Source organism: Salmo trutta, chromosome 35, assembly GCF_901001165.1.
Source record: "Salmo trutta chromosome 35, fSalTru1.1, whole genome shotgun sequence".
Classification (NCBI taxonomy): domain Eukaryota; kingdom Metazoa; phylum Chordata; class Actinopteri; order Salmoniformes; family Salmonidae; genus Salmo; species Salmo trutta.
The window spans coordinates 39,097,984-39,170,072 of NC_042991.1; the positions used below are offsets into that span (position 1 = coordinate 39,097,984).

Sequence of the window (72,089 nt, forward strand, 5' to 3'; positions counted from 1 at the left end):
CCTCTAGGTTACAGAGAGCTGGTAGTCCCATCCACCACACTACCAGGTGGTATAGAGGAGACGGACCCACTGGTTGCCCTCTAGGTTACAGAGAGCTGGTAGTCCCATCCACCACACTACCAGGTGGGTGGTATAGAGGAGATGGACCCACTGGTTGTCCTCTAGGTTACAGAGAGCTGGTAGTCCCATCCACCACACTACCAGGTGGGTGGTATAGAGGAGACGGACCCACTGGTTGCCCTCTAGGTTACAGAGAGCTGGTAGTCCCATCCACCACACTACCAGGTGGGTGGTATAGAGGAGATGGACCCACTGGTTGTCCTCTAGGTTACAGAGAGCTGGTAGTCCGATCCACCACACTACCAGGTGGGTGGTATAGAGGAGACGGACCCACTGGTTGTCCTCTAGGTTACAGAGAGCTGGTAGTCCCATCCACCACACTACCAGGTGGGTGGTATAGAGGAGATGGACCTACTGGTTGCCCTCTAGGTTACAGAGAGCTGGTAGTCCCATCCACCACACTACCAGGTGGTATAGAGGAGACGGACCCACTGGTTGCCCTCTAGGTTACAGAGAGCTGGTAGTCCCATCCACCACACTACCAGGTGGGTGGTATAGAGGAGATGGACCCACTGGTTGCCCTCTAGGTTACAGAGAGCTGGTAGTCCCATCCACCACACTACCAGGTGGGTGGTATAGAGGAGACGGACCCACTGGTTGTCCTCTAGGTTACAGAGAGCTGGTAGTCCCATCCACCAAACTACCTGGTGGGTGGTATAGAGGAGACGGACCCACTGGTTGCCCTCTAGGTTACAGAGAGCTGGTAGTCCCATCCACCACACTACCAGGTGGTATAGAGGAGATGGACCCACTGGTTGCCCTCTAGGTTACAGAGAGCTGGTAGTCCCATCCACCACACTACCAGGTGGTATAGAGGAGATGGACCCACTGGTTGCCCTCTAGGTTACAGAGAGCTGGTAGTCCCATCCACCACATTACCAGGTGGTATAGAGGAGATGGACCCACTGGTTGCCCTCTAGGTTACAGAGAGCTGGTAGTCCCATCCACCACACTACCAGGTGGTATAGAGGAGATGGACCCACTGGTTGTCCTCTAGGTTACAGAGAGCTGGTAGTCCCATCCACCACACTACCAGGTGGTATAGAGGAGACGGACCCACTGGTTGTCCTCTAGGTTACAGAGAGCTGGTAGTCCCATCCACCAAACTACCAGGTGGGTGGTATAGAGGAGACGGACCCACTGGTTGTCCTCCAGGTTACAGAGAGCTGGTAGTCCCATCCACCACACTACCAGGTGGGTGGTATAGAGGAGACGGACCCACTGGTTGCCCTCTAGGTTACAGAGAGCTGGTAGTCCCATCCACCACATTACCAGGTGGTATAGAGGAGATGGACCCACTGGTTGTCCTCTAGGTTACAGAGAGCTGGTAGTCCCATCCACCACACTACCAGGTGGTATAGAGGAGATGGACCCACTGGTTGTCCTCTAGGTTACAGAGAGCTGGTAGTCCCATCCACCACACTACCAGGTGGTATAGAGGAGATGGACCCACTGGTTGCCCTCTAGGTTACAGAGAGCTGGTAGTCCCATCCACCACACTACCAGGTGGGTGGTATAGAGGAGATGGACCCACTGGTTGTCCTCTAGGTTACAGAGATGTGGTAGTCCCATCCACCACACTACCAGGTGGTATAGAGGAGATGGACCCACTGGTTGTCCTCTAGGTTACAGAGAGCTGGTAGTCCCATCCACCACACTACCAGGTGGGTGGTATAGAGGAGACGGACCCACTGGTTGCCCTCTAGGTTACAGAGAGCTGGTAGTCCCATCCACCACACTACCAGGTGGGTGGTATAGAGGAGATGGACCCACTGGTTGTCCTCTAGGTTACGGAGAGCTGGTAGTCCCATCCACCACACTACCAGGTGTGAAACAGGGAAGAGACTCAGGGGGTATGCTAATTTGATATAGAGCAGACCTAACTCACTCTATTAAATTAGTCAAAACAGGAAAATTTTACATCTGCCTAGAAATTGATAAGGAAATGATCTCAACAGAGAAAAATGTACTCCTGTGTGCTACCTATATCCCCCCACTAAAATCCCCATACTTTAATGAAGACAGCTTCTCCATCCTACCTATATCCCCCCACTAAAATCCCCATACTTTAATGAAGACAGCTTCTCCATCCTACCTATATCCCCCCACTAGAATCCCCATACTTTAATGAAGACAGCTTCTCCATCCTACCTATATCCCCCCACTAGAATCCACATACTTTAATGAAGACAGCTTCTCCATCCTACCTATATCCCTCCACTAGAATCTCAACACTTTAATGAAGACAATTTCTCAATCCTAGAGGGAGAAATCAATCATTTCCAGGCCCAGGGACATGTACTAGTCTGTGGTGACCTAAATGCCAGAACTGGACAAGAACCTGACACCCTCAGCACACAGGGGGACAAACACCTACCTGGAGGTGACAGCATTCCCTCCCCCATATGCTCCCCTTGACACAACTATGACAACATAACCAACAAAAATGGGTCACAACTCCTGCAGCTCTGTCGGATGCTGGGTATGTATATAGTCAATGGTAGGCTTCGAGGAGACTCCTATGGTAGGTACACCTATAGCTCATCTCTTGGCAGTAGTACTGTAGACTACTTTATCACTGACCTTAACTCAGAGTCTCTCAGAGCGTTCACAGTCAGCCCACTGACACCCCTATCAGATCACAGCAAAATCACAGTCTACTTGAACAGAGATATACTCAATCATGAGGCATCAACGCCAAAGGAGCTGAATAATATTAAGAAATGCTATGGATGGAAGGAAAGTAGTGAAGATATTTACCATAAAACAATTAGGCAACAACATATTCAACCATTTCTAGAGAATTTCCTGGACAAAATGTTTCACTGTGTCATGTAGAGCCAGAAGGCTGAACTGGAAAACCTAACCTCTATAAAAAATAAAAAGATGGCAGAGCCACAAAAGTTCTTCTGTGCTTCTGGGTGTTTATTGACATAGTGATTCAGGAACAAAAACAACAGTACTGCAATCAAACGTATACCTTATGGGACAGCTTTAAAACAATGCTGCCCCACCCACAGCTCAATCCAAAATGCCTCTCAATGAACTGAAAGAGAGGCTCCTTTTGTAGGGCTAGCCCCTCCCCTCAGAACAATTAACACTAATTAATTAAGCAATTACCTATTCAAACCTACATTTTCCATTTAACTAAACATACCAAAATATATACATTGCAACACGTTTATGAAACAACATCACAATATAACATTTACATAATTACATCACTACTGACAGTGTCTTTCAATATGCCCATTTACATTATTGAGCCATTCCGGACAGGCACTACAAAGTCAGCCCAATTCCTTTAGTTCGGGTCCTTATCCAGCATAGCCGGAAGCTACAGAGATGGAGAGAGAGAGGAACAGAACAAACAAACGCGCTCATCCATAACATCTAAGTATAATAAATGTTGCTTAAATTAAATATGAACACTTCTCTGTTTATTTCTTTATACCCTAACCGGTTACTGACGTAAGTGTGAAATGTATGTACTAAGATAGAGAAGCTAACTTGTGTGTCGACCCACATTGTTAACTTATCTGATAACGGAGCAGGGAGGAGTAATGAATGTGTGCCTGCGTTAAAGTACCAAATGCTGCCCGCGGCCAGTGACGGACTTCTACGTCACACACTGTAATAGTGAAGGTGTAAACATGGCAGTAGAAAACCTAAACAGTATATTTGACCTCTCAGCTTCCCTATCAAATCTAAAAATGTCAAGCAAACAACCTAAGAAAATGAACAACAATGACAAATGGTTTGATGAAGAATGCAAAAAACCTCAGAAAGAAATTGAGAAACCTGTCCAATCAAAAATAGAGACCCAGAAAACCTGAGTCTACACCTTCACTATGGTGAATCACTAAAACAATACAGAAATACACTACGGAAAAAGAAGGAACAGCACGTCAGAAATCAGCTCACTGTAATTGAAGAATCCACAGACTCTAACCACTTCTGGGAAAATTGGAAAACACTAAACTAACAACATGAAGAGTTATCTATCTAAAAACAGAGCTGTATGGATTAAGCACTTCTCCAATCTTTTTGGCTCTATAACAAAGAACAAACAGCAAAAACATATACATGATCAAATACAAATCTTTTAAATCAACTATTAAAGACTACCAGAACCCACTGGATTCTCCAATTACATTGAATGAACTACAGGACAAAATACAAACCCTCCAACCCCAAAAGGACTGTGGTGTTGATGGTATCCTAAATAAAATCACAAAATATACAGACCACAAATTCCAATTGGCTATACTTAAACTCTTTAACATCATCCTTAGCTCTGGCATCTTTCCCAATATTTGGAACCAAAGACTGATCACGCCAATCCACAAAATTTGACTCCATTAACTACAGTGGGATATGCGTCAACAGCAACCTTGGAAAAATCCCCTGCATTATCATTAACAGCGACTTGTACATTTCCTCAATGAAAACAATGTACAGAGCAAACGTCAAATTGGCTTTTTACCAAATTACCGTACGACAGACCACGTACTCACCCTGCACAATTCTTTCCAATTGGCAAACAAACAAACCAAAACAAAGGCAAAGTCTTCTCATGCTTTGTTGATTTCCAAAAAGCTTTTGACTCAATTTGACATGAGGGTCTGCTATACAAAATGATGGGAAGTGGTGTTTGGGGAAAAACATACATTATAAAATCCATGTAAACAAATAACAAGTGTGCGGTAAAATTGGCAAAAACACACATTTCTTTCCACAGGGCTGGGGGGTGAGACAGGGATGCAGATTAAGCCCCACCCTCTTCAACATATACAGTTGAAGTCGGAAGTTTACATAGATTGGAGTCAATAAAACTTGTTTTTCAACCACCACAAATTTCTTGTTAACAAACTATAGTTTTGGCAAGTCGGTTAGGACATCTACTTTGTGCATGACACAAGTAATTTTTCCAACAATTGTTTACAGACAGATTATATCACAATTCCAGTGGGTCAGAAGTTTACATACACTAAGTTGACTGTGCCATTAAACAGCTTGGAAAATTCCAGAAAATGTTGTCATTGCTTTAGAAGCTTCTGATAGGCTAATTGACATAATTTGAGTCAATTGGAGGTGTACCTGTGGATGTATTTCAAGGCCTACCTTCAAACTCAGTGCCTCTTTGCTTGACATCATGGGAAAATCAAAAGAAATCAGCCAAGACCTCAAAAAAAAAATTGGAGACCTCCACAAGTCTGGTTCATCCTTGGGAGCAATTTCCAAACGCCTGAAGGTACCACGTTCATCTGTACAAACAATAGTACGCAATAATAAACTCCATGGGACCACGATGCTGTCATACCGCTCAGGAAGGAGACGCGTTCTGTCTCCTAGAGATGAACGTACTTTGGTGCGTAAAGTGCAAATCAATCCCAGAACAACAGCAAAGGACCTTGTGAAGATGCTGGAGGAAACAGGTACAAAACGATCTATATCCACAGAAAAACGAGTCCTATATCGACATAACCTGAAAGGCCGCTCAGGAAGGAAGAAGCCACTGCTCCAAAACCGCCCTAAAAAAGCCAGACTACGTTTTTTTGGGGACAAAGATCATACTTTTTGGAAAATTTTCCTCTGGTCTGATGAAACAAAAATAGAACTGTTTGGCCATAATGACCATTGTTTGGAGGAAAAAGGGGGAGGCTTGCAACGCGAAGAACACCATCCCAACCGTGAAGCACGGGGGTGGCAGCATCATGTTGTGGGGGTGCTTTGCTGCAGGAGGGACTGGTGCACTTCACAAAATAGATGGCATCATGAGGCATGAAAATCATGTGGATATATTGAAGCAACATCTCAAGACATCAGTCAGGAAGTTAAAGCTTGGTCGCAAATGGGTCTTCCAAATGGACAATGACCCCAAGCATACTTCCAAAGTTGTGACAAAATGGCTTCAGGACAACAAAGTCAAGGTATTGGAGTGGCCATCACAAAGCCCTGACCTCAAGCCTATAGAAAATGTATGGACATAACTGAAAAAGTGTGTGCGAGCAAGGAGGCCTACAAACCTGACTGAGTTACACCCCTCTATTGTCCTCCAATACCAACCCTCCAAAACTCCTCTATTCCCCTCCACTACTCCAACCCTCCTCTATTCCCCTCCTCTACTCCAACCCTCCTCTACTCCCCTCCACTCCAACCCTCCTCTATTCCCCTCCACTACTCCAACCCTCCTCTATTCCCCTCCACTACTCCAACCCTGCTCTATTCCCCTCCACTCCAACCCTCCTCTATTCCCCTCCACTACTCCAACCCTCCTCTATTCCCCTCCACTACTCCAACCCTCCTCTATTCCCCTCCACTACTCCAACCCTCCTCTATTCCCCTCCACTCCAACCCTGCTCTATTCCCCTCCACTCCAACCCTCCTCTATTCCCCTCCTCCACTCCAACCCTCCACTATTCCCCTCCACTCCAACCCTGCTCTATTCCCCTCCACTCCAACCCTCCTCTATTCCCCTCCACTACTCCAACCCTCCTCTATTCCCCTCCACTCCAACCCTCCTCTATTCCCCTCCACTCCAACCCTCCTCTATTCCCCTCCACTCCAACCCTCCTCTATTCCCCTCCACTCCAACCCTCCTCTATTCCCCTCCTCCACTCCAACCCTCCTCTATTCCCCACTACTCCAACCCTCCTCTATTCCCCTCCACTACTCCAACCCTCCTCTATTCCCCTCCTCTACTCCAACCCTCCTCTATTCCCCTCCACTCCAACCCTCCTCTATTCCCCTCCACTACTCCAACCCTCCTCTATTCCCCTCCACTACTCCAACCCTGCTCTATTCCCCTCCACTCCAACCCTCCTCTATTCCCCTCCTCCACTCCAACCCTCCTCTATTCCCCACTACTCCAACCCTCCTCTATTCCCCTCCACTACTCCAACCCTCCTCTATTCCCCTCCTCTACTCCAACCCTCCTCTATTCCCCTCCACTCCAACCCTCCTCTATTCCCCTCCACTACTCCAACCCTCCTCTATTCCCCTCCACTACTCCAACCCTGCTCTATTCCCCTCCACTCCAACCCTGCTCTATTCCCCTCCACTCCAACCCTCCTCTATTCCCCTCCTCCACTCCAACCCTCCTCTATTCCCCTCCACTCCAACCCTGCTCTATTCCCCTCCACTCCAACCCTCCTCTATTCCCCTCCACTACTCCAACCCTCCTCTATTCCCCTCCACTCCAACCCTCCTCTATTCCCCTCCACTCCAACCCTCCTCTATTCCCCTCCACTCCAACCCTCCTCTATTCCCCTCCACTCCAACCCTCCTCTATTCCCCTCCTCCACTCCAACCCTCCTCTATTCCCCACTACTCCAACCCTCCTCTATTCCCCTCCACTACTCCAACCCTCCTCTATTCCCCTCCTCCACTCCAACAACAGGTGTATCTTCAGTTGGCATGAGGAATGCATCATCTAATGGAGGAATAAATAGACCCTCACTAACAGCTGTCTGTGTTGGTGTGTGTAGGACGGTGTGTGTAGGACGGTGTGTGTAGGACGGTGTGTGTAGGACGGTGTATGTGTGTTTTCTGTTTCATTCTACCACCAGTTTTACACTACAGAGTTAATTCAGACCTTACAGCCTTACTCTAAAATGTTTTCCTCATCGATCTACACACACTATCCCATAATGACAAAGCAAAAACAGGTTTTCAGAATTTTAGGCAAATTTAAATAAAAATAAAAAAAGACTGAAATATTACATTTTACATCAGTATTCAGACCCTTTACTCAGTACTTTGTTGAAGCACCTTTTGGCAGTGATTACAGCCTTGAGTCTTCTTGGGTATAACGCTACTAGCTTGGCACACCTGTATTTGGGGAGTTTCTCCCGTTCTTCTCTGCAGATCCTCTCAAGCTCTGTCAGGTTGGATGGGGAGCATCGCTGCACAGCTATATTCAGGTCTCTCCAGAGATGTTCAATCAGGTTCAAGTCCGGGCTCTGGCTGGGCCACTCAAGGACATTCAGAGACTTGTCCCAAAGCCAGTCCTGTGTTGTGTTGGCTATGTACTTAGGGTCCTTGTCCTGTTGGAAGTTGAACCTTCGCCCCAGTCTGAGGTCCTGAGCGCTCTGGAGCAGGTTTTCATCAAGGTTCTCTCTGTACTTTGCTCTGTTCATTATTCCCTCAATCCGGACTGACCTACCAGTCCCTGCCACTGAAAAACATCCCCACAGCATGATCCTGCCACCACCATGCTTCACCGTAGGGATGGTGCCAGGTTTCCTCCAGACGTGACGCTTGGCAGTCAGGCCAAAGAGTTCAATCTTAGTTTCATCAGACCAGAGAAAGAAAGGTGCCTTTTGGCAAATTCCTAGCGGGCTGTCATGTGCCTTTTACGGAGAAGTGGCTTCCGTCTGGCCACTCTACCATAAAGGCCTGATTGGTGGAGTGCTGCAGAGATGGTTGTCCTTCTGGAAGGTTCTCCCATCTCCATAGAGGAACTCTAGAGCTCTGTCAGAGTGACCATCGGTTTCTTAGTCACCTCCCTGACCAAGGCCCTTCTCCTCCGATTGCTCAGGTTTGGCCGGGCGGCCAGCTCTAGGAAGAGTCTTGGTGGTTCCACATTTCTTCCAATTAAAATTGATGGAGGCCACTGTGTTCTTAGGGACCTTCAATGCTGCAGACGTTTTTTGGTACCCTTTCACAGATCTGTGCCTCGACACAATCCTGTCTCGGAGCTCTATGGACAATTTCTTCGACCTCATGGCTTGGTTTTTGCTCTGACATGCACTGTCGACTGTAGGACCTCATATGTCCAATCATTTGAATTTACCACAGGTGGACTACAATCTAGCTGTTCTTTCTCTCGGAGGACCTGAGCCCTAGGACCATGCCTCAGGACTACCTGGCATGATGACTCCTTGCTGTCCCCAGTCCACCTGGCCGTGCTGCTGCTCCAGTTTCAACTGTTCTGCCTGCGGCTATGGAACCCTGACCTGTTCACCGGACGTGCTTGTTGCACCCTCGACAACTACTATGATTATTATTATTTGACCATGCTGGTCATTTATGAACATTTTAACATCTTGACCATTTTGGCCTTTCTAGGGAGTTTTTCCTAGGGAGTTTTTCCTAGCCACCGTGCTTCTTTCACATGCATTGCTTGCTGTTTGGGGTTTTAGGCTGGGTTTCTGTACAGCACTTTGAGATATCAGCTGATGTACGAAGGGCTATATAAATACATTTGATTTGATTTGAAACATCTCAAGGATGATCAATGGAAAACAGGATGCACCTGAGATCAATTTCAAGTCTCATAGCAAAGGGTCTGAATACTTATGTAAATAAAAGGTATGTTTTTTAAAATATTTTTTATACATTTCCAAAAATGGCTAAAAACCTGTTTTCACTTTGTCATTATCAGGTATTGTGTGTAGACTCTGTACTGATACCCCCTGTATATAGCCTCCACATTGACTCTGTACTGATACCCCCTGTATATAGCCTCCACATTGACTCTGTACTGATACCCCCTGTATATAGTCTCCACATTGACTCTGTACTGATACCCCCTGTATATAGTCTCCACATTGACTCTGTACCATAACACCCTGTATATAGTCTCCACATTGACTCTGTACCGGTACCCCCTGTATATAGCCTCCACATTGACTCTGTACCGGTACCCCCTGTATATAGTCTCCACATTGACTCTGTACCGTAACCCCTGTATATAGTCTCCACATTGACTCTGTACCGTAACCCCTGTATATAGCCTCCACATTGACTCTGTACCGGTACCCCCTGTATATAGTCTCCACATTGACTCTGTACCGTAACCCCTGTATATAGCCTCCACATTGACTCTGTACCGGTACCCCCTGTATATAGCCTCCACATTGACTCTGTACCGGTACCCCCTGTATATAGCCTCCACATTGACTCTGTACCGGTACCCCCTGTATATAGTCTCCACATTGACTCTGTACTGGTACCCCCTGTATATAGCCTCCACATTGACTCTGTACCATAATACCCTGTATATAGCCTCCACATTGACTCTGTACCGGTACCCCCTGTATATAGCCTCCACATTGACTCTGTACCGGTACCCCCCTGTATATAGCCTCCACATTGACTCTGTACCGGTACCCCCCTGTATATAGCCTCCACATTGACTCTGTACCGGTACCCCCCTGTATATAGCCTCCACATTGACTCTGTACCGTAACCCCTGTATATAGTCTCCACATTGACTCTGTACCGTAACCCCTGTATATAGCCTCCACATTGACTCTGTACCGGTACCCCCTGTATATAGTCTCCACATTGACTCTGTACCGTAACCCCTGTATATAGCCTCCACATTGACTCTGTACCGGTACCCCCTGTATATAGCCTCCACATTGACTCTGTACCGGTACCCCCTGTATATAGCCTCCACATTGACTCTGTACCGGTACCCCCTGTATATAGTCTCCACATTGACTCTGTACTGGTACCCCCTGTATATAGCCTCCACATTGACTCTGTACCATAATACCCTGTATTTAGCCTCCACATTGACTCTGTACCGGTACCCCCTGTATATAGCCTCCACATTGACTCTGTACCGGTACCCCCCTGTATATAGCCTCCACATTGACTCTGTACCGGTACCCCCTGTATATAGCCTCCACATTGACTCTTGTACCGGTACCCCCTGTATATAGCCTCCACATTGACTCTGTACGGTACCACCCCTGTATATAGCCTCCACATTGACTCTGTACCGGTACCCCCCTGTATATAGCCTCCACATTGACTCTGTACCGGTACCCCCCCTGTATATAGCCTCCACATTGACTCTGTACCGGTACCCCCCCTGTATATAGCATCCACCTTGACTCTTGTACCGGTACCCCCTGTATATAGCCTCCACATTGACTCTGTACCGGTACCCCCCTGTATATAGCCTCCACATTGACTCTGTACCGTAACACCCTGTATATAGCCTCCACATTGACTCTGTACCGGTACCCCCTGTATATAGTCTCCACATTGACTCTGTACCGGTACCCTCCTGTATATAGCCTCCACATTGACTCTGTACCGGTACCCCCTGTATATAGCCTCCACATTGACTCTGTACCGGTACCCCCTGTATATAACCTCCACATTGACTCTGTACCGGTACCCCCCTGTATATAGCCTCCACATTGACTCTGTACCGGTACCCCCTGTATATAGCCTCCACATTGACTCTGTACCGGTACCCCCTGTATATAGCCTCCACATTGACTCTGTACCGGTACCCCCTGTATATAGCCTCCACATTGACTCTGTACCGGTACCCCCTGTATATAACCTCCACATTGACTCTGTACTGGTACCCCCTGTATATAGCCTCCACATTGACTCTGTACCGGTACCCCCTGTATATAGCCTCCACATTGACTCTGTACCGGTACCCCCTGTATATAGCCTCCACATTGACTCTGTACCGGTACCCCCTGTATATAGCCTCCACATTGACTCTGTACCGGTACCCCCTGTATATAGCCTCCACATTGACTCTGTACCGGTACCCCCTGTATATAGCCTCCACATTGACTCTGTACCGGTACCCCCTGTATATAGCCTCGCTATTGTTATTTACTGTTGCGCTTTAATTATTTGTTATTCTCATCTCTTACTTTTTTGGGGGGGTATTTTCTTGAAACTGCATTGTTGGTTAAGGACTTGTAAGCATTTCACTGTTGTATTCGGCACATGTGACAAATACAATTTGACCCCTGACCTCAACCCCATAAAAACATGAATTGGAACACCGACTGCGAGCCAGGTCTAGTCGCCCAACATCAGTGCCCGACCTCACTAACGCTCTTGTGGCTGAATGAAAGCAAGCAGCGTTTCCAACATGTAGTGGAAAGCCTTCTCAGGAGAGCGGAGGCTGTTATAGCATCAACGAAGGGGGGGGGGGACCAAACTCCATATTCAAGCCCATGATTTTGGAATGAGATGTCGGATGAGCAGGTCATGTAGTGTATATGCCTGTCCGGTGTGAAGCTGAAATACAACCTGTCTAAAATAAGTCCTGAGACAGAGACACAGGCACAATAAACACACACATCAATGCCTTTAGCACAATCATCTTTTTAATGCCCTAGAAAACATATATATATATATATATCATTTAAATCACTCAATAAAAGGTTCATGTGAAAAAGGCAGAAGAAATCAAAACGGAGACAATAGAAAAACAAAAATATTTAACTTAGATTAAACAGAATATATATATTTTTTAATGTCAATCAGAACGTGAGAAGGATGACAAGTAGAACTTGTGTCAGTGATAACAGCAATGGATTAGTATAGAATGAGCCTTTATAATAGCCCACGTGACAACAGTGGACACAGATATAAGGCTATATATGTACAGCTCTTTCCCAGTGGACACAGATATAAGGCTATATATGTGCAGCTCTTTCCTATGTCATTCTGAAGCCGTAACTAGTCTGACATCTAAAAGCCATTCATACATGCAAATCATTATATGGTTTACAAGATAATATAGGTATATAATGGGCATACATCGAACACAAAACCCTTTTCAGAAACTCTTTCAATATACAGATTCAATTAACCATCTCGATCTCTTAAGTCGCTCAGCTTTTTACACAATTTTTTTATTTTTATTTAACTAGGCAAGTCAGTTAAGAACAAATTCTTATTTACAATGACGGTCTAGGAACAGTAGGTTAACTGCCTTGTTCAGGGGCATGTGACATGTGACAGTGCAATTTTCAGGGCTACCCAAACCTGCGACATGACTTAGCAGAACGCAGGCAGCCCCCCCCTACAAGTAGCCAGTCAGTCCCATTATTAAGACAGAGTGTTCATAGATTTAAAGACTTCCTGTGTTCTAAAAAGTCCACGACTTTGACCTCTACATTAGGCTAGGGGGACTAGGTATCGCCCTTTGGCCTCTACATTAGGCTAGGGGGACTAGGTATCGCCCTTTGGCCTCTACATTAGGCTAGGGGGACTAGGTATCGCCCTTTGGCCTCTACATTAGGCTATTGGGACTAGGTATCGCCCTTTCCCTTTCAGGATGCAGGCGTGGAGAGCGCTTGGAAGGTTGCTATAGGCAACACCGCCACCACATTACACCCGATAGAATCACGTACGACGCAGGACAAGAGAGTCGTAAAAAAAAAAAAAAGGTTTACGAACGTTTATGCCGCTTTGTGTCACGTCATAAGACGACTGATCGCTCAACCTCAGCGTCAGTAGTTTTTTGTTTGTTACCGTGTGTCTTTTTCTAACTGAAACACACCAGGAAGAAACAAACCTCTAAAAAGCAGCAGGACAGTCGCGCCCGTGGTGTCAACGACTGGCGGTGACTCAACATGTACAATCATCAGGAAACGAACAAAAAAAAAATGACTGTCGATGTTCTGGTCATGAGGTGATAAAACAGCCCACCAAGGTTTTGGGGTCAATTTCCATTCCAATTCTCTGCAACGTATTTTAACTAGGAACATTTTGGAATTTGGTTAATTTTCTGAATTGGAATGGACCCCGACCCTGACGAACACCTTATACTGTTATCTTAAAGACATTTTGACCAATGAAAACAGCGAGTCAATGAAACGTACAAAACAGGTTCAGCATAGTGTTAAACATACAACATAATCAAATTTCCATCTACTGTAGTTAGCTAGTATAATAACAATATTACACATGAAATACCTCTCCCAAAAAAGCTATTTTAAAGCGCAGAACAGCAATGGCAGTAGTAACGTCTGCCAAGACAATGGTTAAATGGTCGTTTTTTTCTCCCTCCCATTTATTTAAAAAACGTTTTCATTTTGGATATATAGGGTTTTATTTCGACAGCAATGATCTTGTTTTATTTTTTCAACATTTGTTTTTCCAATCGTCCTGATTTTTTTGGGGGGGTCAGTGTGTATGTGGGTCTATGTGTCCTATGGTAGTCAGTGTGTGTGTATGTGGGTCTGTAGTCTGTATTGTGTACACAGTGCAGCTACTGGCACGTGTTGCCGTGGTTACTCAGAGTAGTGCTGCAGTCTCCTCATATCCAGCAATAAGAGCCCCTTTCATAATCTGCATGAGGTGCTTGGGTGTGGTTGGGCAGCTGCTGGCTGGTGACCAGGGGTAGCATGAGGAACATATGTCTGTAATATAGATAGATAGATGGATTTACTTGGCTTTAGCCCCGCTCCAGAGAACTCTCTCGCGCTTTCAGCAGGAACTGACCTAACACCAGCGGGTTGGTGTAAAGCAAGGAATCAACCGCGTTACTTAAAGACGAGGAACCATTATTTTTTTTATTTTTTTTTAAGTACTCAAAAATCTCTCGACCCCGTCCCTCGACCCCCGTCCCTCGTCCCTCGACCCCCGTCCCAGTTCATATCGTTCTCTTCTTCTGGGACCGTTATGCGTCAAGCAGTTCAGAGTAGGAGCGTCAATAAGGCCTTTAATATAATAATGAATAACATTAGATAGAGTAGGAGTGCTGATCTAGGATCAGGTCTATCCTGTCCATGATGTTTAATAGATACAGCCTCAGGTCTCTGGAGTAGTAACCTAGTGTTGTTACCTCTCCTTTAATCTTCCTCCTCTCCTTCTCCCACTCTTCTTCTTCTCCTCCACCTCTCTCTCCTCCTCCCTCCCTCCCTCCCTCTCCTTCACCTCTCCTCCTCCCTCCCTCCCCTTCACCTCTCCTCCTCCCTCCCTCCCTCTCCTTCACCTCTCCTCCTCCCTCCCTCTCCTTCACCTCTCCTCCTCCCTCCCTCCCCTTCACCTCTCCTCCTCCCTCCCTCCCCTTCACCTCTCCTCCTCCCTCCCTCCCTCTCCACCTCTCCTCCTCCCTCCCTCTCCTTCACCTCTCCTCCTCCCTCCCTCCCCTGTCCTCTACGGTGTTTGCAGCAGAGGCTCCTCAGTCTCCAGTTGGGCCAGCTGTCTCCTGAGGTTGTTGACTTTATTCTGCAGCTCTTTGTTGTACTGTATGATATGAACCATCTCGTCGTATGCCTCATCCAGACACCTGGAGCTGCGCTTCCAACGCAGGAACACACCTTGAGGGGGGAGGGGGGGGGGGGCAGGGAGAGACAGAGAGAAAGAGACAGCGAGAGAGAGAGAGAGACAGCGAGAGAGAGAGAGACAGCGAGAGAGAGAGAGACAGCGAGAGAGAGACAGCGAGAGAGAGAGAGACAGCGAGAGAGAGAGAGAGACAGCGAGAGAGAGAGACAGTCAGTGGTAGCATCCCCAAATGGCACCCTATTCCCTATATAGTGCACTAATTTATACTACAGCACTATTCCCTATATAGTGCACTACAGCCCTATTCCCTATATAGTGCACTACTTTACACTACAGCCCTATTCGTTATATAGTGCACTACTTTACACTACAGCCCTATTCCCTATATAGCGCACTACAGCCCTATTCAGTGCACTACAGCCCTATTCAGTGCACTACTTTATACTACAGCCCTATTCCCTATATAGTGCACTACTTTTGACCAGGGCCCATAGGAGAAAGGGGGCTTGGTGGACTGAAAAAGTCTCCGTAGCAGCATAACAACTTGGCCTATAGGGCTATGCTTATGGCCTGCAGGGAATTCTTTAAATCACCAGCTCAGCATGTATATTTCAGCCATAAAGTAGTTAAATACAGGTTGAAACCAAGTCAATCCTCAGGCCTCTATGTTCAGCTGATGCAAGAGCAAGCAAAACTTAAGTCAAAACTTTTATTTTGCCGTTGATTTAAGCAAGTTAAGTAAGTAATTGAGGAACATTCTCAACGACCAGATCAAGAAAGACAAATGAACCTTTCTGGGACCGGGGGCAGTATTGAGTAGTTTGGATGAATGAGGTGCCCAAATTAAACTGCCTACTACTCGGGCTCGGAACATAGGATATGCATATTATTAGTAGATTTGGATAGAAAACACTCTGAACTTTCTAAAACTGTTTGAATGATGTCTGTGAGTATAACAGAACTCATATAGCAGGCAAAAACCTGAGAAAAAATCCAACCAGGAAGTGGATTGTAGTTTTTCAAGACTGGGCCTATTCAGTATACAGTGACTTAGGGTTCAATTTGCACTTCCTAAGGCTTCCACTAGATGTCAACAGTCTTTAGAACGTGTTTCAGGCTTTTGCAGTCAACAGAGAGCGAACAAGACCTCCTGGAGTCTGATGACAGAGAATGACATGGCGTCAATTACGCGCGCATTCACGTGAGGGGTAGCTGTGTTCCATAAAGTTTTTCAAGACATTGGAATCGTCCGGTTGGAATATTACTGAAGTGTTATGTTAAAAAGGCCCTAAAGATCGATGCTTTACAACGTTTGACATGTTTCAACGAACGTAAATAGAACTTTTTGTCGTGAAATTTTTGGCGTGCTTCCTACATTTGGAGTAGCTTACTGAACGTGCAAACAACAAGGAGGTATTTGGACATAAATTATGGACTTTATCAAACAAAACAACATTTATTGTGGACCTGGGATTCCTGGATGTGCCTTCTGATGAAGATCAAAGGTAAGTGATTATTTCTAATACTATTTATGATTTTAGATGACTCCAAAATGGCGGGTATCTGTATTGCTTGATGTCTTTTTCTAAGCGCCGTACTCAGATTATTGCAAAGTGTGCTTTCCCCGTGAAGCTTTTTTGATATCTGTCACAGCGGTTGCATAAAGGAGATGTTCATCTATAATTCTTTGAATAACAGTTTAATATTTTATCAATGTTAATGATGAGTATTTTTGTAAATTGTTGTGCTAATTCACCGGGAGTATTGGAGGCAAAATATTTTCTGAACATCACGCGGCAATGTAAAATGGGGGTTTTGGATATAAATATGAACTTTATCGAACAAAACATACATGTATTGTGTAACATTGAGTCCTAGGAGTGTCATCTGATGAAGATCGTCAAAGGTTAGTGCTTAATTTTAGCTGTATTTCTGGTTTTTGTGACCCCTCTCCTGCTTGGAAAATGGCTGTGTGGTTTTTCTTGTGTTGGCACTGTCCTAACATAATCTAACTTTATGCTTTTGCCGTAAAGCCTTTTTAGAATCGGACAATGTGGTTGGATTAAGGAGAGGTGTATCTTTCAAAGGGTGTAAGATAGTTGTATGTTTGAGAAATTTGAATTATGACATTTTGTTGTTTTGAATTTGCCGCCCTGATATTTCACTGGCTGTGTCCCGCAGGTAGCCCATAGAAGTTAAGGAAAATGGACAACGATTAGAAAGAAAAGGCTAAGGGCACTGAATATTTTAAAACAGGTACTGCCTTCATGTACATATCTACCTCAAATACCTTATTATTACCTATTCTGATGCCTTGTCGCTTCACGCTGCCTTAATTTTCTATTAAATAAGCTGTAATTTTGAGAGTGAAAACCCGAAAACAAAAAATGGGAAAAGCAGAAACCTGGAAAAACTAAATAAAGTAAATAGAATTTGGGGAAAAACAAAACCTGTGTACATAGATCTGGTACTCCCTGTATATAGCTCCACATTGATCTGGTACTGGTACTCCCTGTATATAGCTCCACATTGATCTGGTACTTCCTGTATATAGCTCCACATAGATCTGGTACTGGTACTCCCTGTATATAGCTCCACATTGATCTGGTACTCCCTGTATATAGCTCCACATTGATCTGGTACTGGTACTCCCTGTATATAGCTCCACATTGATCTGGTACTCCCTGTATATAGCTCCACATTGATCTGGTACTTCCTGTATATAGCTCCACATTGATCTGGTACTCCCTGTATATAGCTCCACATTGATCTGGTACTTCCTGTATATAGCTCCACATTGATCTGGTACTTCCTGTATATAGCTCCACATTGATCTGGTACTTCCTGTATATAGCTCCACATTGATCTGGTACTCCCTGTATATAGCTCCACATTGATCTGGTACTCCCTGTATATAGATCCACATTGATCTGGTACTCCCTGTATATAGCTCCACATTGATCTGGTACTCCCTGTATATAGCTCCACATTGATCTGGTACTCCCTGTATATAGCTCCACATTGATCTGGTACTGGTACTCCCTGTATATAGCTCCACATTGATCTGGTACTTCCTGTATAGCTCCACATTGATCTGGTACTTCCTGTATATAGCTCCACATTGATCTGGTACTTCCTGTATATAGCTCCACATTGATCTGGTACTTCCTGTATATAGCTCCACATTGGATCTGGTACTTCCTGTATATAGCTCCACATTGATCTGGTAACTAGGGTACTGTACTTCCTGTATATAGCTCCACATTGATCTGGTACTTTCCTGTATATAGCTCCACATTGATCTGGTACTGGTACTCCCTGTATATAGCTCCACATTGATCTGGTACTCCCTGTATATAGCTCCACATTGATCTGGTTACTTCCTGTATATAGCTCCACATTGATCTGGTACTTCCTGTATATAGCTCCACATTGATCTGGTACTCCCTGTATATAGCTCCACATTGATCTGGTACTGGTACTCCCTGTATATAGCTCCACATTGATCTGGTACTCCCTGTATATAGCTCCACATTGATCTGGTACTTCCTGTATATAGCTCCACATTGATCTGGTACTTCCTGTATATAGCTCCACATTGATCTGGTACTGGTACTCCCGGTATATAGCTCCACATTGATCTGGTACTCCCTGTATATAGCTCCACATTGATCTGGTACTTCCTGTATATAGCTCCACATTGATCTGGTACTGGTACTCCCTGTATATAGCTCCACATTGATCTGGTACTCCCTGTATATAGCTCCACATTGATCTGGTACTGGTACTCCCTGTATATAGCTCCACATTGATCTGGTACTTCCTGTATATAGCTCCACATAGATCTGGTACTCCCTGTATATAGCTCCACATTGATCTGGTACTGGTACTCCCTGTATATAGCTCCACATTGATCTGGTACTCCCTGTATATAGCTCCACATTGATCTGGTACTCCCTGTATATAGCTCCACATTGATCTGGTACTCCCTGTATATAGCTCCACATTGATCTGGTACTCCCTGTATATAGCTCCACATTGATCTGGTACTTCCTGTATATAGCTCCACATTGATCTGGTACTCCCTGTATATAGCTCCACATTGATCTGGTACTTCCTGTATATAGCTCCACATTGATCTGGTACTTCCTGTATATAGCTCCACATTGATCTGGTACTCCCTGTATATAGCTCCACATTGATCTGGTACTGGTACTCCCTGTATATAGCTCCACATTGATCTGGTACTGGTACTCCCTGTATATAGCTCCACATTGATCTGGTACTCCCTGTATATAGCTCCACATTTTATTCCTCGTATTTATTTATTTTTAAACATTTTTTACTCTGCATCGTTGGGAAAGGCTCTAGAAAGCATTTCACTGTAAAGTCTGCACTCATTGTATTCGGCGAATGTGACATTTTATTCGCTCTGAACTGCCAGAATGAATTTATGAACACACCCTTAGTCATGCATAGGAAGTCAATGGGAGTGAAAGTGGTGTAAAACTGGGAAAAGTTATGACTCAACCTTTAGAGTTAGAGGTCAGGGAACTTAAGTAGCATCTGACCAGTCTTGTATGAATCTAAAAACGACATCAGAATAACTCGGGACTAACGCCTCACTTCTCCAGAGGAAGGCCACCAGATGCGTCAAACTCCAGAGGAAGTCATTGATTGAGCATTTGGGAGTGCTTCACTTTTTGAAATGCAGTGAGTGGGAAAAAAGTATTTGATCCCCTGCTGATTTTGTATGTTTGCCCACTGACAAAGAAATTATCAGTCTATAATTTTAATGTTAGGTTTATTTGAACAGTGAGAGACAGAATAACAACAACAAAAAATCCAGAAAAACGCATGTCAAAAATGTTATAAAATGATTTGCATTTTAACGAGGGAAATAAGTATTTGACCCCTCTGCAAAACATGACTTAGTACTTGGTGGCAAAACCCTTGTTGGCAATCAGAGGTCAGACGTTTCTTGTAGTTGGCCACCAGGTTTGCACACATCTCAGGAGGGATTTTGTCCGACGTTTGGCAACTCGAACCTTCAGCTCCCTCCACAGATTTTCTATGGGATTAAGGTCTGGAGACTGGCTAGGCCACTCCAGGACCTTAATGTGCTTCTTCTTGAGCCACTCCCTTGTTGCCTTGGCCGTGTGTTTTGGGTCATTGTCATACTGGAATACCCATCCACGACCCATTTTCAATGCCCTGGCTGATGCCCTGGCTTCTCACCCAAGATTTGACGGTACATGGCCCCGTCCATCGTCCCTTTGATACGGTGAAGTTGTCCTGTTCCCTTGGCAGAAAAACACCCCCAAAGCATAATGTTTCCACCTCCATGTTTGACGGTGGGGATGGTGTTCTTGGGGTCATAGGCAGCATTGCTCCTCCTCCAAACACGGCGAGTTGAGTTGATGCCAAAGAGCGCCGTTTTGGTCTCATCTGACCACAACACTTTCACCCAGTTGTCCTCTGAATCATTCAGATGTTCATTGGCAAACTTCAGACGGGCATGTATATGTACTCGAGCAGGGGGACCTTGCGGGCGCTGCAGGATTTCAGTCCTTCACCTCGTGCAACTACACGAGGTGAGATCTTGCATGGAGCCCAAGGCCGAGGGATATCGACAGTTCTTTTGTGTTTCTTCCATTTACGAATCATCGCACCAACTGTTGCCACCTTCTCACCAAGCTGCTTGGTGATGGTCTTGTAGCCCATTCCAGCCTTGTGTAGGTCTACAATCTTGTCCCTGACATCCTTGGAGAGCTCTTTGGTCTTGGCCATGGTGGAGAGTTTGGAATCTGATTGATTGATTGCTTCTGTGGACAGGTGTCTTTTATACAGGTAACAAACTGAGATTAGGAGCACTCCCTTTAAGAGTGTGCTCCTAATCTCAGCTCGTTACCTGTATAAAAGACACCTGGGAGCCAGAAATCTTTCTGATTGAGAGGGGGTCAAATACTTATTTCCCTCATTAAAATGCAAATCAATTTATAACATTTCTGGAGTTTTTCTGGATTTTTTTGATGTTATTCTGGCTCACTGTTCAAATAAACCTACCATTAAAATGATAGACTGATCATTTCTTTGTCAGTGGGCAAACGTACAAAATCAGCAGGGGATCAAATACCTTTGTCCCCTCACTGTATTTCAAAAAGTGAAGCACTTGGGTGTCAAGTACGGAAAACGCAGGCTAGACATCCGGCAAAACAAAATGCATATGCATCTGGCGGACATCGGGGTTATAAGATTAGCGTCTGTTTACGGCTGGCTTGTCCATCGATGTTGATGACTAGTAATTAGCACGCAAGCCTCCCGTCCGGCCTTTGACCTTCTGTGGAGGCATCACGGCTACTCAAGTGACAGTGAGTGAGGACACCCTAAAATCAGTAAGGACGTCCTATAATAAGCTGCCCACGCAGGACACTTTGGAAGGGGCAGAGAGAGTCATTTAACGTGCCACAGATAGCAACCATCCCAGCTATGGAGAGAATGCCAGGGTGGAATTCAGTGACGTCTGGTAACCCATATAAAGCATTGTAAGACAGTCATATGATCATATGAGCTTCGTAAGCCAGTCATATGAGCTTCGTAAGCCAGTCATATGAGTTCGTAAGCCTGTCCAGGATTTGACGTTAAAGTCTGAAAGGCACTTGCCCATTAGGCAAGTAAGGTATATTTTTGGGTTGCCAGAAAATTTTAATGAGCCTAGCTATTTACATACGGAGGTGGCATATACTGCAGCACTATTCCCTACTCCCTATTCCCTATTCCCTATTCCCTACTCCCTATTCCCTATTCCCTGCACAGGGGAGGAACCAGAAAGATTAGTACTGGAATTCTTTGTATTTTGGTTGCTATCACTACAAAAATGATCTTGCCTGATTGGCAGTCAGGCAAAAAATAATAATAATAGGATTTCCATCTACCCTACAACAGTTAGGCTGTCATTACCATTGCTAACGGCTAAACAAAGTGGTAGATATACCATTTTTTTACGTTACATTTTAGTCATTTAGCAGACGCTCTCATCCAGAGCGACTTAAAGTAGTGAATGCATACATTTCATTTCATGCATTTTTTTTTGTACTGGCCCCCCGTGGGAATCGAACCCACAACCCTGGCATTGCAAACACCATGCTCTACCAACTGAGCCACAGGGAAGACAGGTACCAGGCAGATCACCCGTGATACAAGCCAGTTATCGACGTCCATCCATGTCAGGATGAACAAGCAGCCTATACAGAGTTCATACAGACATTGGCAAATTCAAGGACTTTTTTCCAAGCACTTAATAATTATTTTCAAGTGCCTACATTTGATATTTATTGTAATAGACTACAGGGGGAAAAAAACTCCCCACAAAATGTAGCAAAAAAAAAACTATTCATTACCACTTTAAGAATAATGCTTTTTTTTTTTTTATAGGCCTTCACAATGGCATTATGCATTATCATTCACATTACTGTTACATTCTAAACTATGTCAGAATATTGTGGGCCTTGCCTGACTAAATAGTCAGCATGGTCCCCATGTAACCGATGTGAAATGGCTAGTTAGTTAGCGGTGGTGCGCGCTAATAGCGTTTCAATCGGTGACGTCACTCGCTCTGAGACCTGAAGTGGTTGTTCCCCTTGTGTTGCAAGGGCCACGGCTTTTGTGGCGCGATGGGTAACGATGCTTCGTGGGGTGTCAGTTGTTGATGTGTGCAGAGGGTCCCTGGTTCGAGCCCAGGTTGGGGCGAAGAGAGGGATGGAACCTACACTGTTACACCCACACAAACACACTAATGAAGTCTGTGTCAGACTGACTAGCTACACAGACAGACAGACTTCATTAGTGTGTTTGTGTCAGCCTGTCCGCGCGCCGGCTGGTCAGCCTGTCCGCGCGCCGGCTGGTCAGCCTGTCCGCAGCAGTAGAACTTCTAAATCGGCTAGCAACTTCAATGACATTTTCAAGGACCAAATAGCCTAGAGGAAATGTCTGATTTTCAAGGTAGGCTATTGCATGATGACTGAATTAAATTAAAATAAATAAAATACCTTGTTTGAATACCCATTCTTGCCTTTACTGGTAGATATAACTTGGATCATATTTCGTACCCCTACCGGTCTTCGCTCCATGCAACAACCAGCAACCAAGCTGTTTGAGAGCTAAACGCTCTGCCCTACAGATTATCCCGTGTGCAGCGGGCGTGTAATAAATAAATCAACAAAACAAACAGCTTTGGGGAATGTTTTTTTGTTAATCAATTATATGGCGTAGATTAAAAATATAATTATGATGATTTTTAAAAATTACTGACAGGGAATATCGACTGGTCTGAAGGGTTTCCAAAACCTCCCATGTATATCTAGCCCTGACACACACACTCCTGTGTCGATGTTGACTCTTCAGTTGGTTTATTTTTGGTTTGCAGCATACTGCCTCTTCCTGGTTTACAAGCAGAATACTGCCTCCTCTTCCTGGTTTACAAGCAGCATACTGCCTCCTCTTCCTGGTTTACAAGCAGCATACTGCCTCCTCTTCCTGGTTTACAAGCAGCATACTGCCTCCTCTTCCTGGTTTACAAGCAGCATACTGCCTCCTCTTCCTGGTTTACAAGCAGCATACTGCCTCCTCTTCCTGGTTTACAAGCAGCATACTGTCCCCTCTTCCTGGTTTACAAGCAGCATACTGTCCCCTCTTCCTGGTTTACAAGCAGCATACTGCCCCCTCTTGGTTTACAAGCAGCATACTGCCCCCTCTTGGTTTACAAGCAGCATACTGCCCCCTCTTGGTTTACAAGCAGCATACTGCCCCCTCTTGGTTTACAAGCAGCATACTGCCCCCTCTTGGTTTACAAGCAGCATACTGCCCCCTCTTGGTTTACAAGCAGCATACTGCCCCCTCTTGGTTTACAAGCAGCATACTGCCCCCTCTTGGTTTACAAGCAGCATACTGCCCCCTCTTGGTTTACAAGCAGCATACTGCCCCCTCCTGGTTTACAAGCAGCATACTGCCCCCTGCTGGTTTACAAGCAGCATACTGCCCCCTGCTGGTTTACAAGCAGCATACTGCCCCCTCCTGGTTTACAAGCAGCATACTGCCTCCTCCTGGTTTACAAGCAGCATACTGCCTCATCCTGGTTTACAAGCAGCATACTGCCCCCTCCTGGTTCAGTGGTTATAAAACACCAAGCAGCATACTGCCCCCTCCTGGTTCAGTGGTTATAAAACACCAAGCAGCATACTGCCCCCTCCTGGTGAGTATAGGTAGGACGAGAGAGACTGAAAGAGGTAGGAGGATGAAGAGAGAACACAGAAGCATTGATGCAAGCTTCAACAGAAAGTAAGCAAAGAAATATAACGCAACAAAAAACGGCGCAAAATGTATTGAAATCAACGGTGGACAGGAAATGAGAGTCGGAGTGAGACAAAATACACTATTCACATGTCACATGTTGCCCGACTACAATATTTTATTTTGATACGTAAATAAATACATGCTATGTTAATTTTGGCATGTTTACCTGTCTACGTACCTTAGATCACAAACCCGTAATAAATCAATAGGGCTAACTGGCTAGCTACTACCGCTAGCTAGCCACGAAGAATTGACATCTATCTTGCATAACAGTTTTTAAGGTAATTTTCCCTGTTAAACTATCTGGATAGCTACATTATTACAATTCCCATATCTAGCCGATAATTATGATTTAAAACGTTTGCTTTGTGTATATCTTGTTTCGTCTATATAGTTGTCATTGTCCTGACTGGAAGAACGGGTCAGTGAATGGGGAGGTGCAGCGTGGGGTAATACAGTAGGGGGAGTGCTGCTCTGCGTGAGGTAATACAGTAGGGGGAGTGCTGCTCAGCGTGAGGTAATACAGTAGGGGGAGTGCTGCTCTGCGTGAGGTAATACAGTAGGGGGAGTGCTGCTCAGCGTGAGGTAATACAGTAGGGGGAGTGCTGCTCAGCGTGAGGTAATACAGTAGGGGGAGTGCTGCTCAGCGTGAGGTAATACAGTAGGGGGAGTGCTGCTCGGCGTGAGGTAATACAGTAGGGGGAGTGCTGCTCAGCGTGAGGTAATACAGTAGGGGGAGTGCTGCTCAGCGTGAGGTAATACAGTAGGGGGAGTGCTGCTCAGCGTGAGGTAATACAGTAGGGGGAGTGCTGCTCAGCGTGAGGTAATACAGTAGGGGGGAGTGCTGCTCAGCGTGAGGTAATACAGTAGGGGGAGTGCTGCTCTGCGTGAGGTAATACAGTAGGGGGGAGTGCTGCTCAGCGTGAGGTAATACAGTAGGGGGAGTGCTGCTCAGCGTGAGGTAATACAGTAGGGGGAGTGCTGCTCAGCGTGAGGTAATACAGTAGGGGGGAGTGCTGCTCAGCGTGAGGTAATACAGTAGGGGGGAGTGCTGCTCAGCGTGAGGTAATACAGTAGGGGGAGTGCTGCTCAGCGTGAGGTAATACAGTAGGGGGAGGTGCTGCTCAGCGTGAGGTAATACAGTAGGGGGAGTGCTGCTCAGCGTGAGGTAATACAGTAGGGGGGAGTGCTGCTCAGCGTGAGGTAATACAGTAGGGGGAGGGACAGCGTGAGGTAATACAGTAGGGGGAGTGCTGCTCAGCGTGAGGTAATACAGTAGGGGGAGTGCTGCTCAGCGTGAGGTAATACAGTAGGGGGGAGTGCTGCTCAGCGTGAGGTAATACAGTAGGGGGGAGTGCTGCTCAGCGTGAGGTAATACAGTAGGGGGAGTGCTGCTCAGCGTGAGGTAATACAGTAGGGGGAGTGCTGCTCGGCGTGAGGTAATACAGTAGAGGGAGTGCTGCTCAGCGTGAGGTAATACAGTAGGGGGCGCGCTGCTCAGCGTGAGGTAATACAGTAGGGGGAGTGCTGCTCAGCGTGAGGTAATACAGTAGGGGGAGGTGCAGCGTGGGGTAATACAGTAGGGGGAGTGCTGCTCAAATGGAATGTTCTATGTGTTCTCCACACTCGTCCTCACAAGAACGTACTCAAGAGAACGTTGTCGGAATATGCACTCGGAGCATGAGACTGTGGAGCACGGTAGCATGCATATTGAGAAACACCCATGGATTTTGTGTTGCAGATATGTGGTGGTAGGGTAGTGTCCTGAGGGAACGGTAGGTAGCCTAGTGGTTAGAGCGTTGGACTAGTAACCGGAAGGTTTCTAGATCGAATCCCCGAGCTGACAAGGTAAAATCTGTCATTCTGCCCCTGAACAAGGCAGTTAACCCACTGTTCCGCGGTAGGCAGTCATTGTAAATAAGAATTTATTCTTAACTGACTTGCCTAGTTACATAAAAGGTTTAATAATGTGAAATGTAATAATAAACCCCAGGAAGAGTAGCTGCTGCCTTGGCAGGAACTAATGGGGATCTATAATAAACCCCAGGAAGAGTATCTGCTGCCTTGGCAGGAACTAATGGGGATCTATAATAAACCCCAGGAAGAGTAGCTGCTGCCTTGGCAGGAACTAATGGGGATCCATAATAAACCCCAGGAAGAGTAGCTGCTGCCTTGGCAGGAACTAATGGGGATCTATAATAAACCCCAGGAAGAGTAGCTGCTGCCTTGGCAGGAACTAATGGGGATCTATAATAAACCCCAGGAAGAGTAGCTGCTGCCTTGGCAGGAACTAATGGGGATCCATAATAAACCCCAGGAAGAGTAGCTGCTGCATTGGCAGGAACTAATGGGGGATCCATAATAAACCCCAGGAAGAGTAGCTGCTGCCTTGGCAGGAACTAATGGGGATCTATAATAAACCCCAGGAAGAGTAGCTGCTGCCTTGGCAGGAACTAATGGGGATCTATAACAAACCCCAGGAAGAGTAGCTGCTGCCTTGGCAGGAACTAATGGGGATCCATAATAAACCCCAGGAAGAGTAGCTGCTGCCTTGGCAGGAACTAATGGGGATCCATAATAAACCCCAGGAAGAGTAGCTGCTGCCTTGGCAGGAACTAATGGGGATCCATAATAAACCCCAGGAAGAGTATCTGCTGCCTTGACAGGAACTAATGGGGATCTATAATAAACCCCAGGAAGAGTAGCCGCTGCCTTGGCAGGAACTAATGGGGATCCATAATAAACCCCAGGAAGAGTAGCCGCTGCCTTGGCAGGAACTAATGGGGATCCATAATAAACCCCAGGAAGAGTAGCCGCTGCCTTGGCAGGAACTAATGGGGATCTATAATAAACCCCAGGAAGAGTAGCTGCTGCCTTGGCAGGAACTAATGGGGATCTATAATAAACCCCAGGAAGAGTAGCTGCTGCCTTGGCAGGAACTAATGGGGATCCATAATAAACCCCAGGAAGAGTAGCTGCTGCATTGGCAGGAACTAATGGGGGATCCATAATAAACCCCAGGAAGAGTAGCTGCTGCCTTGGCAGGAACTAATGGGGATCTATAATAAACCCCAGGAAGAGTAGCTGCTGCCTTGGCAGGAACTAATGGGGATCTATAACAAACCCCAGGAAGAGTAGCTGCTGCCTTGGCAGGAACTAATGGGGATCCATAATAAACCCCAGGAAGAGTAGCTGCTGCCTTGGCAGGAACTAATGGGGATCCATAATAAACCCCAGGAAGAGTAGCTGCTGCCTTGGCAGGAACTAATAGGGATCTATAACAAACCCCAGGAAGAGTAGCTGCTGCCTTGGCAGGAACTAATGGGGATCCATAATAAACCCCAGGAAGAGTAGCTGCTGCATTGGCAGGAACTAATGGGGGATCCATAATAAACCCCAGGAAGAGTAGCTGCTGCCTTGGCAGGAACTAATGGGGGATCCATAATAAACCCCAGGAAGAGTAGCTGCTGCCTTGGCAGGAACTAATGGGGATCCATAATAAACCCCAGGAAGAGTAGCTGCTGCCTTGGCAGGAACTAATGGGGATCTATAACAAACCCCAGGAAGAGTAGCTGCTGCCTTGGCAGGAACTAATGGGGATCCATAATAAACCCCAGGAAGAGTAGCTGCTGCCTTGGCAGGAACTAATGGGGATCCATAATAAACCCCAGGAAGAGTAGCTGCTGCCTTGGCAAGAACTAATGGGGATCCATAATAAACCCCAGGAAGAGTATCTGCTGCCTTGACAGGAACTAATGGGGATCTATAATAAACCCCAGGAAGAGTAGCCGCTGCCTTGGCAGGAACTAATGGGGATCCATAATAAACCCCAGGAAGAGTAGCTGCTGCCTTGGCAGGAACTAATGGGGATCTATAATAAACCCCAGGAAGAGTAGCTGCTGCCTTGGCAGGAACTAATGGGGATCTATAATAAACCCCAGGAAGAGTAGCTGCTGCCTTGGCAGGAACTAATGGGGATCCATAATAAACCCCAGGAAGAGTAGCTGCTGCATTGGCAGGAACTAATGGGGGATCCATAATAAACCCCAGGAAGAGTAGCTGCTGCCTTGGCAGGAACTAATGGGGATCTATAATAAACCCCAGGAAGAGTAGCTGCTGCCTTGGCAGGAACTAATGGGGATCTATAACAAACCCCAGGAAGAGTAGCTGCTGCCTTGGCAGGAACTAATGGGGATCCATAATAAACCCCAGGAAGAGTAGCTGCTGCATTGGCAGGAACTAATGGGGGATCCATAATAAACCCCAGGAAGAGTAGCTGCTGCCTTGGCAGGAACTAATGGGGATCTATAATAAACCCCAGGAAGAGTAGCTGCTGCCTTGGCAGGAACTAATGGGGATCTATAACAAACCCCAGGAAGAGTAGCTGCTGCCTTGGCAGGAACTAATGGGGATCCATAATAAACCCCAGGAAGAGTAGCTGCTGCCTTGGCAGGAACTAATGGGGATCCATAATAAACCCCAGGAAGAGTAGCTGCTGCCTTGGCAGGAACTAATGGGGATCCATAATAAACCCCAGGAAGAGTAGCTGCTGCCTTGGCAGGAACTAATGGGGATCTATAATAAACCCCAGGAAGAGTAGCTGCTGCCTTGGCAGGAACTAATGGGGATCCATAATAAACCCCAGGAAGAGTATCTGCTGCCTTGACAGGAACTAATGGGGATCTATAATAAACCCCAGGAAGAGTAGCTGCTGCCTTGACAGGAACTAATGGGGATCTATAATAAACCCCAGGAAGAGTAGCTGCTGCCTTGGCAGGAACTAATGGGGATCCATAATAAACCCCAGGAAGAGTAGCTGCTGCCTTGGCAGGAACTAATGGGGATCCATAATAAACCCCAGGAAGAGTAGCTGCTGCCTTGGCAGGAACTAATGGGGATCCATAATAAACCCCAGGAAGAGTAGCTGCTGCCTTGGCAGGAACTAATGGGGATCTATAACAAACCCCAGGAAGAGTAGCTGCTGCCTTGACAGGAACTAACGGGGATCCATAATAAACCCCAGGAAGAGTAGCTGCTGCCTTGACAGGAACTAACGGGGATCTATAATAAACCCCAGGAAGAGTAGCTGCTGCCTTGACAGGAACTAACGGGGATCCATAATAAACCCCAGGAAGAGTAGCTGCTGCCTTGGCAGGAACTAACGGGGATACATAATAAACCACAGGAAGAGTAGCTGCTGCCTTGGCAGGAACTAACGGGGATACATAATAAACCACAGGAAGAGTAGCTGCTGCCTTGGCAGGAACTAACGGGGATCTATAATAAACCCCAGGAAGAGTAGCTGCTGCCTTGGCAGGAACTAACGGGGATCTATAATAAACCCCAGGAAGAGTAGCTGCTGCCTTGGCAGGAACTAATGGGGATCCATAATAAACCCCAGGAAGAGTAGCCGCTGCCTTGGCAGGAACTAATGGGGATCCATAATAAACCCCAGGAAGAGTAGCTGCTGCCTTGGCAGGAACTAACGGGGATCTATAATAAACCCCAGGAAGAGTAACCGCTGCCTTGGCAGGAACTAACGGGGATCTATAATAAACCCCAGGAAGAGTAGCCGCTGCCTTGGCAGGAACTAACGGGGATCCATAATAAACCCCAGGAAGAGTAGCTGCTGCCTTGGCAGGAACTAACGGGGATCTATAATAAACCCCAGGAAGAGTATCTGCTGCCTTGACAGGAACTAATGGGGATCCATAATAAACCCCAGGAAGAGTAGCTGCTGCCTTGGCAGGAACTAACGGGGATCCATAATAAACCCCAGTAAGAGTAGCTGCTGCCTTGACAGGAACTAACGGGGATCCATAATAAACCCCAGGAAGAGTAGCTGCTGCCTTGGCAGGAACTAATGGGGATCTATAATAAACCCCAGGAAGAGTAGCTGCTGCCTTGGCAGGAACTAACGGGGATCTATAATAAACGCCAGGAAGAGTATCTGCTGCCTTGACAGGAACTAATGGGGATCCATAATAAACCCCAGGAAGAGTAGCTGCTGCCTTGGCAGGAACTAATGGGGATCCATAATAAACCCCAGGAAGAGTAGCTGCTGCCTTGGCAGGAACTAATGGGGATCCATAATAAACCCCAGGAAGAGTAGCTGCTGCCTTGGCAGGAACTAATGGGGATCCATAATAAACCCCAGGAAGAGTAGCTGCTGCCTTGGCAGGAACTAATGGGGATCTATAATAAACCCCAGGAAGAGTAGCTGCTGCCTTGGCAGGAACTAACGGGGATCTATAATAAACCCCAGGAAGAGTAGCTGCTGCCTTGGCAGGAACTAACGGGGATCTATAATAAACCCCAGGAAGAGTAGCTGCTGCCTTGGCAGGAACTAATGGGGATCTATAATAAACCCCAGGAAGAGTAGCCGCTGCCTTGGCAGGAACTAACGGGGATACATAATAAACCCCAGGAAGAGTAGCTGCTGCCTTGGCAGGAACTAACGGGGATCTATAACAAACCCCAGGAAGAGTAGCTGCTGCCTTGGCAGGAACTAATGGGGATCCATAATAAACCCCAGGAAGAGTAGCCGCTGCCTTGGCAGGAACTAACGGGGATACATAATAAACCCCAGGAAGAGTAGCTGCTGCCTTGGCAGGAACTAACGGGGATCTATAATAAATACTAAGAAAAAGAAAGTGGAAGAGGTCATACTGAGAGGTGAACAAGAAACTAAGAAAAGGGAGGGAAGCTTGAATAGACAGATACTTTTTCTTTTGAAAGTCCTTCTGGCCACAATGTTGCACAACAAGAGATATTTTTAGAAATTTTAACAGTAACTACTAACCACAAAAAAAAATGAACAGCTCTCACACAAAAAAATGTGGTTTGGAATTTTAGATGTCGCTAGTCGTGCGTCAGAATTAGTAAGTGTCGAACTCCCCTAAACCCATTCTACTCATGAATCACCCAAAACAGAACAACGACCTGGGATTAGGAAGAACATTTGAGGTCAGGGGTTAAGAATGGAGCCAGGTTCTTACCTTCCCATAGTAGCAGGCTCTGAGGGGCTACGGAGGGCCATATAACCAGACAGTTGGCCTCGTAGAGCGGGTTAGACAGCCTCTCCACCTCCTGGGGCCGGTTCACCCATGACCACAGAGAGACTGTCTTCTGAGATAGGTTCAACTTAGACCTGGGGGGAGGAGAGATTCAAAAGAAAATTAGAAAAATGTCCTCCTGTGTGCTACCTATATCCCATCACTAGAATCCCCATACTTTAATGAAAACAGCGTCTCCATCCTGGAGGGAAATATTTATAATTTCCAGGCCCAGGGACATGTACTAGTCTGTGGTGACCTAAATGCCGGAACTGGACAAGAACCTGACACCCTCAGCACACAGGGGGACAAGCACCTACCCGGAGGTGAAAGCATTCCCTCCCCCATATGCCCCCCTTGACACAACTATGACAACATAACCAACAAAAATGGGTCACAACTCCTGCAGCTCTGTAGGATGCTGGGTCTGTATATAGTCAACGGTAGGCTTTGAGTGGACTCCTATGGTAGGTACACCTATAGCTCATCTCTTGGCAGTAGTACTGTAGACTACTTTATCACTGACCTCAACCCAGAGTCTCTCAGAGCGTTCACACTCAGCCCACTGACACCCCTATCAGACCACAGCAAACTCACAGTCTACTTGAACACAGATATACTCAATCATGAGGCATCAACGCCAAAGGACTACCAGAACGCACTGGATTCTCCAATTACATTGAATAAACTGCAGGACAAAACACAAACCCTCCAACCCAACAAAAACCTGTGGTGTTGATGGTATGCTAAATTATTTAAATATATAAAAACACAAATTCCAATTGGAAATACTTAAACTCTAACATCATCCTTAGGTCTGGTATTTTCCTGAATATTTGGAACCAAAGACTGATCACTCCAATCCACAAAAGTGGAGACATATTTGACCCCAATAACTACCGTGGGATATGCGTCAAAAGCAACCTTTGGAAAATCATCTGCATTATCATTAACTGCAGACTCGTACATTTCCTCAATCATTTTTTTTTTTTACTGAGCCAATGTCAAAATTGGCTTTATACCAAATTACCGTACGACAGACCACATATTCACCCTGCACACTCATATTGACAAACAAAAACAAAACAAAGGCAAAGTCTTGTCTTGTTGATTTCAAAAAAGCATTTGACTTAATTTGGCATGAGGGTCTGCTATACAAATTGACGGAAAGTGGTGTTGGGGGAAAAACATACAACATAAAATCCATGTACACAAACATACATTTCTTACCACAGGGCCGTGGGGTAAGACAGGGATGCAGCTTAAACCCCACCCTCTTCAACATATATATCAACGAATTGGCGAGGGCACTAGAACAGTCTGCAGCACCTGGCCTCACCCTACTAATGTTTGCTGATGATCTGGTGCTTCTGTCCCCTACCAAGGAGGGCCTACAGCAGCCCTGACAGACCTGGGCCCTGACAGTAAATATCAATAAGATCAAAATAATGGTGTTCCAAAAAAAGTTCAGTTCAGTTACTAGGACCACAAACACAAATACAAATTCCATGTAGACACCGTTGCCCTAGAGCACACAAAAAACTATACATATCTCGGCCTAAACATCAGCTCCACAGGTAACTTCCACAAAGCTGTGAACTATCTGAGAGACAAGGCAAGAAGGGCCTTCTATGCCATCAAAAGGAACTTAAAATTTGACATAACAATTAGGATCAGGCTAAAAATACAACAAAAATACTTGAATCAGTTATAGAACCCATTGGCCTTTATGGTTGTGAGGTCTGGGGTCCGCTCACCAACCAATAATTCACAAAATGGGACAAACACCAAATTGAAACTCTGCACAAATATCCTCTGTGTACAACACAAAACAACAAATAATGCATCCAGATACCTGTTAATTATCAAAATACAGAAAGGACCCGTTAAATCCTACAAAGCAACATAACAAATCCAACACCTACAGAGAGATGAACTTGGAGAAGAGTCCCAAGCGAACTGGTCCTGGGGCTCTGTTCACAAACACAAACAGACCCCACAGAGCCCCAGGACAGCAACACAATTAGACCCAACCAAATCATGATAAAACAAAAATATAAATTACAGAGCAAACTAGAATGCTATTTGGCCATAAACAGAGAGTACACTGTGACTGACCCAAACTTAAGGAAAGCTTAGACTAATGTACAGACTCAGTGAGCCTTGCTATTGAGAAAGCCCGCCGGAGGCAGACCTGGCTCTCAAGAGAAGACAGGTTATGTGCACACTGCCCACAAAATGAGGTGGAAACTGAGCTGCAACCCATATTTATGTTTATTTAAACTTCCCTTTTGTTACTTTTAACTATTAGCACATCATTACAACACTGTACACAGACATATGACATTTGAAATGTCTTTATTCTTTTGGAACTTTTGTGAGTGTAATGTTTACTGTACATTTTTTGTTTGTTTATTTTACTATAGTTCATCTATTTCACTTGCTTTGGCAATGTTAACATATATGTTTCCCATACCGATAAAGCTGTGCTTGATTAGCTGAACCACTTCCTCTCACACCGAGGCTAGAACCAAAGACCTCTGCCTCGCAAAACGCATGTAACCACCTAGTTAGCGACGTCTTAGCCGACTAGGTTACCAAAAATCTAGGCGTTTCAATAGTACGGGTGGAGACTTTTCAAGCTGGGAAGAGAGGTCAGGAATATGACTCAGAGACTTAGCAAACCCAGACTTCAGCTAACGCCCATTTCCAGATCTCACATTAGTGATAGTGCCTTGTTGATAGTGTTGTTCAGAAGGTAGAAACTAGGGCCTGTAGGACCTGCCTTGTTGATAGTGTTGTTAAGAAGGTAGAAACTAGGGCCTGTAGGACCTGCCTCGTTGATAGTGTTGTTCAGAAGGTAGAAACTAGGGCCTGTAGGACCTGCCTTGTTGATAGTGTTGTTAAGAAGGTAGAAACTAGGGCCTGTAGGACCTGCCTTGTTGATAGTGTTGTTAAGAAGGTAGAAACTAGGGCCTGTAGGACCTGCCTTGTTGATAGTGTTGTTAAGAAGGTAGAAACTAGGGCCTGTAGGACCTGCCTTGTTGATAGTGTTGTTAAGAAGGTAGAAACTAGGGCCTGTAGGACCTGCATTGTTGATAGTGTTGTTAAGAAGGTAGAAACTAGGGCCTGTAGGACCTGCCTTGTTGATAGTGTTGTTAAGATGGTAGAAACTAGGGCCTGTAGGACCTGCCTTGTTGATAGTGCTGTTAAGAAGGTAGAAACTAGGGCCTGTAGGACCTGCCTTGTTGATAGTGTTGTTAAGAAGGTAGAAACTAGGTCCTGTAGGACCTGCCTTGTTGATAGTGTTGTTAAGAAGGTAGAAACTAGGGCCTGTAGGACCTGCCTTGTTGATAGTGTTGTTAATAAGGTAGAAACTAGGGCCTGTAGGACCTGCCTTGTTGATAGTGTTGTTAATAAGGTAGAGCAGCGCTTTATTATGGACAGACTTCTCCCCATCTTAGCTACTGTTGCATCAATATGTTTTGACCATGACAGTTTACAATCCAGGGTTACTCCAAGCAGTTTAGTCACCTCAACTTGCTCAATTTCCACATTATTCATTATGAGTTAGTTGAGATTTAATATGAGACCAGCTAGGAGCTCTGTTCCAAACGTAACCCCTCCAGTCTTTCACACACACACACACACACAAGAACCAAGTAACTAAGAGGGGTAAGTGGGCCTTGTCTGCTGGAGTGACAAGTCTATGTCCCAAATGGCACCCTATTCCCTACATAGTGCACTACTTTAGACCAGAATCCTATTCCCTACATCGTGCCCTGGTCAAAAGTAGTGCACTTGCACTATAAAGGGAATAGGGTTCCATTTAGGATGCAAGTCTACCTTAGAGGGACTGCCTTTAAAAAGCAACAAACCTTTGAAAATTGCCAACGTGGCAATGATTTACATTTTAGTAATTTAGCAGACGCTCTTATCCAGAGCGACTTACAGTAGTGAATGCATACATTTCATACATTTTATTTCCCCCCACCCCGTACTGGTCCCCCGTGGGAATCGAACCCAAAACCCTGGCGTTGCAAACACCATGCTCTACCAAGTGAGCTACAGCGAAGGCCCTATGATATGAGCCAGGAAAGTTATTCCAACGTCAACATTGACTACAAAGTGTAAATAGAATACATTAGTTTTTGATTTGACGATGTACATTTGCTGCACCAAAAACACCTTAGTATGATGTTTTAGTTGGGCAATTTTACATATTCGGGGGAAGAAAAAAAAAATACCAAAATTAATTATCTTAGTTATCTAAGATTCATTCTGGGGATTTTGAGGAAGTGAAATAGGCAGTGTTTCATGGGGGACAAACAGTCAGGATACACACCTACAACATTGAAATCTAGTTTTTTTTTTTTAATGAGCAACGTTCCAATTGGCATGTTCAGCGGCTCTTCAAAGCCGTATTAATCTCAGACTTAGTGGGGTAACTTGAGCAGTAACTTGTGTATCCCCAGTCCCTTCCAGTGAACAGCGATTCTCCCCTGTAGAACACTCTCTCTGGCTAATCAGGTCTGAGGTAATGCTGACCTGCGTCTGACTGGCTGACCAGGTGTGAGGTAAACGCTGACCTGCGTCTGACTGGCTGACCAGGTGTGAGGTAAACGCTGACCTGCGTCTGACTGGCTGACCAGGTGTGAGGTAACGCTGACCTGCGTGTGACTGGCTGACCAGGTCACAGGTTAAAAAAGGTCAAGTGAAACAGCAGAACTGGCCATGTACTGTACAGGCCCTGGTCAAAAGTACAGCACTATAAAGGGAATATCATGGACGACATGTCCAATACAGTGTCTTCAGAAAGTGTTCACACCCTTTGACTTGTTCCACATTTTGTTGTGTTACAGCTGGAATTATAAATGGATTTAATTGGGATTTGTTTTGTCACTGCCACACACACACACACACACACACACACACAATACCCTATAATGTCAAAGTGGAATTATGTTTTTAGAAGAATTCATTAAAAATTAAAAACCGAAATGTCTTGAGTCAATAAGTATTCAACCACTATGTTTATGGCAAACCTAAATACGTTCAGGAATAAAAATGTGCTTAACAAGTCACATAATAAGTTGCATGAACTCACTCTGTGTGCAATAATAGTGTTTAACATGATTTTTGAATGACTCTCATATCTCTGTACCACCACACATATGGTAAGGTCCCCCAGTCAAGCAGTGAATTTCAAGCACAGATTCAAGCACAAATACCAGGGAGGTATGTTCAATGCCTCGCAAAGAAGGGCACCTATTGGTACATGGGTAAAAATAAAAAAGCAGACACTGAATATCCCTTTGTGAAGTTATTCATTTCACTTTCGATGGTGTATCAATACACCCAGTCACTACAAAGATACAGGCATCCTTCCTAACTCAGTTGCCAGAGAGGAAGGAAACTGCTCAGGGATTTCACCATGAAGCCAATGGTGACTTTAAAGCAGTTACAGAGTTGAATAGCTGTGATAGGAGAAAACTGAGGATGGATCAACGACATTGTAGTTACTCCACAATACTAACTTAATTGACAGAGTGAATAGAAGGAAGCCTGTATAGAATAAAAATATTCCAAAACATACATCCTATCTGCAACAAGGGACTAAAGTAAATCTGCAAAAAATGCAACTTTATGTCCTGAATACAAAGCGATATATTTGGGGCAAATCCAACACATCACTGAGTATCACTCTTCATATTTTCAAGCATAGTGGTGGCTGCATCATGTTATGGGTATGCTTGTCAAAGAAACGGAATAGAGCTAAGCACAGGCAAAATCCTAGAGGAAAACCTGGTTCAGTCTGCTTTTCAACAGTTCATTAGGAGACAAATTCACCTTTCAGCAGGACAATAACCTAAAACACATGACAAAATCTACACTGGAATTGCTTTAGTTACAGTTTTGACTTAAATTGGCTTGAAAATCTATGGCAAGATTTGAAAATGGCTGTCCAGCAACGATCAACTTGATAGAGCTTGAAGAATTCTTTAAAGAATAATGTGCAAATATTGTACAACCCAGGTGTGCAAAGCTCTTAGAGACTTATCCAGGAAGACTCACAGCTGTAATATCTGCTAAAGGTGATTCTAACATGAGGTGTGAATACTTATGTATATTAGATATTTCTGTATTTAATTTTCAATACATTTGCTAACATTTCTAAAAACATGTTTTCACTTTGTCATTATGGCACATTATGATGTCATTATGGGGTATTGTGATGTCATTATGGGGTATTGTGATGTCATTATGGGATATTGTGTGTAGATGGGTGAGAAACAAAATATATTTAATCAATTTTGAATTCAGGCTGTAGCACAACAAAATGTGGAATAAGTCAAGGTGTATGACTACTTTCTGCAGGCACTGTATATCCATAACTAAACATAACGTATGACTCTCAGGATGTAATTCTCTGACAGACCTCTCGGAGGCGCTGTTGCCCATGAAGGTCCCGAACTGCGAGGCGTAGGCGTGTTCGAAGAGCAGAACCAGGAAGTGTTGCGAGAACTGGAAGGAGCAGGGGAACTGGCGGAGGATCTGCCACACACAGTCTAGGAAGAGCAGGAACACCGGGGCTTCACAACGAGGCTTATTGTTACTGTAGGCTGACTGGGAACAACGCTGCTGGAACGGATGGCCCGCCTAGAGGGAGGAGGGAGATAACAAAGAACCACATTACTAAACTTAGAATCAGCTATTAGAGAGAGTACCAGAACCTACTGGATTCTCTAAATCAGCTATTAGAGAGAGTACCAGAACCCACTGGATTCTCTAAATCAGCTATTAGAGAGAGAGTACCAGAACCCACTGGATTCTCTAAATCAGCTATTAGAGAAAGTACCAGAACCTACTGGATTCTCTAAATCAGCTATTAGAGAGAGTACCAGAACCCACTGGATTCTCTAAATCAGCTATTAGAGAGAGAGTACCAGAACCCACTGGATTCTCTAAATCAGCTATTAGAGAAAGTACCAGAACCTACTGGATTCTCTAAATCAGCTATTAGAGAGAGTACCAGAACCCACTGGATTCTCTAAATCAGCTATTAGAGAGAGAGTACCAGAACCTACTGGATTCTCTAAATCAGCTATTAGAGAGAGAGTACCAGAACCTACTGGATTCTCTAAATCAGCTATTAGAGAGAGAGTACCAGAACCTACTGGATTCTCTAAATCAGCTATTAGAGAGAGAGTACCAGAACCTACTGGATTCTCTAAATCAGCTATTAGAGAGAGAGTACCAGAACCCACTGGATTCTCTAATTACATTGGATGAGCTACAGACAAAATACAAACCCTCAAACCCAAAAAGGCCTGTGGTGTTGATGGTATAATAAACAATAAAATATACAGACAAAAAATATCACATTTCCATAAGTATTCAGACCCTTAACTCAGTACTTTGTTGAAGCACCTTTGGCAGCGATCACAGCCTCGAGTTTTACATTTACATTTGAGTCATTTAGCAGACGCTCTTATCCAGAGCGCCTTACAGTAGTGAATGCATACATTTCATGCATTTTTTTTCCCAATATATATTTTTTTGTACTGGTCCCCCGTGGGAATCGAACCCACAACCCTGGCGTTGCACACACCATGCTGGCGTTGCAAACACCATGCTCTACCAACTGAGCCACAGGGAAGACTTCTTGGGTATGACGCTACAAGCTTGGCACACCTGTATTTGGGGAGTTTCTCCCATTCTTCTCTGCAGATCCTCTCAAGCTCTGTCAGGTTGGATGGGGAGCGTCGCTGCACAGCTATTTTCAGGTCTCTGCAGAGATGTTTGATCGGGTTCAAGTCCAGGCTCTGACTGGGCCACTCAAGGACATTCAGAGTCCTGAAGCCACTCCTGCATTGTCTTAGCTATGTGCTTAGGGTCGTTGTCCTGTTGGAAGGTAAACATTCGCCCCAGTCTGAGGTCCTGAGCGCTCTGGAGCAGGTTTTCATCAAGAAGCTCTCTGTACTTTGCTCCGTTCATCTTTCCCTTGATCCTGACTAGTCTCCCAGTCCCTGTCGCTGAAAAACATCCCCATAGCATGATGCTGCCACCACCATGCTTCACAGTAGGGATGGTTCCAGGTTTCGTCCAGACGTGACGATTGGCATTCAGGCCAAAGAGTTCAATCTTGGTTTCATCAGAGCAGAGAATCTTGTTTCTCATGGTCTTAGATTCTTCAGGTGCATTTTGGAAAATTCCAAGCGGGCTGTCATGTGCCTTTTACTGAGGAGTGGCTTCCGCCTGGCCACTCTACCATAACGGCCTGATTGGTGGAGTGCTGGGTGGAGTGCTGAAGAGATGGTTGACCTTCCGGAAGGTTCTCCCATCTCCACAGAGGAACTCTGGAGCTCTGTCTGAGTGACCATCGATTTCTTAGTCACCTCCATGACCAAGACCCTTCTGCTCAGTTTGGGTGGTCGGCCAGCTCTAGGAAGAGTCTTGGTGGTTCCAAACTTCTTCCATTTAAGAATGAGACCACTGTATTCTTGGGGACCTTCAATGCTTCAGAAATGTTTTGGTCCCCTTCCCCAGATCTGTGCCTCGACATAATCCTGTCTCGGAGCTTTACGGACATTTCCTTCGACCACATGACTTGGTTTTTGCTCTGACATGCACTGTCAATTGTGGGACCTTATATAGAGAGGTGTGTACCTTTTCCAAATAATTTCCAATCAATTGAATTTACCACAGGTGGACTCCAATCAAGTTGTAGAAACATCTCAAGGATGATCAATGGAAACTAGATGCACCTGAGCTCAATTTCGAGTGTCATAGCAAAGGGTCTGAATATTTATGTAAATAAGGTATTTCATTTATTTATTTTTTTCATATAAATTTGCCAGAAGTTTTAAAACCCTTTCGCTTTTTCCTTATGGGGGTTTGTGTTGATGAGGATTTTTTTCATCATCCATTTAAGAATAAGGCTGAATTGATAAATTGGCGAACAGTCTGCAGCACCTGGCCTCACCCTACTAGAATCTGAAGTCAAATGTCTACTGTTTGCAGATGAATCTGGTGCTTCTGTCCCCAACCAAGGACGGCCTACAGCAGCACCTAGATCTTCTGCACAGATTCTGCCAGACCTGGGCTCTGACAATAAATCTCAGTAAGACAAAAATAATGGTGTTCCAAAAACAAAAAAAAGGTCCAGTTGCCAGGACAACGCATACAGTGAGGGAAAAAGTATTTGATCCCCTGCTGATTTTGTACGTTTGCCCACTGACAAAGAAATGATCAGTCTATAATTTTAAATGGTAGGTTTATTTGAACAGTGAGCGACAGAATAACAAAAAAATCCAGAAAAACGCATGTCAAAAATGTTATAAATTGATTTGCATTTTAAATGAGGGAAATAAGTATTTGACCCCCTCTCAATCAGAAAGATTTCTGGCTCCCAGGTGTCTTTTATACAGGTAACGAGCTGAGATTAGGAGCACACTCTTAAAGGGAGTGCTCCTAATTTCAGTTTGTTACCTGTATAAAAAGACACCTGTCCACAGAAGCAATCAATCAATCAATCAGATTCCAAGAGCTCTCCAAGGATGTCAGGGACAAGATTGTAGACCTACACAAGGCTGGAATGGGACCATCGCCAAGCAGCTTGGTGAGAAGGTGACAACAGTTGGTGCGATTGTTCGCAAATGGATGAAACACAAAAGAACTGTCAATCTCCATCGGCCTGGGGCTCCATGCAAGGTCTCACCTCGTGGAGTTACAATGATTATGAGAACGGTGAGGAATCAGCCCAGAACTACACGGGAGGATCTTGTCAATGATCTCAAGGCAGCTGGGACCATAGTCACCAAGAAAACAATTGGTAACACACTACGCCGTGAAGGACTGAAATCCTGCAGCGCCCGCAAGGTCCCCCTGCTCAAGAAAGCACATATACATGCCGTCTGAAGTTTGCCAATGAACATCTGAATGATTCAGAGGACAACTGGGTGAAAGTGTTGTGGTCAGATGAGACCAAAATGGAGCTCTTTGGCATCAACTCAACTGGCCGTGTTTGGAGGAGGAGGAATACTGCCTATGACCCCAAGAACACCATCCCCACCGTCAAACATGGAGGTGGAAACATTATGCTTTGGGGGTATTTTTCTGCTAAGGGGAAAGGACAACTTCACCGCATCGAAGTGACGATGGACGGGGCCATGTACTGTCAAATCTTAGGTGAGAACCTCCTTCCCTCAGCCAGGGCATTGAAAATGGGTCGTGGATGGGTATTCCAGCATGACATTGACCCAAGGCAACAAAGGAGTGGCTCAAGAAGAAGCACATTATGGTCCTGGAGTGGCCTAGCCAGTCTCCAAACCTTAATCCCATAGAAAATCTGTGGAGGGAGCTGAAGGTTCGAGTTGCCAAACGTCAGCCTCGAAACCTTAATGACTTGGAGAAGATCTGCAAAGAGGAGTGGGGACAAAATCCCTCCTGAGATGTGTGCAAACCTGGTGGCCAACTACAAGAAACGTCTGACCTCTGTGATTGCCAACAAGGGTTTTGCCACCAAGTACCAAGTCATGTTTTGCAGAGGGGTCAAATACTTATTTCCCTCATTAAAATGCAAATCATTTTATAACATTTTTGACATGCGTTTTTCTAGATTTATTTATTGTTATTCTGTCTCTCACTGTTCAAATAAACCTACCATTAAAATTATAGACTGATCATTTCTTTGTCAGTGGGCAAACGTACAAAATCAGCAGGGGAACAAATACTTTTTTCCCTCACTGTACACATTCTATCGAGACACCGCTGCCCTAGAGCACACAAACAAATATACCTACCTCGGCCTAAACATCAACACCACAAGTAACTTTTACAAGGCTGTGAACGATCTAAGAGACAAGGCAAAAGGGCCTTCTATGCCATCAAAAGGAACATAAAAGTCACCATCCCAATTGATCTTGCAAAAAATACTTGAATCAGTTACAGAACCCATTGCCCTCTATGGTTGTGAGGTCTGGGGTCCACTCACCAACCAATAATTCACAAAATGGGACAAACATCCAATTGAGACTCCGCATGCAGAATTCTGCAAAAAAATATACCTGTGTACAACGCAAAACCCAAATAATGCAGTGCAGAATTAGGACTATACACACTAGTTATCAACATCCAGAAAAATATGTTTAATTCTACAACCACTTAAAAGGAAGCGATGCCCACAAATTCCACCACAAAGCCATCACCTACAGAGAGATTAACCTAGAGAAGAGTCCCCTCAGCAAGCTAGTTCTAGGGCTCTGTTGACAAACACAAACCCACCCCACAGACCCCCAGGACAGAAACACATTTAGACCCAACCAAATCATGGGAAAGCAAAAAGCAAAAAGATAATTAATTGACACACTGGAAGGAATCAACCCCCCCTAAAAATGAGCAAACTAGAATGCTATTTGGCCCTAAACAGAGAGTACACACCGGCAGAATAACTGACCACTGTGACTGACCCAAAATGAAGAAAATCCTTGACTATGTACAGGCTCAGTGAGCATAGCCTTGCTATTGAGAGAAGCTGCCATAGGCAGACCTGGTTCTTGAGGGAGAAAAAAATATTTGTGCACAAATGAGGTGGAAACCAGGAACAAATTATTTTGTTCTGAACAGAACCACTATTTTTTCCATCGTTCCAAAATAAAGTACCTGAAAATCTTTTACAGGTTTATATTGTTTTTTCCTGTTCCTTTAAAAAAAATATTTATCTGTGAAATCAACAGTTTTTTTTTACATTTAGCATTCACAATTACTTCACCAATCAGAGTGGATAGAGAAACATGAAAACTAGGCCTATAGTATCCATAATTAGCATAGAAGAAAAAAAAATGATGCTTAACACATCAGTACAGTAGCCAATGCTTTGGAGGGGGGAGGGACAGGAAGCCTAAACACACACTGGCAAAGATTTTCAGCTGGCAGGCAGACACTGGAATAAGTTCTGAGTGACAGAGTGATGAGGGCTTTGCATAGGCGCTTTGTTGCCTTTTTGGGGGGGGGACTACAACAAAAAAATGCCTGGAACTTAAAATGTTATTAACTGGTTCCCTTGCTTTTAAAATAACGGTTCTGTTCCGGAACAGTGTGGATCACTTTCGTTCCCGGTTCTGTTCCTTGACCCACAAAGAATTTGAAAACAAATCAAATATTGTTACACTCCCTTATCTATTAGGCGAAATACTGCAATGTGCAATCACAGCAGCAAGATGCGTTTCCCGGATGCCATGAGAAAAGGGCAACCAGTGGAACACTAGTAACACTGTAAATACAACCAATATTTATTTATTTGTTTGTTTGTTTGTATTTATCTTCCCCTGTTATTCATACTACAACTACTTGCACATTGCTAAAACAATAATCACAGCTGATAATTTTACACTTGAAAACGTCTATTGTTTTTTAAACTTTTATGATAGCAATGTTTATTGTTCATTTCGTCAACAATTGTTTTTTGATTTTGCTTTTGTTTATTTCACTGGTTTGGCAATGTAAACATATGTTTCCCATGCCAATAAAGCATCATTGAATGTTCAGAGAGAAAAGGCTTGCTATTAAGGGGGGGGTTGATGACGATAGCTCAGGCTCAGAGTGTGTGTCTGTGTGTTACCTGGAGCCACTCTCTCTCCACTAAAGCTTGGAATCCCTGAATGGTCCTGCAGGCTGGGTCCAGGATGATCTGAGCTAGAGACGTCACCTGTAGGGTCGAGTCTGTCCCCTCTGTCCCGTGCACAAGTACTGACGCACCCTCCCTGAGACAGACAGACGCAAGAGGGATACAAGTTGATTGAGTTTAACTTAAAAGAGAGACAGATCGATAGAGAGATAGCTATAGCAGTTATCTACCTGTCGATGCACTGAGCAGCCAGACAGGCAGTAGTGAGGATCTCCTTGACGTGAGTCTGCCAGTTAGAAGCCTCTAGTTTACTGAGCCAGCGGTCCATACTGTGGCTCTGGTCATTACAGGCTTCTACCAGCTTTATCAGGCTCTCCTGGAGAATACTGGACCTGGGGGAGAGAGAGGAGAGGTTATAACAGACTTCTACCAGCTTTATCAGGCTCTCCAGGCTCTCCACTTTACATAATTTTAAATTACAATGATTGTCTTTTCATAATTTAGTCAGATATACTTGGATGTGTAGTGTCAGCGTTTGTTGCTGGCATGTCAAGCCTACATTTGCTAATCTTGCCAATGAAAAAAATAATTAGGGTCGTTTGCAACATCAGTGGGTTAAGTGATGAATGAGCCATCTGATTCAATAAATGGAGCTGAGTTTGCCTTTTTGCCCAAAATTTTATTTAAGGTGCGCCACAGCTTTTTACTATCATTCTTCTTTGTTTCATAGTGTAGTTTCTTCTTCTTCCGTTTAGTCACGTGATTTCTCAATTTGCAGTATGTTTGCCAGTCGGTTGTGCAGCCAGACTTATTTGCTTACTATATAGACGGATTATTTTGCCTCATCCCTCTCAACCATACAATTCCTCATCAATCCCTGGTAGGTTGACTGATAACTTATGATGGTTCAGGTTATCTAACTGAGTTTCAGAGAGTCGGAATATTACATTTATATTTGAGTCATTTTAGCAGATCTTATCCAGAGCGACTTACAGTAGTGAATGCATACATTTCATACATTTTTTTCTTCTCTTTTTTCATACTGGTCCCCCGTGGGAATCGAACCCACAACCTTGGCGTTGCAAACACCATGCTCTACTATTCAAATTATTGATTTCATGAATTCTTGTTTCTTAAGCTACATATGTTAAAGTGAGCAGTTTTTTGCACTTTTCTATGGTGCTTGATTGTTTTCATTGCTTTACTGGAAAGCTTAGAATAAGTAGACATGCTCATGTTATTTATGTAAGTGCAGGGTGAGCTGCACACAGTGGACTGTCTGCTAGGGCACACCGCCTCAGTTCTGACAGTATAACTTTGGTTCATAGGTACATGATTACTGCTGTGGGATCAGCAAAGGCATTCAGGGCAATAAGAGGGACATAAATTAGGTTACTTACATTGTGTCTTCCAACGTCCCCTGGGATAATGTACATTTACTGAAGCATTATGACAACTCAACGACACAACGGTAGGGATTAACGGAGCTGGGTTTGGGTCATTGATAAGTCATTGTCTCAACGCAGCCTTAATGCTGTGAAAGGATCCAGGAACCCAAATGATTTGGGTGGATCCCATCCTCCTTATAAAACGAGCTTTGTTTCCAGAAGGTATCAATATTGTCAATAAAATGTTCCACCCACAGAGCTGTAATAGTCTCGTAGCCAGTTATGGAGGGATAAAAGTCTGATGAACCGTTCAACGCCACGATTTAGGGAGGGCAGAGGGACAGATATTATGGGTCGTTTGTTGGTGTCAAGTAGAGACCCAATCAGTTCTTTTAAAATCCATCTTCAGATGTTCTGAGCTGCCCTTCAGAATGTCATTGAATCCCACATGAACTACGATAGACTCAAATTCCTGATGCAGGTTTAAAATGTTCGGGAGCAGATTATTGATGTCCGATACACATGCTCCTGGGTAGCACAACGTTTGTGCTCCAGGGACTGAGACATTTCTCACCATTGTACTGTCCAATACAACGGCCTGGAGAAGGGAATGGAGAAATCCTCCCACACGATTCATTGAACCTTTTCATGAGAAGCAGGATAGAGTACGCCCCCAGTTGCTCCCGGCGATAGGTCCAGACCTCCCACAGCAGGCAGTGCCCTGTCAGATCCAAAAGAGAGGGAAAGGAGTCGAAACTCGACAACAAAAGCTGCTGCTGGCGTCAGTGTAGTTGGGAGTCAGAACCGCCCATCGCAGACACAGGCAATCCCATCGATGAAGCCGCGGGTAGATCAGCCACCAATGGGAGCGATGCTATTTCTTTATATCAATCTGGTCCGAACGAACCTCGCTGATTGGAACAATCTTCTTGCTGTTCTCCGTCTACTCCACTACAAGATGGAGGAGGAGAAGCAGATGGAGATGACTTTCTTGGCGGACAAGTTCCAGGTAGCACAGACCAGTCAGATAAGGACAGATGACAAGGCAGGGAAACGTCCATCAGCCCCGAGCGGCGTCCAGCCATAGGAGTTCAGAACTAGAATGTAAATGTTGCTAAGGATAGCCACCTCATTCCTGTAATACTTCGCTAGAAAACAAGTCCGCATTGTCAACATTGTCCTGGACAAGAGCGTAATAAACATAGCTTCTACAACGCTGGAAATGTTAGTTAGCTATTCCAGGCGAAGCGAGCTCCATTACAACCTAGTTAGCTAGCTGGTAGCAAATGTTGACACTAACACTTAAATAAAAATAAAATAAAGTAAAACCTGGGAAACAGCAGGCTGAAGCAACCGGTAAAACCTGGGAAACAGCAGACTGAAGCAACCGGTAAAACCTGGGAAACAGCAGCCTGAAGCAACCGGTAAAACCTGGGAAACAGCAGCCTGAAGCAACCGGTAAAACCTGGGAAACAGCAGCCTGAAGCAACCGGTAAAACCTGGGAAACAGCAGACTGAAGCAACCGGTAAAACCTGGGAAACAGCAGACTGAAGCAACCGGTAAAACCTGGGAAACAGCAGACTGAAGCAACAGGTTGAGGCGCAGGAGGTATCCGAGTTCGTGACTTGACTCTCAAATACATTGTTAGTTATTGGTTAGCTAGCTCACAATTTTTTTTTTTTGCCTATTAGCATTGACGTGACTTGAGTCAAAACAAGACAGGGTATCAAAACAAAGATAAAACGAGCCACCTACCATTCCCCACATGGTATCTTTGTGTCATTGTTGCTAGCTATCTGCCCGTTCAGAACCATAAACCACACGGCCTTCTGCCCCATTGATGCGTGCACATCGGTTTTTTGTGTGACGTTGTCAGCTAACCCGTCTATATCGTTTCCATTAGGCCGTCTGGGAGCGGGCGGGCAGTGCCAGTGAGGCAATTTCCATTTTGAAGTAGTCAGTTATTTGAAGAGGTATACAGACAAGGTTTGGTAATTTACTGCCACCTGCAGTTATGGAATGTTTGTTCACGAGTATAATTCATTGGCTGATCCCTCGTGATGACCTGAATGGAATTATTTGATCCTTCCTTAACATATAGGAAGTCCCACTCAGCTGACTTCTTCAAAATGGTGAAAGTCCTCAATGGTGATGCCCTTGCTAATACAGGCTTTTGGCCAGTAGAGGCCTCTATCATTCTCTACAAGATCACTTATTGTATACCTCTCCCTCTCTCCCATCACCTCTCCCTCCCCTCTCTCCCATCACCTCTCCCTCCCCTCTCTCCCATCACCTCTCCCTCCCCTCTCTCCCATCACCTCTCCCTCCCCTCTCTCCCATCACCTCTCCCTCCCCCCTCTCCCATCACCTCTCCCTCCCCCCTCTCCCATCACCTCTCCCTCCCCCATCACCTCTCCCTCCCCCCTCTCCCATCACCTCTCCCTCCCCCCTCTCCCATCACCTCTCCCATCACCCTTCCCTCTCCAATCACCCTTCCCTCTCCCATCACCCTTCCCTCTCCCATCACCCTTCCCTCTCCCATCACCCTTCCCTCTCCCATCACCCTTCCCTCTCCCATCACCCTTCCCTCTCCCATCACCCTTCCCTCTCCCATCACCCTTCCCTCTCCCATCACCTCTCTATAGCCTTGTGAATCCTCCTCCACTGTGGGTAGTTGGCCTCTGATTCGAACCCTCCTCCCCGTGCCTTGGCCTGCTGTGCTACGCTGACGGTACGCGTGTCGATGATGTAGCCGCGTTTCCCCGCCCGCAACGTGGCGTTGATCAACTTCTCGTCTTCCTTACAGCGACGCCCGTTGGTGCCGGTCAGCGGCTGGCCTGAACGCATCATCACCTGGGGACAGAGAGAGAGCAGTCAGGGGTCAAGAAGTAGACACCACAGAGGAAGACAGAAATTGAGCATTTTTGATTGGTTAAATTAGGTTGTTATATTTCACTCTTGCTACGGTTCTATCTGACCAAGTCACTGAATAAAAATGCCTGCTAAGTGACTAAAATGTAAAATGTATTTACGTCACATGTGCCACTGTCCATACAGAAAGATTAGACTTTCAGTACCTTTTACAGGCTTGAAGGAAAACGCCACCCAAAAACAATCATACTGGCTATATATATATATATATATATATATATATAGTTGGAATCGGCTAAACTTTGAACATTGAGCTATTAAATAAATGATAGAGAAGAAGCCTTGAATAGGAAGAGTGAAAGAGACTGGGTTGTGAATCAGAAGTGAGTCTCTGTGGGAAGACAGATGGACATCTGGGGACTGGGGGAAGGAGGGGTTGAGATAGGGAGAGACAGATGGACATCTGGGGACTGGGGGAAGGAGGGGTTGAGATAGGAGAGACAGATGGACATCTGGGGACTAGGGGGAAGGAGGGGTTGAGATAGGGGAGACAGATGGACATCTGGGGACTAGGGGGAAGGAGGGGTTGAGATAGGGAGAGACAGATGGACATCTGGGGACTGGGGGAAGGAGGGGTTGAGATAGGAGAGACAGATGGACATCTGGGGACTAGGGGGAAGGAGGGGTTGAGATAGGGGAGACAGATGGACATCTGGGGACTAGGGGGAAGGAGGGGTGGAGATAGGGGAGACAGATGGACATCTGGGGACTAGGGGGAAGGAGGGGTGGAGATAGGGGAGACAGATGGACATCTGGGGACTAGGGGGAAGCAGGGGTTGAGATAGGAGAGAGATGGACATCTGGGGACTAGGGGGAAGGAGGGGTGGAGATAGGGGAGACAGATGGACATCTGGGGACTAGGGGGAAGGAGGGGTTGAGGTCAGGAAGTGAGGTCAGTTCCCCTTAAGGGAGTAATCAGGGTTTAGTATCTGGTTACCTTCTTCCTGTTGAACTTTAAAATGTAAGGATTGGAGAGAGAAGGAGGAGTGTCCTAAAGTGGGATGGATATAACTGTGATGGTGAGAACATGTTTTTGTCTGAATTACAGCTGTAACGACCCTTTGGGAAGGATTCAACTTGGTTAAGCTTCTCTAGAGTCCGTGGGTTATTTACTCTGAAAAATAACAACCTAACAAAATATATTTATATATATATATATTTTTTTTATAGAAATCTTGATTGTGACATGCAAAATATTTTGAAACAATGGACTTATGAAACAAATACCAAAAGACAGTTTGTGGGTGGAGTTTCCCTTTAAGATCAGCCTCAAATAGATCAATTCAGTTGGGGGTTTAATACCTTGAAAAGCCAAAAGGACTTCAAGTCATTCTGCCACATAAATTATGAACATTTCTCTACGGTGCACTACAATCGACTATAAACTCAATTTCCCATGGTGCCGTGCGCTCCTCTCACCATGCCGTTCTTCTTGTGGTAGTAGCTGAGTACGGGGAAGCGTCCCCCGTGGCGGAAGGCGGCGGCTTTCCTTAGGGTGTCGTCATCCACATCTTTAGGTACGGCCACCAGAGGAGGGTAGGAGGAACACACACTGTAGTCCTTATTCACATCACTCAGACGCCACTCTTCAGTCTAGGAGAGATGAATGGAGGGAGAGGAGGGAGGTGGGGAGGGGATGGAGGGAGGGAGAGGAGGGAGAGGAGGGGGAGGAGGGAGGTGGGGAGAGAATGGAGGGAGAGGAGGGAGGTGGGGAGAGAATGGAGGGAGGTGGGGAGGGGATGGAGAGGAGGGAGGTGGGGAAGGAGGGAGAGGAGGGGGAGGAGGGGATCGAGAGGAGGGAGGGAGGTGGGTAGGGGATGGAGGGAGAGGAGGGGGAGATGGAGGGGGAGGGGATGGAGGGAGGTGGGGATGGAGGGAGAGATGATGGAGAGATGGAGGGGGAGGTGGGAGGTGGGGAGGGGATGGAGGGAGAGGAGGGAGGTGGGGAGGGGATGGAGGTGGGGAGGGAATGGAGGGAGAGGAGGGAGGTGGGGATGGAGGGAGAGAAGGATGGGGTAGCGAGGGAGGGGGGTAGTGAGGGGGGGAATTGATCATTAAAATACTTAAGGAAAGCAGGGGTTTCTGGATACCACTTTGTGATATCTGCTGATGTAAAAAGGGCTTTATAAAAACACTTGATTTGACAGAACATTATTGAGAATTAGCATAATGAAAGAACTGTTTTCCTTATTTGACAAATAAACCCGGAAACACACAGAGGTAATTAGAAACAGCCATACAACACAGAGGTAATTAACTCAATATACACCTAGTGTACAAAACATTAAGAACACCTTCTCTTTCCATGATAGACTGTCCGAGTGAAAGTTTTGTTCCCTTATTGATGTCACCTGTTAAATCCACTTCAATCAGTGTAGATGAAGGGGAGGAGACAGGTTAAAGAAGGATTTTTAAGTCTTGAGACATGGATTGTGTGCCATTCAGAGGGTGAATGAGCAAGACAAAATATTTAAGTTTCTTTGAACAGGGGGTATGGTAGTAGGTGCCAGGTGTACCGGTTTGAGTCAAAAACTGCAACACTGCTGGGTTTTTCACGCTTAACAGTTTCCTGTGTGTTTCAAGAACGGTCCACCACCCGAAGGACATCCAGCCAACTTGACAACCGTGGGAATCAACATGGGCCAGCATCCCTGTGGAACGCTTTCGACACCTTGTAGAGTCCATGATGACCTGATGAATTGAGGCTGTTTCTGAGGACAAAAAGGGGGTGCTACACAATATTAGGAAGGTGTTCTTAATGTTTTGTACACTCGTTGTATTATCTAAGCAGGTTCCATTGTGAGCAGAGCAAGCCCTACATACCATGGACTCCAAGTCTTTGAAAGCATCCTCTGGAAGGAAAGACTTCCATCCATCCTCGATGACCTGAAACATGGGCCGGTAGAAGAACGGGTACATCAAAGAGACAGAGTCCAGAGTGGACAGAACCTAGAGGAAGACAGGAAGACAGGCAGCGTAACCTAGCGGTCAGGGCGTTGGACTAGTAACCCGAAAGGTTGCAAGATCGAATCCCCCGAGCTGACAAGGTACAAAATCTGTCGTTCTGCCCCCTGAATAAGGCAGTTAACCCACTGTTCTTAGGCCGTCATTGTAAATAAGAATTTGTTCTTAACTGACTTGCCTAATTAAATAAAGGTTAAAAAAAAATTATGTTGATTATGCACTCTATAGTGAACGAGTGCACACTTCCTGAATGTGACCATAGCTAGTAACCTCATCCCCAAGTTACTGCGCACAGCACATACAAGCCTGGGATATCAACCACTCAGAGTTGACCTTAGTGGGAGTGACCATAGAATTCTATGGGACCTACTGATTAAAGTATTTGTCATCATTTAATTTTAGCGAATCACATGACTGATGTGTGGCTCTGTGCTTTGCTAGTGTAAAGGGGAGAGTTAGGGGGGAAATGTGCTGTCGGAGAGGAATGGTGGGTAGATTAAGACAATTTATTGGGGGGGGGGGATAAGAACCACAGAGAATGAGATAAGAACCACAGAGAAACTCCTCTAGAGGTTTATCTTCAGGTTGGGATTAATACCCGAGTTTATCTCCAGGTTGGGATTAATACGCGAGTTTATCTCCAGGTTGGGATTAATACGCGAGTTTATCTCCAGGTTGGGATTAATACCAGAGTTTATCTCCAGGTTGGGATTAATACCAGAGTTTATCTCCAGGTTGGGATTAATACCCGAGTTTATCTTCAGGTTGGGATTAATACCCGAGTTTATCTCCAGGTTGGGATTAATACGAGAGTTTATCTCCAGGTTGGGATTAATACCCGAGTTTATCTCCAGGTTGGGATTAATACCAGAGTTTATCTCCAGGTTGGGATTAATACCAGAGTTTATCTCCAGGTTGGGATTAATACCAGAGTTTATCTCCAGGTTGGGATTAATACCAGAGTTTATCTCCAGGTTGGGATTAATACCAGAGTTTATTTTCAGGTTGGGATTAATAACAGAGTTTATCTTCAGGTTGGGATTAATACCAGAGTTTATCTCCAGGTTGGGATTAATACCAGAGTTTATCTCCAGGTTGGGATTAATACCAGAGTTTATCTCCAGGTTGGGATTAATACCAGAGTTTATCTCCAGGTTGGGATTAATACCAGAGTTTATCTCCAGGTTGGGATTAATACCAGAGTTTATCTCCAGGTTGGGATTAATACCAGAGTTTATCTCCAGGTTGGGATTAATACCAGAGTTTATCTCCAGGTTGGGATTAATACCAGAGTTTATCTCCAGGTTGGGATTAATACCAGAGTTTATCTCCAGGTTGGGATTAATACCAGAGTTTATTTTCAGGTTGGGATTAATAACAGAGGCTAGTTTACTGGTCACCCTGCATTGTTCCTATTCATTCCATTGCTGTTCTAATATAAAACATGGCGACTATAGTCCCTCCTCACCTCGATAGAGCTGGCGATGTTGAGGCACTCTTCCATGCCAGGGATATCCAGCTGAATCACCCTGAGGTCTTTACACTTGACTATGATGGTGCCCAGAGACCCCACAAACCTGCAGACAGGGAGGAGAAGGTTAACACTGACCATAACCCCTCACCCCTCCTCACCCTGATCCTAACCCCTCACCCTAACATTGACCCCTCACCCCTCCTTACCCTCACCCTAACCATAACCCCTCACCCCATCCTTACCCTCACCCTGATCCTAATTCCTCACCCTAACATTGACAACTCACCCCATCCTTACCCTAACATTCATGTCTTTATACCTACTAGCAAGTCCCTAAACCCAAATATCTCCCTACAACCCCATTGTGTTGTCCTGTGCACACACACCCACCTCTTCTCTACGGGGTCGATGTTAGCATGTAGCAACCAGACGCTGAGCCTGGACCAGAGATACCAACCACCCACCTCTTCTCTATGGGGTCGATGTTAGCATGTAGCAACCAGACGCTGAGCCTGGACCAGAACTACCAACCACCCACCTCTTCTCTATGGGGTCGATGTTAGCATGTAGCAACCAGACGCTGAGCCTGGACCAGAACTACCAACCACCCACCTCTTCTCTATGGGGTCGATGTTAGCATGTAGCAACCAGACGCTGAGCCTGGACCAGAGATACCAACCACCCACCTCTTCTCTATGGGGTCGATGTTAGCATGTAGCAACCAGACGCTGAGCCTGGACCAGAGATACCAACCACCCACCTCTTCTCTATGGCGTCGATGTTAGCATGAAGCAGCCAGAGTTCCTCTGTGTTGTCCTGTCTGGAGCTCAGTATGAGGTGATGTCCTGTCAGACAGAGAGTTCCCTCCACTGTGGGCAGGAAGGGCCTCCTCAACACCACCCCATCCACTCTGGGGGTTTTAATTAGCTCAGCAAACTCCATTTCCTAAAACAGAGACACAGACAGCCTACCATGAGGTGATAGTGTGAGTTTGCTAGCATTTTTGTATTTGTTATTTTACCAGGATAGTCCACTCAGTTGCATCACTTCACCGGAGTAGAGCAGCCAAGGAGTGCAGTTTCTTTATCACAACAAGAAATTATAATTTAATGTTTGATTGACAGGTGCTTGCAATACTAGCTTTGGTCACCTAGCTAGCTACATGCTCCTGGTGAAAACTTACTGGCAATCAAATTGTGCTTTCAAGACAACTGGGAAAATGTAAAAAAATAAATGGTCAAATTATGAAATCAGTGATCTTCAGGTCGGGAAGTCTGAGCTCAAGAAATACCGCGTTCAAAACAACTGGGAACTCTCCGACGTCCGTTTGTTCAAGACAACCGGGAACTCTCCGACGTCCGTTTGTTCAAGACAACCGGGAACTCTCCGACGTCCGTTTGTTCAAGACAACCGGGAACTCTCCGACGTCCGTTTGTTCAAGGCAACTGGGAACTGGTTGAAAAAAAAAAAACAGCTCCGACTGAGAAAAATATTTACGTTTCTGTCAAATCATCACTGACGTCATGATTTGACCTTTTTTTTCCTCCTTCTTCTCCTTCCCGAGTTCAAAAAACAAAATCATAATGGCAGTGACCTTCAGGTCGGAGCTTTTATAAGAGAGACCCGGGTTCCCAGGTAGATTGAACGTTCGGAAGTCGGCGATTTCCGAGTTCGCAGTTGTTTTGAACGCAGCATTAGTTGTATTGAAAACACCATAAGCTAAGACAGCTAAACAACTCTGAGGTAGGAGTGACAGCCCTAATGCCGCGTTCAACAACAACAAAAACAGCGAACTCGGTAAAATACGAGGTCAAATCAAGACGTCAGTGATCTTCGGGTCGGAGTTTTAGAAAGAGGCCCAAATTGGTTGACTGTTCAAATCGATTTTTTTCAAGTTGGGAGACATTTTCTTTTCTCTCCCGACATCCCAGTTGGTTTTATTTAACGCGCTGAAGTCATTTTTGGAACTTTCTGTGACTTTACTATTCATTTGACTTCTGTATATTTAACATATGTTTCCCATGCCAATAAAACCAATGAATTGAATTGATTTCCGAGTACCCAGTTGTTAATTAACGCCGTATAAACCACAGCTCTTAGCTAGCTCCCCTGACGTTAGCTAGCTAGCTGCCTAGCCGGTAGCTAACTAACGACGTACGCTAGCTAGTAGGCTGATGTTAGATCATTTAAGCTCATACACGCATGTATCTTCGGTTCCTAACAGACGGCTATACAGGTAACAGAATAAAGTAACGCGCGGTGGACCATAGTTTAGTTTTTTTTTTTTATCAACAAATGACAGATTTAGCTAGCGCGCTAACTTCCTATCTAACGTTAACTAGCTAGCTGCGTAGACGGTGTAGCCAAGCGGATGATATCTTTTGTCCGATACATTGGTTAATCAACACGTCCTACAATACCAATTTAGATTTTAAATGTCACTGGTGTAAACACTAGCGTCCTACCTGGCGCCTCTACTGATGTTTGACAAAATGTACTGGTTGGGCTAGAATGAAGTGCGAATACAAAAACATGCCGACTGGAACAAGAGGACATCTGACATTATGGTTCCCGAACAATTTGTGTCCGATAGCTGTAGAAATTGACAATCAATGGAAAAATATTTCTAATTCACAACGACACTATATATGCTAATAGTGAAGACATCAAAACTATCAAATAACACATATGGAATCGTTTATTAACCAAAAAAGTGTATCAAAATATATTTTAGATTTTAGATTCTTCAAAGTAGCCACCCTTTGCCTTGATGACAGCTTTGCACACTTGGCATTCTCTCAACCAGCTTCATGAGGAATGCTTTTCCAACAGTCTTGAAGGAGTTCCCACATATGCTGAACACTTGTTGGCTGCTTTTCCTTCACTCTGTGGTCCAACTCATCCCAAACCATCTTAATTAGGTTGAGGTCGGGTTATTGTGGTGGCCAGGTCATCTGATGCAGCACTCCATCACTCTCCTTCTTGGTCAAATACCCCTTACACAGCCCGGAGGTGTGTTTTGGGTCATTGTCCTGTTGAAAAACAAATTATATTCCCACTAAGTGCAAATCAGATGGGATGGCGTATCGCTGCAGAATGCTGTGGTAGCCATGCTGGTTAAGTATGCCTTGAATTCTAAATAAATCACAGACTGTCACAAGCAAAGCACCCCCACACCATCACACCTCCTCCTCCATGCTTCACGGTGGGAACCATACATGCGGAGATCATCCGTTCACCTACTCTGCGTCTCACAAAGACACGGTGGTTGCAACCAAAAATCTCAAATTTGGACTCATCAGACCAAAGGACAGATTTCCACCTGTCTAATGTCCATTGCTCATGTTTCCTGGCCCAAGCAAGTCTCTTCTTCTAATTAGTCCTTTAGTAGTTTTTTTTATAGAAATTCAACCATGGAGGCCTGAATCACACAGTTTCCTCTGAACAGTTGATGTTGAGATGTGTCTGTTACTTGAACTCTGTGAAGCATTTATTTGGGCTGCAATCTGAGGTGCAGTTAACTCTGATGAACGTATTGTAATGGAGCAGGCCTCGAACCCTTGACCTTCTAGTCTGAAGTCCAGTGCCCTATCGACTGTGCCCCAAAAGCATGCTCGAGCGGCAGAGTCGATATCCGTGCTTATAAACCCAGGGTCATTACAGTATCGTCTGCAGCAGAGGTAACTCTGGGACATGATATCCTGTGGCGAACCTCATGAAAGACAGTTTCATCATTGTGCTTGATGGTTTTTGCAACTGCACTTGAAGAAACTTTCAAAGTTATTTTCCAGGATTGACTGACCTTCATGTCTTAGAGTAATGATGGACTGTCTTTTCTCTTTGTGTAGTTGAGCTGTTCTTGCCTTAATATGGACTTGGTCTTTTACCAAATAGGGCTATCTTATGTATACCACCCCTACCTTGTCACAACACAACTGATTGGCTCAAACGCATTAAGAAGGAAATAAATTCCACAAATTAACTTTTAACAAGGTACACCTGTTAATTGAAATGCATTCCAGGTGACTACCTCATGAAGCTCGTTGAGAGAATGCCAAGAGTGTGCAAAGCTGTCATCAAGGCAAAGGGTGGCTACTTTGAAGAATCTCAAATCTAAAATATATGTTGATTTGTTTAACACTTTTTTGGTTACTACATGATTCCATATGTGTTATTTCATAGTTTTGATGTCTTCACTATTATTCTACAATGTATAAAATAGTAAAAATAAAGAAAACCCCTTGAATGAGGTGTGTCCAAACATTTGACTGGTACTGTGTGTATCTAATCTAACTATTTGAATAAAACTCAGCGGCGGCGCTTTCATCCCCTGAAAATGAAGTTTGAGAAGCCAGCAGGTGGTGCCAGTGAGACTTTGCCATGGTGGTCGATGCAGCGCTGAACAAAAATATAAACACAACATGCAACAATTTCTAAGATTTTACTGAGTTACAGTTCATTTCAGGAAATCAGTCAATTGAAATGAATTCATTAGTTTCTAATCTATGGATTTCACATGACTGGCCAGGGGCGCAGCCATGAATGGGACTGGGAGGGCATAGGCCCACCCATTTGGGAGCCAGGCCCAGCCAAGGGTTTTATTATAGACAGAAATACTCCTCAGTTTCATCAGCTATCCGGGTGGCTGGTCTCAGACGATCCCGAAAGTGAAGAAGACGGATGTTGAGGTCCTTTGCTGGCGTGGCATCATGTGATCTGCGGCTGAGAGGCTGATTGGGTGTACTGCCAAATTCTCTAAAATAACGTTGGAGGCGACTTATGGGAAATTAACATTTAATTGGACATTGCTGCAGTCAGCATGCCAATTGAACGTTCCCTCAAAACTTGAGACATCTGTGGCATTGTGTTGTGTGACAAAACTGCACATTTTAGAGTGGCCTTTTATTGTCCCCAGCACAAAGTGCACCTGTGTAACGATCATGCTGTTTAATCAGCTACTTGATATGCCACATCTGTCAGGTGGATGGATTATCTTGGCAAAGGAGAAATGCTCACTAACAGGGATGTAAACAAATGTATGCACAACATTTGAAAGAAATAAGCTTTTTGGTGCATATGGAACATTTCTGGGATCTTTTTATTTCAGCTCATGAAACATGAGACAAACACTTTACATGTTGCGTTTTTATATTTCTGTTCAGTATATATTTAATGTCTGTGCCCCCGCGGAAATCTAATTCGCACAATAACAAATCAAAATCAAAATCTGTCTATTTAAGCTAGAGACGGGGACTTTGTGATTTGGAGGCCACAGGCAGAGGCCAGCCTGAGGCCCACGTCCACCCCCCCCCCCCCCCCCTGCTGGTTTTAATGGGTTTTACAGTAAAGACGTAATTTAACTGTAAAAAAAAGTATTACCTTTTAATGTGCCATGAACACAATTACGTTTTTCATGTGATTGTCAAACCACCTTAAAAAAGTAGGCTACCTTCACATCCATTACAAATAATTCCAGCATCCAAACAGTACACTCTGCACACACCAGCTGTCCTTCAAGTCTCAATGAGTGGCTGAAGCTATATATCTCACTGAAGAAAGCATCCTAATGCCATAGATCCACCAGATGCGCGTTGCCATATTTTGTTTTTGTCAGATGTCTAGTCAAACCTTTCCCTGTACTTACATTACAATCATTTAGCAGACACTCTTATCTAGAGCAACTTACAGTAGTGAATACATACATTTCATACATTTCTTTTCTATTTTTGTACTGGTCCCCCGTGGGAATCAAACCCACAAGCCTGGCGTTGCAAACACCATGCTCTACCAACTGAGCCACAGGGAAGGTCTTGTGGCTTGACGCCCACGTGCTTTGGCAAGGCTGCAGAAAGGTTTACAGCGTGGAGGAGACGGTAATTTTCCTGTCTCTAGGTTCCCTCCCATTTGTGTGCTTATAGATCAGTACCTGTCTAGCCTGCCAGACGTTTCAGAGGGTGAAGACTGGTGTTGGAGTTGAAGCCCATCGGTTGTTTCGGTAAATTGTCACAATTCCCATTTTGCCCTGATAAGTTGCTTTATTTGACCACAGCAGAGTTCAACATTATTGAATGTGTGTGTGTGTGTGTGTGTGTGTGTGTGTGTGTGTGTGTGTGTGTGTGTGTGTGTGTGTGTGTGTGTGTGTGTGTGTCAGTATCCTTACAAATATTCAAATCTGTATACTGTATGACACAGATACGGGTAACAATAAAGTAATCTTCTAATCTCACTTTAAATGTTAGTGTTGGAACTCATCGGACTCTTCACTAAATCCAGGAATGGCAACAGCTGGTGTCTGATGGCGACCGATCACTTTATCAAGTGGGTGGAAGCAATACCCATTAAAGTCAGTAAAGGAAGAGTAACCCATTAAGAAAAGGTGGTTGGAACCAAAAATGTATTTTTATTTTGTATGATACCCATCAAGGACAAAGACCGGCAAGGCCACTTCCAAGGCAATAATGGACATCTTCAATACCCACGTTTCTCCTGAGGTCATTTTGAGTGACCGAGGTCATGAACTTTGGAACAAGATAAGGATATTATAGGTTATATTCTGTCACCAACGGTTTGTTTAAAAAAACAAAATGACAATTCGTTTTTATTGTTTTTCTATCGTACAAAATCAGACATATTTCAATATCTTCCATTGTCAATAGATATCCCTTTCCTACCCCCTCCTCCAGGTTTGGATGAATGGACCAACCAGAACCTCAAGACGGCCATGGGAAAGTCTCTTGATTGGTACCAGGGATGATGGGAGAACAACCTGAAGGTAATTGTAATGCGATGCTATTGACGGTAGAGAAGTCAGGCGCAGGAGAGCGGAAACTGATTTACAACGGTTGTGTTTAATAACCATAAACCACCGTCAACAGAACAATACAATAAATGGGTCAAACAAAACCCGGTACATACCAGCATACCGTGCACACGCACTACAACAAACAATTACGGACAAGGACATGGGGGGTGTAACAGAGGGTTAAATACACAACATGTAATTGATGGAATTGGAACCAGGTGTGATGGAAGACAAGACAAAACCAATGGAAAAGTGGTCCTGGAAAAGTGGTCCTGTGTGGCTCAGTTGGTAGAGCATGGTATTTGCAACACCAGGGTTGTGGGTTCAATTCCCACGGGGGACCAGTACAGGGAAGAAAAAAAAAATGTATGAAATGTGTGCATTTGAAATGTGAAATGTATGCATTATGTAAGTCACTCTGGATAAGAGTGTCTGCTAAAATGTGAAAGGAAAAGTGGATCAGTGATAGCTAGAAGGTTGGTGATGTCAACTGCCAAACAAGGAGAGGAACCAACTTAGGTGGAAGTCGTGACAGTAATTCTTTTTGCACACTACAGCAACATCCAGGCCTCCACTGAGTACGGACGGGAGCCGCAGCTGTTGACTGAGGTAAACAATGCAATTATATATACAATTATTACATATACTGCAGTCTTTCAAATCTGTGGTTGACTTGGTGTTGTTTGTCTATTAGTGTTGTTGTTGTCTATTAGTGTTGTTGTTTGTCTATTAGTGTTGTTGTTGTCTATTAGTGTTTTTGTTTGTCTATTAGTGTTGTTTTGTCTATTAGTGTTGTTGTCTATTAGTGTTGTTGTTTGTCTATTAGTGTTGTTGTTGTCTATTAGTGTTGTTTGTCTATTAGTGTTGTTGTTGTTTATTAGTGTTGTTGTTTGTCTATTAGTGTTGTTGCCCAACACCCAGACCTGGATCCACCTGATGTCCTCCATTACCAACCATCCTCCAACTTTTCATTACATATTCTACAGCTACTGTTATTGTCATGTTGTCATTATCTGCTGAGAAAGATCAAGAAAACTATCCTACTGGGGCACATAATATATGAGATACACAGATAAACTAAAAACACGAGCACTGCGAACACTCAGAACAAAGAGATCAGCCTGGGCTTCGCCGTCTCCCTCTTCAAGTCCCCCTGACGAGACTGACTGCCTGTTGAGAACAAGGGACAGGCAGAACCTCCCACCCACACAGCAACCACCTCCTCTACATTCCACACACCAGAATTCACTATTTTAGTCTATGATTATCATGTAAGTATAAAAATAAAAAAAATCTGTGAAAATAAATGAATGACACAACTGTACCAAAAAAATATAAAAGTTTATGTATTAAAATCTTAAATATTGTCAGGTTGGTTTTCACAGCTGTTTCACAAGGTGTTCATTATTGTAAGGTATCCCTTGATGCTACTTGTTAGTTCAACATAATTCCTTGTTGTATCTTAGGACCTACAAGAGATAGATACAGTTGAAGTGGGAAGTTTACATACACCTTAGCCAAATACATTTAAACTCAGTTTTTCACAATTCCTGACATTTAATCCTAGTAAAAATTCCCTGTCTTAGGTCAGTTAGGATCACCACTTTATTTTAAGAATGTGAAATGTCAGAATAATAGTAGAGAGAATGATTTATTTCAGCTTTTATTTCTTTCATCACATTCCCAGTGGGTCAGAAGTTTACATACACTCAATTAGTATTTGGTAGCATTGCCTTTAAATTGTTTAGCTTGGGTCAAACATTTCAGGTAGCCTTCCACAAGCTTCCCACAATACGTTGGGTGAATTTTGGCCCATTCTTCCTGACAGAGCTGGTGTAACTGAGTCAGGTTTGTAGGCCTCCTTGCTCGCACACACTTTTTCAGTTCTGCCCACAAATTGTCTATAGGATTGAGGTCAGGGCTTTGTGATGGCCACTCCAATACCTTGACTTTGTTGTCCTTAAGCCATTTTGCCACAACTTTGGAAGTATGCTTGGGATCATTGTCCATTTGGAAGACCCATTTGCGACCAAGCTTTAACTTTCTGACTGATGTCTTGAGATGTTGCTTCAATATATCCACATAATTTTCCATCCTCATGATGCCATCTATTTTATGAAGTGCACCAGTCCCTCCTGCAGCAAAGCACCCCCACAACATGATGTTTCCACCCCCGTGCTTCACGGTTGGGATGGTGTTCTTCGGCTTGCAAGCCTCCCCCTTTTTCCTCCAAACATAACAATGGTCATTATGGCCAAACAGTTCTATTTTTGTTTCATCAGACCAGAGGACTTTTCTCCAAAAAGTACAATCTTTGTCCCCATGTGCAGTTGCAAACCGTAGTCTGGCTTTTTCATGGCGGTTTTGGAGCAGTGGCCTCTTCCTTGCTGAGTGGCCTTTCAGGTTATGTTGATTTAGGACTCGTTTTACTGTGGATATAGATACTTTTGTACCCGTTTCATCCAGCATCTTCACAAGGTCCTTTGCTGTTGTCCTGGGATTGATTTGCACTTTTCGCACCAAAGTACGTTCATCTCTAGGAGACAGAACGCGTCTCCTTCCTGAGCGGTATGACGGCTGCGTGGTCCCATGGTGTTTATACTTGCGTACTATTGTTTGTACAGATGAACATGGTACCTTCAGGCATTTGGAAATTGCTCCCAAGAATGAACCAGACTTGTGGAGGTCTACAATTTTTTTTCTGAGGTCTTGGCTGATTTCTTTTGATGTTCCCATGATGTCAAGCAAAGAGGCATTGAGTTTGAAGGTAGGCCTTGAAATACATTCACATGTACAATTGACTCAAATTATGTCAATTAACCTATCAGAAGCTTCTAAAGCCATAACATAATTTTCTGGAATTTTCCAAGCTGTTTAAAAGGACTTAGTGTATGTCAACTTCTGACCCACTGGAATTGTGATACAGTGAATTATAAGTGAAATAATCTGTCTGTAAACAATTGTTGGAAAAATTACTTGTGTCATGCACAAAGTAGATGTCCTAACCGACTTGCCAAAACTATAGTTTGTTAACAAGACATTTGTAGAGTGGTTGAAAAACAAGTTTTAATGACTCCAACCTAAGTGTATGTAAACATCTGACTTCAACTGTATATATTCAACCACAAGGTACTAATTCCCTATGTGAGATATATCTCCCAAGTGGTCTAGGGCACTGCATCTCAGTGACAAGAGGTGTCATTTCAGTCCCTGGTTTGAGTCCAGGCTGTATCACATCTGATTGTGATTGGGAGTCCCATAGGGCGACGTGCAATTGGGTCAGTGTCCTCTGGGTTTGGCCAGGGTTGGCTGTCATTGTAAATAAGAATTTGTTCTGACTTGACTAGTTACATTTGAAGAAATATATAATTTAAAAATCATGATAGAGATCTACTGGAAGGGCAGGTTGTAGAGTTAATAGGGGCATTGGATAGGTCTCAATTTCTCTCTCTCTCTCTGTGTGTGTGTGTGTGTGTGTGTGTGTGTGTGTGTGTGTGTGTGTGTGAACATGGTATCTGCATGTACGATTGCATCGCCTGGTTCACCAACTACTTCTCTGATAGAGTTCAGTGTGTCAAATCCGAGGGCCTGTTGTCCGGACCTCTGGCAGTCTCTATGGGGGTACCACAGGGTTCAATTCTCGGGCTGAATATTTTCTCCGTATACATAAATGATGTTGCTCTCGCTGCTGGTGATTCTCTGATCCACCTCTACGCAGACGACACCATTCTGTATACTTCTGGCCCTTCTTTGGACACTGTGTTAACAACCCTCGAGACGAGCTTCAATGCCATACAACTCTCCTTCCGTGGCCTCCAACTGCTCCTAAACACAAGTAAAACTAAATGCATGCTCTTCAACCGATCACTGCCCGTACCTGCCCGCCTGTCCAGCATCACTACTCTGGATGGATCTGACTTAGAATATGTGGACAACTACAAATACCTAGGTGTCTGGTTAGACTGTAAACTCTCCTTCCAGACTCACATTAAGCATCTCCAATCCAAAGTTAAATCTAGAATTGGCTTCCTGTTTCGCAACAAAGCATCCTTCACTCATGCTGCTAAACATACCCTTGTAAAACTGACCATCCTACCGATCCTCGACTTCGGCGATGTCATTTACAAAATAGCCTCCAATACCCTACTCAACAAACTGGATGCAGTCTATCACAGTGCCATCCGTTTTGTCACCAAAGCCCCATATACTACCCACCACTGCGACCTGTACGCTCTCGTTGGCTGGCCTTCGCTTCATAATCGTCGCCAAACCCACTGGCTCCAGGTCATCTACAAGACCCTGCTAGGTAAAGTCCCACCTTATCTCATCTCAGCTCGCTGGTCACCATAGCAGCACCCACCTGTAGCACACGCTCCAGCAGGTATATCTCTCTGGTCACCCCCAAAGCCAATTCCTCCTTTGGTCGTCTCTCCTTCCAGTTCTCTGCTGCCAATGATTGGAACGAACTACAAAAATCTCTGAAACTGGAAACACTTATCTCCCTCACTAGCTTTAAGCACCAGCTGTCAGAGCAGCTCACAGATCACTGCACCTGTACATAGCCCATCTATAATTTAGCCCAAACAACTACATCTTCCCCTACTGTATTTATTTATTTAATTTATTTTGCTCCTTTGCACCCCATTATTTCTATTTCTACTTTGCACTTTCTTCCACTACAAATCTACCATTCCAGTGTTTTACTTGCTATATTGTATTTACTTTGCCACCATGGCCTTTTTTTGCCTTTACCTCCCTTATCTCACCTCATTTGCTCACATTGTATATAGACATATTTTTTTCTACTGTATTATTGACTGTATGTTTGTTTTACTCCATGTGTAACTCTGTGTTGTTGTATGTTGTCGAACTGCTTTGCTTTATCTTGGCCAGGTCGCAATTGTAAATGAGAACTTGTTCTCAACTTGCCTACCTGGTTAAGTAAAGGTGAAATAAACAAATACATTTAAAAAATGTAGGCTAACTCCCTGGGAAAAAAAGATCATGAAATCGCTAGACTGCCTGTCGTGTCGTACATACAGTTGCAAAATATTACATTTACAACAGACAAAGACCTATGTTTGTTAGTGCTCAGTCACGGAGGGAGTGAACATTGCGCAGCAGCTGAAAGGACTTGGAGGGGGAAGCGGATGCACATAAATTTACATATCAATAGCGTCAAAAAATTTGGGTTCCAAATAATCCGGAACCTCAGCCACTCCGTAATAAGTGTCAGTGAGAGTCGTTTTGTAATAACTCTTTAATAAACAGGGAAAAACTATCATTACTGTTTTATATCATACATCACACACATGAGTACATATACATGTTTGATCTGTCAAAAAAAAGGTGAATACAGCATACAATATCATCTGGTATATTTTTTTTCTTCACTTTCAAAGACTATATGTATTTTCTCTTCTGGGATGATGAACAGTCTGATATAGCAATCTACAGTAAGGCTTTGACATGACATTTCTCGGCATAATATTTATTAATAAATTAATTAATATAATATTTAAAAAAAAAAAAAAATTTCATCTAAAACCCAGAACACACCAATAGAACTTTAGCACCATGTGTTTCAGAATATTCATATTATTTCCCCACAATAATAAAAGCTTAGAGGATATCCGTTACTGTTTTATTTTAAAGAACGGGGATTCCAGGAAACTATTTACTTACATTTTTATATGTAATAAATCATTCTTTGTCTCAGCAGTTGTTTTGAGTATTTCATTTTCATAAAAATGCTGCGTGCTTGTAGCAAAGAGTTTGCTAACTGACATTGTGCCAACCTTTATGAATACCCCCCCATACAAACTATATATGAGTTTCCTAATAGAATTGGGAAATACATTAACAATCTAACACAATCTAAAAAAAAAAAATGTAATGAATATTTAACCAACTAATATTCCCAAAACATCATCAATAACAATTTAATAAAATCAGCAGCAATTCATACCTTAATTGATAACCATAGTTGCCTTGATTGGAATATTAAAATCCATCTTTTTAAACAAAATATTACAACCAATTCTACAGTAACAACATAAATATATACGTACAGGTTTTAGACACAGAGATGACAGGAGTAATACAACACAGCAATCACCTTCTATATACGTTTATCCACATTCCTTTGATCAGAAGAGCTTTATACCTTTGGCCTGGGTGTGTGGGCCAAACTTATGAATTTTCTTTATTTGTTTGTTTATTTTATCCTCTTGAAGAAAAAATAAAAATAAAGAAAAAATTATCCTAGTGCAGATTGAATCATTTACAATTGAAATGAAAAGCTTAAAACATTATGATAATAAAACATTACATTAACATAGGACAGCTGTTGTTGTAGTATTTTTTTTTGTGCAGATTCATTGAGAATCCTAAAGTGGTGGCACCTTGTTTTTTTTTTAAGAGTTGTGTTTCGCTGTAAACTGTGAGGGGTTGAGGTGCCTTGTTCTCCCCGAGCATTGAGTGTCTGCAAGTGTTTTTTGAGGCAGGCAGGCAGGCAGGTCCCTCAGATGGCAGAGGGCAAGGCCATGCTCTGATCGAATGAGAGAGAGAGAGAGCCCCACGGGCAGGGGGTGGGGGGGGAGGAGGCAGCGAGAGACTCAGCAGTCTCTGTGGTGGTAGCACCTTAAGATCAGCGTTCAGCACCAGGTTCATTCGTTAATGAACAAACTAAAATGCACCTTTTTTTTGTCATCCAAGCATTTTGGCTCTAAATCAGAACTAATAAAGGTCATGATACAAAGAACCGAACCAAACCAAATACTGCAACGGCCTGCTACGCATCATTGCATTCAAAGAATTCAGAAAAAGAGAGAGAGTAAGACATTGTACAGAAGAGAGAGAGAGAGTAAGACATTGTACAGAAGAGAGAGAGAGAGTAAGACATTGTACAGAAGAGAGAGAGAGTAAGACATTGTACAGAAGAGAGAGAGAGAGTATGACATTGTACAGAAGAGAGAGAGTATGACATTCTACAGAAGAGAGAGAGAGAGACAGCCCTAACATGCGTATACTTTTCGGGCCACCTCACGATGAACTCCAGGCATGCTGTGAAAAAAACAGGAAATTAGGTGATGAGAGAGTGAGTCTTCGTTTACGCCGTTTTCATACAGCTGTTTTGGAATCTCTTATGATGTCATCGTACAATGTTGGAGATATGTGGTACTGTTCAACCCAATCATGAAACACTTTGTCAACATTTACTGTCTTTCCCATGTCTCTTTTTTTGTTGTTGCAAGCATTTTTCTATTTGGCTAGACATTTTGATCACAAGACTAACGACAGACAAGACAAATATGACATGTTGGCACAACAAATCATTAATCTTGCAAGACAGAAGAAGAAGGCACCAGCTCCATAGTTGCTGTGCTGTCATCTGTCCAGCTTCATGTCCAACACACCTAGACGTGTCCTGTGCTGTCATCTGTCCAGCTTCCTGTCCAACACACCTGGACGTGTCCTGTGCTGTCATCTGTCCAGCTTCCTGTCCAACACACCTGGACGTGTCCTGTGCTGTCATCTGTCCAGCTTCCTGTCCAACACACCTAGACGTGTCCTGTGCTGTCATCTGTCCAGCTTCATGTCCAACACACCTGGATGTGTCCTGTGCTGTCATCTGTCCAGCTTCATGTCCAACACACCTGGACGTGTCCTGTGCTGTCATCTGTCCAGCTTCATGTCCAACACACCTAGACGTGTCCTGTGCTGTCATCTGTCCAGCTTCCTGTCCAACACACCTAGACGTGTCCCAAATGCCATCCTATTCCCTGCATAGTGCACTACTATAGGGTGCCATTTGGGATGCAATATCTATTCTCTCTTGATCAGATTCCAAACCAACCAACCGGTTGGCTGGCTGAATTAACTAGGATTTGTTATTTTTTTTTATCCAGTTTGCTTCAAACAAAGAAGAAGGGTGAACCAACCCACCCAACCCAGGCTCAGGTACGACCCAGGCTCAGATACGCCCCAGGCTCAGGTACGCCCCAGGCTCAGGTACGACCCAGGCTCAGGTACGCCCCAGGCTCAGGTACGCCCCAGGCTCAGGTACGACCCAGGCTCAGGTACGACCCAGGCTCAGGTACGCCCCAGGCTCAGGTACGCCCCAGGCTCAGGTACGACCCAGGCTCAGGTACGACCCAGGCTCAGGTACGCCCCAGGCTCAGGTACGACCCAGGCTCAGGTACGCCCCAGGCTCAGGTACGCCCCAGGCTCAGGTACGACCCAGGCTCAGGTACGCCCCAGGCTCAGGTACGCCCCAGGCTCAGGTACGACCCAGGCTCAGGTACGCCCCAGGCTCAGGTACGCCCCAGGCTCAGGTACGCCCCAGGCTCAGGTACGACCCAGGCTCAGGTACGCCCCAGGCTCAGGTACGACCCAGGCTCAGGTACGCCCCAGGCTCAGGTACGCCCCAGGCTCAGGTACGCCCCAGGCTCAGGTACGACCCAGGCTCAGGTACGCCCCAGGCTCAGGTACAGCTGATGTTCACATATTGCCTTGCTTTGAATTTCTCTGATGTCTATCCTTCTCAGAACGAGAGATTTGAGTTTCACAGACAAAGTACCCGAATCTCTGGTTCCGATATGGAATCAGCTTCATCGTCATAGTAACTCTATTATTAATATTACTGTCATCATTATTATTAATGTTATTATTTTATACCAGCTTTCCTCTTTATATTGTTATTGTCCTATGTCACATAGGTTGTTTGGTGTGTCTGCGTGTGTCCCAAATGGCTCCCTATTCCATATATAATGTATTAGTGTCTGGGCCCTGGTCAAAGTACTTCACTACATATGGAATAGGATGCTATTTGTGATGAACCCTTGGTTATTGTACTGGCACATGATACACAGGTAAAGAAAGACACTGGTACCCGGTGTAGAAGTTGTTGTTAGTGGAGCTGGCTGCCGTGGCTTGGACAAAAGCACCCGGAAGGAACAAGGCACTACAACAAGGAGAAGCTATCCAACCCGACCACCCGCTGTTTCGTCCTCTCTGTCACCCTGTATGTGTGTGTAGTGACTGTGGGGTGGAGGTGGGCACGTCTCAACTGTTTTCTCTTCGCTTGGGTTGACGTTAGCAGTGACCATTCTTTGTGTGTGTGTGTGTGTGTGTGTGTGTGTGTGTGTGTGTGTGTGTGTGTGTGTGTGTGTGTGTGTGTGTGTGTGTGTGTGTGTGTGTGTGTGTGTGTGTGTGTGTGTATATACACATGACCATCCCATGTCCTACTGAGATAAACGGCTATGCCACGAGAAGATTTATCTGGAGAGCTGAATGAGTTAATAAATGAATAAGGATTCAAATATACTGGTTTGGTGTGAGGGTATGAGGTACCGATAGAATGAAGAGAAACATAGCTATGCCATCTAGCGTTGAGACAAGGCTAAGATGATGAGGTATGGAGAGAATCACAGTGTATCTGCTGTCTGCACCTGACTTTGATGTATATCCCTACTTTATATATGTATATATATACCTAAAGATAACATATCACGTATCCCAAAATATACCTCAACATATACTTCAATTTATAACTCAATTTATACCTCAGTATATACTTCAATATATACCTCAGTATATACTTCAATATATACCTCAGTATATACTTCAATATATACCTCAGTATATACTTCAATATATACCTCAGTATATACTTCAGTCAATATATACCTCAATATATATCTCAGTATGTACCTCAACATATACTTCAATTTATACCTCAGTATATACTTCAATATATACCTCAATATATACCTCAGTATATCCCTACAGTATATTCCTCAATGTATGCATCAGTATATACCTCATATATATACCTCAATATACATCAATATATACCTCAATATATACATCAATATATACATCAATATATACCTCAGTATGTACATCAGTATATACCTCAATATATACCTCAATATACATCAATATATACCTCAATATATACCTCAGTATACATCAGTATATACCTCAATATATACATCAATATATACATCAATATATACCTCAGTATGTACATCAGTATATACCTCAATATATACCTCAATATACATCAATATATACCTCATATATACCTCAATATACATCAATATATACCTTAATATATACATCAATATATACCTCAATATGTACATCAGTATATACCTCATATATACCTCAATATACATCAGTATATACCTCAATATATACATCAATATATACATCAATATATACATCAGTAAATACCTCAATATACATCAATATATACCTCATATATACCTCAATATACATCAATATGTACCTCAATATATACCTCAGTATGTACATCAGTATATACCTCAATATATACCTTATCTATAGGTAAAGGGAGAGTGTCTATGTTTTTTTTAGAGGGGAATGATGCACCATAGAATCAATGCCTACCAGGCAGCCAACTCACACGAAACACACCTGCCCACCGAAACACTGTAGAACTCACACTGTAACCTCACACATGTGAGGGAAAATGAAATCAAACAGAAACATTTGGCGGTATCCCAGAACACAACAGTGCACCAGAATGCATTGCAGTCTGAGGATGGACGGAGACCCGTGAGGACATGCCGTGGCTGCCTCTCAAATGGCACCGTATTCCCTACGTAGTGCCCTACTTTTGACCCATTTGACTAGAGCCCTACGGGGCCTGGTCAAAAGTAGTGCACTTTATAGCCCATGACTGCGTCGAGAGGCCCCTGAGTCAGCTGGTTCAGTGGCCATGATCCTATTGGTCCTGAGGAACCAATCCCTGGTTTGGCCTGTTTATTTATTTATTTGTGTTTTTTTTGTTGTTTTTTTTACTGTGGTATTTTATTGTTCATTTGATTTATTCAGACAAAACTAAAACTAAAAGGATCACTGACTGTGTCAGAAAACATAGAAGAAGAAGTTGCATACTGACAGGAAGGACTATTCTACAGATAATTACTGAGTCTGACGTTCCCCACTGGAACTGACCCAGTCACTCCCAATATTCAGGGCTGAAGGCTTCCAGTCTTAGCCCACATAACAAGATGATGAATAGAAGTAGTCTCAGCCCTAACCACCTTGATGGGCTAAACATAGCTAGACTAAATGGGTGTAGTCTTATAGCCTACACCCAGAGGTTTCAGCACCTCGTCATGGAGGTGCACCTCATTGCATGTCCTCACTTCAGTATCTCCAGTCATTCAGCCCCGCCTCCCCCACCTTCTTTTAGTAACCAGGAAGTGAAGGTCGGCATGGCAACCCCTCTGTTCTGCACCCGGGAACAGGAATTGAAGGTTGCCATGGGAACGGCACCATGGGATGGGTGAGAGGGCAGAGCAGCAACCAGGGATGGAGCCAAACTGTTGGCAAGACAACAGGGCTGTGTGACTGTGACACAGATACCCTTTTTCCCCCAACCCCTGTCACACAGTCTGTCCTCGGGTTGTTTTCCACCCCTGGCAAGACCCTCTCGCCCGTCAGTCTCTCTCTCTCTCTCTCTCTCTCTAACCACCTGACCCCTGACCCCTAGCTAACCTCTGAGGGGTTAGAGAGAAGCCAGACCTTCACCATGCTGTGCAGTTCTCCCAGGTAGGTATCCCCCCCCCCCCATGTCTAAGTCAGTACAGTACTAACCCTTATTTAAAACTATTATCATGCCACACTGAAACACAATGTCTTAACACACATTACATCCAGGAAAAACTGCTTAAGTAAATAGACAAACTGGCATATGAAATGCATTCATTCACCTTTTCCCATTGGTTGGATTTGTGCACTAGCCCTCTCTGGAAATGACTGTTGACCTCCTATAGAAGACCAGCCCCTCTAGACTCAGGAGTAGCTAGCCCCTATAGACTCAGGAGTAGCTAGCCCCTATAGACTCAGGAGTAGCTAGCCCCTCTAGACTCAGGAGTAGCTAGCCCCTATAGACTCAGGAGTAGCTAGCCCCTATAGACTCAAGAGTAGCTAGCCCCTATAGACTCAGGAGTAGCTAGCCCCTATAGACTCAGGAGTAGCTAGCCCCTCTAGACTCAGGAGTAGCTAGCCCCTATAGACTCAAGAGTAGCTAGCCCCTATAGACTCAGGAGTAGCTAGCCCCTATAGACTCAGGAGTAGCTAGCCCCTATAGACTCAGGAGTAGCTAGCCCCTATAGACTCAGGAGTAGCTAGCCCCTATAGACTCAGGAGTAGCTAGCCCCAGTAGACTCAGGAGTAGCTAGCCCCTATAGACTCAGGAGTAGCTAGCCCCTATAGACTCAGGAGTAGCTAGCCCCTATAGACTCAGGAGTAGCTAGCCCCAGTAGACTCAGGAGTAGCTAGCCCCTATAGACTCAGGAGTAGCTAGCTCCTATAGACTCAGGA

At 44.5% G+C, this 72,089-nt stretch overlaps 1 protein-coding gene across 4 annotated transcripts; it reads right to left on the reverse strand.

Moving 5' to 3' along the window:
- Positions 1-14,988: 14,988 nt before the first annotated feature.
- On the reverse strand, positions 14,989-55,486 carry mtmr9 (myotubularin related protein 9). 4 transcript variants are annotated; one of them, XM_029734424.1, is made up of 12 exons: positions 55,390-55,476; positions 54,108-54,135; positions 53,685-53,869; positions 52,919-53,027; positions 51,310-51,435; positions 49,906-50,079; positions 48,191-48,408; positions 44,397-44,558; positions 44,161-44,302; positions 37,978-38,198; positions 31,482-31,633; positions 14,989-15,167 (listed from the first exon to the last, which is right to left on the reverse strand). In XM_029734424.1, the coding sequence occupies exons 3-12, from the start codon at positions 53,864-53,866 to the stop codon at positions 15,004-15,006; spliced, it is 1,650 nt and encodes a 549-aa protein (XP_029590284.1). In that variant the 5' UTR covers positions 53,867-53,869; positions 54,108-54,135; positions 55,390-55,476; the 3' UTR covers positions 14,989-15,003. The 4 variants fall into 4 exon arrangements, with proteins under 4 accessions (XP_029590284.1, XP_029590286.1, XP_029590283.1 ...); XM_029734426.1 differs by lacking the exon at positions 54,108-54,135 and adding an exon at positions 54,216-54,376; XM_029734423.1 differs by lacking the exon at positions 54,108-54,135 and having other exon boundaries at positions 55,390-55,486.
- Positions 55,487-72,089: the final 16,603 nt, after the last annotated feature.

Excerpts from the sequence above, each read along its gene's own strand:
- mtmr9 (XM_029734423.1), bottom strand. The coding sequence starts at position 53,866 with ATGGAGTTTGCTGAGCTAATTAAAACCCCCAGAGTGGATGGGGTGGTG. Across the intron at positions 53,028-53,684 it reads ATCGACGCCATAGAGAAGAG|GTTTGTGGGGTCTCTGGGCA; the intron begins GTGGGTGGTTGG and ends CCCTGTCTGCAG. Across the intron at positions 38,199-44,160 it reads TGGAGAGAGAGTGGCTCCAG|GCGGGCCATCCGTTCCAGCA; the intron begins GTAACACACAGA and ends TCCTCCCTCTAG.